Source organism: Papilio machaon, chromosome Z (genome assembly GCF_912999745.1).
Source record: "Papilio machaon chromosome Z, ilPapMach1.1, whole genome shotgun sequence".
NCBI lineage: Eukaryota > Metazoa > Arthropoda > Insecta > Lepidoptera > Papilionidae > Papilio > Papilio machaon.
Window position 1 is genome coordinate 10,858,062 of NC_060016.1, and position 51,457 is coordinate 10,909,518.

Sequence of the window (51,457 nt, forward strand, 5' to 3'; positions counted from 1 at the left end):
TCTAAGCTACCTGCCCACCAATTTTCAGCTAAATCAGTTAGACCGATCTTGAGTTATAAATAGTGTAACTAACACGACTTTCTTTTAATAGATGATTGTTCATTTAATAAACAGTAATTGACATTCGAAGTAGACAAGTCAAGTTGACATTTGCTATAATTTGTTCAGCATAACTCTGCGCATACTGAACATTGATGCGGTTGCGGTTGAATTGTTCAGTACCGGAGTTATGATGTTCATGTAAGAACATTTAATTAATTTCCACATACCTTTGAATAACAATAATAAGATGTTGTGAGGACATTCCTCATCTCCCTGGATTTATCCCACTTACGTGGCGGCGGCGCGCAAGGTTTTATCAAATTTAAAGTTTTGGTCTCGTCTCTGACTCTATTGTTTAGTAAGAGTATATCGGATACATAGACTGTTTCAAGCAATCGCTATCGTCAGGTTTAAGCGATCAGTGTAGGCAAATTAGCAGTTCAGTTTTGCCATACCACCATGCCACTGTTTGCAGTAGATACCGACTGCTTGTTGTATTTTATGTATGTCGAATTTAAGATCCGTATTTAATATTAGCAATAAACAAACCATTTCAATAATATTGAATTACATTGACCATTACAAATGGATCGAATTACAAATTTGGATTCGAGCTACAGGCGGCTAACAGCCATGTTATAAAGTTTCAAAGATGGCGACTGACAGTAGTACCTACTTACTTAGTATTACAGAATACAAGTCTTCCAATTTAAATATTCTTTTTTTCATATATCTACTAGCTGTCGCCCGCGACTCCGTCCGCGCGCAGTTAATAAGCTTATATGACACGTTCGTAGATTTACCATAGCAGCGCCATCTATTGATTACTTACTCAACCCAGTCGAAAGGTATCGACATCTGTTAGAATCATTTGGAGTTAACAGATAATTGTGACTGTCAAATAATAACAGACAAATAATTAGCAATAAATTAACATTGCGACTATAATTTGAGATTTAAACTATCCTATCTCTCAAGTTGGATCGAACTGCACATGGTGTGCGAATTTTATTATAATCGGTTAAGTGGTTTAGGAGTCCATTGAGGACAAACATTGTGACACGAGATTTATATATATTAAGATAAATAGGTGTTCTGTCATACCTAATTCATGCTTAACAAATCAAAATAGAAAAAACATATATAATTTATAAGCAGACAATTTTACAAGTTGAACTTTATAATTAAGACAAGTTGTTTCCTGGAAACTACAAAATCAGTGAATCGTTAAGTATATATTCACGCCTAAAAGTTTCTCGTGGCGTATCGTTCATGTTTTGAAGCGAAGTTATTTCCTTAGATAACGACATGTGAACTGTTTAACAAGGAAAAGTTTAATGCGACAAATGCCAGGGAGTTACAGAATACGTCTAGGATAAGACCACAAGCAGTCGTTATCTGATATTCTGGAACTTTCTACAACGAACTTTTCAAATTGACAAACTTGTACATTAAAGGAATCGATATGCCCTCAAGAATTTCGTATTCGAAGTTTACCTTAATTTCTAACATTCGGTGTCCAGTGTTGAAAGTCTCGTATAAAAACGTTTTGACATTATCTAAGGAAAAGATAAAGATAATTTGTTCTCGTGTTTCTTGTACGTTAATACATGTTTAAATATAGAAATAAAATCTAATTTAACTAACATTATAAATGAAAAAGTTTGGATTCCTGGATGTTTGCTACCTTGAAGGCCGGCAACCAAAGTGTTCTATACATGGACAGGTAATAAACCGAATATTTTGTACCTATTTGATATTCGCCATTTTGGCGCTGGCTTGCGTTTGGTAGCGGTGAAGATCCGAAATAATAGCATATCACACACACTTAACTACAGAGACACATCACTGAAAGAGACAGTTTTTATGTAATTTTATTTTTTTATTCTATGCGAATGAAGTCGTGAGCGACAGCTAGATAGAAAAATAAAACTAAAAACTGTTAAAACTGAATGTGTCTGACCAGCTTATCTCGTTCACTTATTAGTCCTTTCAAATATCTTGGCGGCACCTAAAATTGTGTTCTACGCAGCGACTTGTTTAAATTTATATTTAAAAATAATAATACTAGAAATTTCAATTGTTTTCATACGTGAACTGTTATCTCTGTTTTATTAAAAGACAATCAATGAGGTTATATATTTGCTACGATAGTGTTAACTCAACATGAAATTAAAGCGCAATTACATTGTCTGTAACTATAGCTTCAATTCAGTACAGTTCATGTTGATAACATGGGTCAGGATTATCTCAAATGCTACAATAGGTTTCTAAGGAGATTCCTCAAAGGCAGTAATTACAAGATTGCAAGCGGTTTAGTGACTGAGAATCAGTAATTACTTATCTTAGGTTCAGTTCAGTTAGTGCTGACCATTTCGTATGCCTACAAAGGATTCTAATCTAGTGTTGTATCTCTGTGACCAGGGAGTATGCATACAATCCTTTAAGTGACAATTTGTGATGTGATACGCAGTTTCCTTAAAAAGGGATAACAAAGTTTTCCTTTCAAGTTGTCACTCGCTGTACTTAAAGGTATATGGTTATTTAAAGAAATGCTGTAGATTTAATATAAAGAATCTTCACTAAGTGACCATTAAGCGAATGAGCGCGGTATTAAATATAAAACGTGTCATATATATTTCATAAGTATTTATTTCTCTAGTTATTTTCCCAGCAGACTTGTTGTAACTCATATTAAGCCTCGATGAAATATGAACAGCCCCGTTTATTAATTTATGTTCTTCATTACCTTACAAATTCCCTTTAAGATGCTCACTCTATTATTGTAGTCTGTTTTATGTATTAAAACAAGAAGTTGTTTAAGTGTTTCCACTGCAGTGAAACTTGTATATTGCCATCCCGCACATTCTCTTCGACGAAACGGAGATAACAGTATGTATCAATACAAGTATAATAGCAGTGGAAACTAAAACTAACCAGAAATTGTTTATAAAAGTAATTAGAATGTAAATCTGCAAATTTACAGTCTAATTCTTGATCGCCTGACAAAATGTAGATCAAAATAATCTCTTAGAACTTTCAGCATTTTGATATTCTGTCTGATGTTAAGTTATAATAAATATAATAAAGTAATAATATTAATTTACTTTATATATTTTAGTGTACACGTAAAGAAACGTTTTCCCGTAATAAAATGTAGCGCACCTAGGATTTTACGTAATAACATTTTCAAGCAATTTGTGAAGTACGCATCTAATCCATTAGGCCCAATTGGATTCTTATTTTTTTCATAAAAGGAATTCTTAAAATTCTAACTAATCTGATAATACGAGTATCTATATATAACATATTTAATTTAATAAACTTGTATATTTGTGTGCATTAATTGTGCGATTAATAAGTTTTATTACATGTAAAGAACATTTTATTTAATTTTTTAGGATACAAACTTTCCGATGAAAGTTTTGTCTGTGCATTGTTTTTGCAACGCTTAAACGACAAATATGCATTGATTTTTTTCTATATAGATATATATTGGGTCATGGTTTCTGTATGCAGTGTTCACTGCAATCATATAGTGAATTCTAGCGAGGAAATAAATAGTGAATGAGCACTACCTTTGTGGATTTATATTAAAAATGTACGTTTCCACTAGACATATGAGACTCGCTTGTCTAATTAGAAGTTGTATTTAATAATGCAGCTTTGTCCTCACGAACCGTATACGTTAAATAAAACGTAATTCATATTTTTAACAAACCCTTTAAGGTAGCGGTTAAAGTATTAAAATAGTGTTGTCCAAATCGGAACAAAAATGTTTTGACACACGAAAACATTTTATGTCTTGTACGGTATGCGGTCCACAGCCTTACGCAGCAAACAACTATAAGTAAATGCTGTGACATTGTACTTTGACCAACCAAAATTAAAGTTGCATTTTCAATTAAGAATAAAATTAAATTAAATTAAAACGAGTTTCCAAGCGCGCTATAAAGTTGAGGAGCGCGGTAATGCGATTGTGTTAAGTTCATAATTTAAATTACAAAGTTAATTCAACCGCACTTGTAAATTATAAGGTTTCGAATAGAGAAAGAATTTATTGGGTATTGTAGTTATTTTTTATCCTCATTTTAGGGTACCTTTGGTTTGATTACACATTGCCTTAGATCCTATATTTCTAATGCAATCGAACTTTTTTCATAACTACAATTTTTTCATCCCCTTTTCTTAATATGATCCGAATTTTTTTTTCACAGTCACAAGGCATACAACTAATAAATAAGAAAGGGAAGTTTGAAAGAAGGGTCACTGATATAAAACAGAATCTCTTTCACTTCGTACAATCGGTTCATATCTCTGCGTAGTGTGTTCGAAAAATAATAGGTAACCTAAATTAAATGCTATTTAATTATTTATTGAAACAGAAATTACTATTATATGTACCTACTCAAAGCTGTTATTGAACACTGGCTGTCGCCCGCGACTCCGTCTGAGCGTAGTTGAACAAAAACTTGATAAGTAGCCTATGTGTTCTTTCAGACTATGTTCTATATGCAAAATTTCAGTGAGTTCCATTGATCCGATACGGAGATACGTTCTAATAAACATCCATCCATCCTTCCATCCATTATCATCATCATCAGCTCACTATACGTCCCCACCGAGGGGCTCGGAGCCTACCCCAATTTAGGGGTGACTAGGCCATAGTCAACCACGCTGGCCAAGTGCGGGTTGGTTGACTTCACACATATCATTGAATTTCTTCTCAGATATGTGCAGGTTGCATCACGATGTTTTCCTTCACCGTAAGAACGTCGGATAAATGTACATATGTAAATCGAAAATCGAAAAACACATTGGTACATGGCGGGATTCGAACCCAAGACCTGCAGATTGCAAGTCAAGTGCTTAACCCCTGAGCCACCGACGCTTATATCCATTATAAGAATTATATATTTTTTAAGTTTATCTGTCTAAGCTATCAGTATATTTCGCGAAACGCGAGATCCTTTCCGCACCATTTCCTCGTGACAATGCAAATCGAGTAAAATATAACTGATGTGGAAAAATCCAGCTGTTCGTGTTCGCATTATGCGTTCGAGCGATGTCTGGATTACTGAAGCTTTCTTATTAAATTAAATTGTACTTGATATAGTATTATTATTACCCCTATAACGAAAACGAAGAGAAATACATTGGTGTGTTATCACACCTCGAGAGATCTTAATCCGGAGACAATGTAAGAAAAACGTTCGTTTACTGATAACAAATATACCAAAAGTTGTTCTCAGTTCCTTACGTTTTTAAGTTTATGACTAATGATATCCCCTAATTTAATTTTACTTTGCTTATGGGCTTTTCACCCTTTTATGTTTACCGAATATCAACAACAGTTTATTTTATAAAGTAGCTAAGTTAAGCTTAATCCGTAAATAATTCAATTGTGTTGTGTTGTACGTATCTATTTTCGTGAAATGTGGAAACTGTTCTGTTGTCACAGGAACCAAGCCGGTTGTCCTAGTTACAGTTCGTGAATAATAAAAGTAAATCTATTCTAAACATTGCTCGTTGTTATTTATCGATTTTCAGATGTCGTCCGCGACTTCATCCGCACGTTAGTGAAAAAGACGTATAATAATTTGTCGTAAAATCAACCAGCAACAAGTTAACGGGTAGTGACCTTATTTTATTGCCAAAGTGCATCAGAGACAATGTTTGCGTTCATTGACTGATGTCCAAACGTTCCATACACCTGACAATATTCTGGATTTGAGCCAAACAAATACGAGATGGATTTATTGTCTTTATGCTTTGATCAGGTCAAAATGTTAGGAGGTTACAAACCGAATTATTTACCTTCAGCTATTAAAATACCTTTGCTTTTACATCATGCATTTGAAATTTTTCCCCTCATGTATTTCACGAGTCTTCGTTGTAAATCAGCACTTAAAATTTGCATTTTAAAGGCGAGATGTGATGCAAGGACGGATCGTTCTCTCGTTCAAAATGAATTAACGCTGGTACAATTTTCTTATGTACAATGTTGTATTTATCTACGACAGGTTTTAAGTATTCACATTGTCAAAGGTTCTCTGCTATTCAAAAGATTTTTCCTACTTCTAATGAAGCTATTTAACTGCAACTGACTCTGACAAATATCTCCGACCAATTTATCACATGACTTACGTAAGTTTTTTACTTTTTTAATGTATAAAAAATCACAGTGAAAAAAGAATTTGCTGTAGTAGTATTTATCTCGTAAATGAAAATTTATTGCGTATAAATTGTGCAAAAAAGATTCTATAAGTCGACAAGTTTAAACAAAGACTAGTCAATTAGAGACTATTTTTTCCAAATAAAAAAAAAAACAAAAAAAAATGGGACCCATCTGCAAGCACTTCCTTTCGATTAAAATATTTTTTATCAAAATTGGACCACCAAGGGCGGAGATTCGCAGTAACACATATGAAAAAATACAGTCGAAATGATAACCTCCTTCTTTTTGAAGTTGGCTAAAAAGGGAAATAACTACATATTGTAATTTTCTTTCCATTTCTGTTTAAATGTTACGAATATCAAAAAATTGTGAATTTTGTGTTTCATTAATATCGCCATTGTAGCATCAGATTTGCGTCAACATTAGCAGGTAAAATACCTGTAAATTACAAAAGGATTTTATTCAAATTGTTCAAAACAGGCATTCGATTATTCTGTTTCAATATCATGTTGCTTTGTGTTTTGTGTACAACATTGTTATATTAAATTGTTCCAAATCCGGTTTTATATATCCAGTGTGTACACGTTGTGGATTTATTTACATGAATCTCAATCTAATTAATGTACCCAACTAAGTAATGAAAAAGTGTAGCAAGGAAAACATGAATTAATCAATATGCAGGATTAATTACAGAAAAAAATGTTTATCTATCTTATATATATAAAAGAAAGTCGTGTTAGTTACACTATTTATAACTCAAGAACGGCTGAATCGATTTGACTGAAAATTGGTGGGCAGGTAGCTTAGAACCAGGAAACGGACATAGGATAATTTTTACCCCGTTTTCTATTTTTTTATTCCGCGCGGACGGAGTCTCGGGTAAAAGCTAGTTCATAATAAAAATTCTCTATCATAACTTGAGCTATTATGACACCTGCCCCCCCTATTAAAAGTGTTTTCGCTCAAAAATGTATAGAACTAAATCTTTTGATAAGTCACGTGATTGTCACGTGTCAGTTTCATACATTCATGAATTTGGTAATGGAATTGCTTCGGAGTGCACTTTATCTAGGGGGGGAGAGGGCAGATCTTTTAGAGGTAAATTTGTTTAACTTAGATTTTCAAGAATATACTATATGTAAAAAAGAGACTCCTAAATGAGATAGTATTGACTTATCTGTTGTGTAATTATAACAGCTCTGTAAATTACTTAACGATAGTCAGTTTGTAATCTTACTAATATCATAAATGCGAATGTTTAGATGGATGGATGGATGTTTCGGAAGGTATCTCCAGAACGGCTTAACGAATCTTGATGTAATTTGGCATAAATGTATAACATAGTCTGGGAGAACACATAAGTACTACATAGGCTACTTATTAATTTTTTGTTAATTTCGCGCGGACGGAATCGCGGGCGACACCTAGTCAAATATTAAACAGAATTCCCTTTTATCTTATCCTTTGTGGGAAAAGAAATCTTATAAATAAAGGAACTAAATGTACATTTTTTATATTTATATTTAGTAAATTAGAAAAGCATTTAACAAAGAAAATGAAGCCGAGCTCGACTGCAACCTTTGCCTTTAAAGTTATATTTTTTTACGTCATCCTCTTTGTTTCCTTTACAAAGAACGTTTGTGTTTAATATCTAACCGCCAAGAACAGCAAAGGCACCACCCACTACACGAGACCTGATATTTTTATTGTATTTTCTTGTAAAATAAAGATCGCTGTACACGGGCAGCCTCAAGGAGTAGGACAGTTTTTAAAGCGGTCTCTACATGTTAAACCTTAATGTTCTCCATAGGCATCCCAAAAGCTCAAAATTAGAACAAAATTAATTAAATGATAAACCTATTTTTTCAAAAAAAAAAACCAATTGTTTGTTTGTTTTCATGACATGGAAAACAAGATGCAAAAACAAGATTATATTCTAGCCCTTAGTTCTCGCTTTGCAGCTAGCCGTTTGTGGCTTTTGCTTAGTGAATTTTATTTTCTTTGGATGAAATTTTTATAATTCGATTCTCAGTGTATGTAATTATAAGTTAATTTTTGTAAGTTATTCACGGACATGTACGAGGCAATAGGTTATTAATATTTATATCACGACCAAGAACTTATTTTTGTAAACAAGGTATTTATAATAATATTTAATTATATTAATCAATAATAATAAAGGCAAAGGGTAATTGAAGTTTAAGTTTAGTAAGGTTAGTTTAGAAACCGCGCACATAGTGAGGAGGTTCCTGTCTCTGTAGTCCTCATCATTGGTTGCTTGAGTCATGAGATTCCGCAGCCGTTGCTTTAATATATTTTGTTATGTTTTTTTTTTATAAATTGTGTTGTATAGATAATAAGTTAATAAATGAATTTAAGATATTAATAATAATTTTTATATAATTAACTTTTGTTGCCTGAAAATAACACAGATTTTTAGGGTTAATGTTTTAACTTTGCCAATCTTCACATTTAACATGTTTGTAATTTTTTTTTTACTTTTTCCTCATTACAATATTTTTTACTTTAAGAACTTTTACTGTTATACTTTTAGTGTTATGATATATTCGTTTAGTTTTTGTTTTTCTGGATAAAACATAATACGATTATTCATTTTACTGATAGTCGCCCATTGTTCGAAATTAGACCATAAATCTTAAACAATTGAAAACAAATTTCTTTATTAAAAATATATTTGTGCACTTGCAATATCTTCTCCACATTACTTTTAATTTGGTCAAATTCCACGTTCGTCTGTTTGTTTGTACAATTTAGTTAATTAGGGGTACAAAGTTTTCGTTTCACATATTTTAATGTAATAATAACAAAAAAATAACGAAAAATATTAAAAGGTTTTGCTTTAACTGCGAGGACAAACAAGAGTGAATAACATAGGCGTGTAAAATTGTTAAACATTTAAATTAAGTACGTAATAAGTTTGTATTATTATCCTACTTGTACACTTTATATCCCTTCTAAGTCTTTGTGGGTTAGACAAGGGTGAATACTTGACCTTTATGTTACTACTCTACTGAGCTTTACTAAGGATTTGGTTTGACATATTCATGTTTTATAAGGGATGGTATCAATAGTTTTTGCATACTGGTCTATGTAAATATACATATAAATAGATAGCTTTAGCTTTAGCTTTAGCTTTAGCTTTGTGTTTGCTACCTAAATAAACTAAATAATAAGACGACTTACAACCTCGAGCCTTGTTCTTCTCCTGCAGGTGCCTGGCAATTTTACTTGATATCAGTTGAGTAAGGCGCTGATGTACTGACTGAATACTATTGAGATATACTATATAATATTATGTATGTATATAATATATTTATTTATATTACATAGTTTATATATTTAGAATATAATATTTACGTATCATCGGGGTATAACGATGTTGTACAGTTTTGGAAATACTCTCGATATCGTCCATTTTAGTAGAATTTTGTGCCGGAAATGAAACAATTTTTTTTTAAATAACTTAATAGATTTTTACAATAGTTTAACAATTATGTAAATTTCAGTGGACAGCAATTAGACGATATTAAATTGTGGTTCGTAGTAATTATGAAGTGGTTTCGATGGCTTTTGATAATCGTACGGATGAAGTGAAATACGTGATTATTTAGTTAAAATTAAGAACCGTTAAACCTTTCTATTTGGCCTAGTGACTTGTAAAATCCTTCTTACATGTACTTAGTATGAAAATAGGTAAATAAGTAGTAATTTAAGAAGTGCTAAACTTTAATTTTGTTGATTACGGCGCATGGAATAAGACTAACATGGGATATATATAAAAGATATATAGACTTGGCCTAAAATATGCATATGTTTATATCGCGGGATGCAGCATAGTACATAAACATATGCTAGTTATGATTATTTAAATAAATGGGTCGTCTTTTTGTTATGTAGATTAAACTGCTTTTTAGCCACGTCAGCGACACCACAATAGAAGTTTTAGGTCAATAGGACATCGAACCACTTCATTCCTATTTGTGCATTGAATTCAAATATTTATCTAAAATAAATGCTTTCCACTTTAACAATTAAGTGATGTGAAATGCTAAAATTTAAATAGAACTAAATGGTTAAAAATAGTTGAAAAATTAAGATATATCCGTCTTAATAACGGATATATTTTTATTCAAATTTCATATTCTGATGTTTTCTGAGACAATGACACCTAATAGAAAACAATAGCAAAGCTTTTAGCAACACATAAAGACGTAGCATACGAAAGCTACAACACTATAAGTGATCTAAACTTATCCGATAACAGTTGTGTATTGTCCAGTACGTTTTCTTTTGTTTTCATTTTAATAATACGTAAACTCTGCATTTTATCATTTCCATATTTTACTGTATAGGTAAATTAATATAAATTTGATGTACATGGCGTATGAGTTGGCACGATGGGAACAAGAGTACTCGTGTCTCCCACGTGCCAACTTAGATGGTATTGAGGTAATGTTTTAGTTGAGGAGAAAAGCCATAAATTCAGTCTTTGCTGAAAATTAACTTGTATATACAGTATCCAATAATAACGTAACGTGACAACTTTCTTTAAAACTTAAAGTTCTGTCTGTGCATTTTGTAATTGAATGCAAAAATCATCATCATCATCATCATCAACCTGCCCTTATCCCTATGTAGGGTCGGCACAGTATGTACTACTCCTCCATACATCTCTATCAGCCGTCATATCTGAATTTACCCCCTTCTTACGCATATCCTCTTTCACACAATCCATCCATACTTTCTTTGGTCTTCCTCTACCTTTATAGCCATCCACATTCAATCTCATTACTTTTTTGTTTATATGATTATCATCCCTCCGCATAACATGTCCAAACCACGCTAACCTTCTGCTCCTCAATTTCTCGATAACTGGCGCTACTTTCAAACTTCCTCTGATATGCACATTGTTGCAAATTGAATGCAAAAATATTAGTTTATTTTTAAATAAATATCCACTATTGCGAACACATGTTTTTGTGCTCCTCTGTACTCCGTAAGACGTTTAAGCCAAGTCAGAATTTTAGTTCGATTTTCCGGCTCTTCTCTGTAATGGCTTCGAGGAAATCAATTTATTGGCTTGTAAACTCAAAGAGCAAACTGTAGCAAATCAACTTATTTCTACACAGTTAGGATGTTGGCACACACTAAAAATAAAGTCGCCTAACTAGAAGAGTTGTAAACTTTTCTAAATACGAAAAAATTTATTCGATTTTGAAGATTTTTTGCTTATTCGTATTATTTCTTTAATTATTATTTAAAATCAATTTGGATTAAATTTAACTGATCTTAATATCAGCATCAGAAGAACTATCGGATTCATACAAATTAATTAAAATTATCTTCGGAACGATCTAAATATTTAATACATTTTTAAAAACGTTTAATTATATTTTATAAAAAAAATTAATACATTTCTTTCGCACGATTTGAGGTAATACCGGCGTAGAAAATACGTGACGCAACGATCCGTAGAATACATACGTAGCGCGTAGCGTCTACGACGATCTTAATTGTGTTTAAATCTATATAAAGAGAAGCTTAAATGGGTTAATCTTATATGCGTAAGCTTCGAATTGTTTACAATATAAAGACGCTTTGGAACAACAACTTTGTTCTTCACAATTTGTAGTACACAAACACGTCTTAAACTTTACACTACGCCGACAGTTTACATGTATTAATTTCGTTTTAGTTTAAATAAATAGATTACCTTCATATATGCATGACTATGCATGATATATGCATGATTGCTACCAGGAGAACCGATTTTTGTGACATTTTGGCACATGAATTCCTTAGAGGAATGGTTTCTTGAACGTTTGGTTTCTCTGGTTTGTCCTTACACCAACTGCTATGTTATCGAGAATGCTTAGAATTAAAGAAACTGCGTACTTCTGTCGTATAACAAATAGTATAATATATGCACTGTATTATATACTTACCAAACTATATACTCTTCCATGAAACATGTGTCAAACAGTTAAGCAATTTATATCATTATTATACAGGTTTGAAATGAATCAAAGCGTATTCTGTTTGAAACGCAAGTTCTTCTACGATTATACTAAATATATAGAGTTCTGGTCCCAATCACAGTAAGTGGAGATAAAAAAAGTATATTTAAAGTATATTTTCTACGTAATGCTCAATTTCCAGTTTAAATTGACATCTTGATATGTTGTTGAATATTCTATCCCTATATATCCTAAGTGCTTTTGCATTTAACTGTAAAATAAAAGTCCTCTTACGAGATTTACATCTGTCAAAGCTTTAATGATTTTAAGTGCTTTGGTACAGGTGATATGTCTAAAAGTACACTTCTTTAATACTAAATGATTTTATATACTGAAGTACACTTGAGTAATAAAGTAAACTAAAAGCTTGTTTTAAAAAAAAGTTTTTTGTGAAATAAATACAGCAAGTTAAGTCCGTGGACGACGTAAGAGGTGATTAAGGTAATAAATGTTTGAGAAGGCTTCCTGGCAGAACATTTGTAACAAATAGAACACAATATGTGATCCTCGCTGTACGTTTTACTAGACCTAATTTGTTTTAGGCGTGAACTATATATACGAAATCAAGGAATTACTTGATTGATCTCCAGTTTATCCTTTTGATTAAATGTTTTTCTCTGTGCATGACGGACAAATTATCGTTTCTCTGATGTGCAGTTTGACAGGATGTGTTTCATCAACGAAAGTTATTAAGAATATAAGTTTATTTACCTTACATGTAATGTATTTCAAGACATTAAGCCTTTAATTTTTGACCTAATAATTTATCTGATGTAACAATTTACTTCGCGACTGTACCCGGGAGTTAAGGTGGAGCAACACGTTGTATAAAAGCAGCTCCGCGACGGCAAAACATCAGTCTGGTCAGGACGCTCGGCGCGCCGGACGCCCTTTTGCTCCCTCTCGTGCCCTCCCGCGCAACCCGCGCCCTCGCGCGCCTTCACAACGTAACTAACAACTTCGTATAACTACTACATTAAATTTATTGAAAAAAGTGTACACAGATTATAAATTCAAGAATAATTCTCAGTTATTTAAAAAAGGAACACGTAAAATTTCCCTTTCAATGCATTTTGCATTGAACATTGTTATAACCGTGTTATTCCTCAACAATTTTGTTATTTTTGTTTTACAAAATTAGTTAAAAAATTAAAATTAATTATGCATATAGTGCACACTTCATTTGGAAAAAACTAGTTTTATTTTTAATTAAAAATTTTCAGAGAGATATTGAATTAACTGTCGATGTATAATGATGAAAATATTACACTTTTATTTATTTAAATAATTAAATTCAAAAACAATATTTTTCACCCGCCAAAAGCCATTGGTTGGATTGTATTCTATTTGCACTAATAAAACATATTAAGACTATATTCCTTTAACATTTAACTGGCATTGGATAAGTAAATGTTCACAAGGGATTAGGTCTACGTGAAACTTCAGACATGGCACGTTGTTTGTAGATCCCGGTGGATTACATTTATATGAAATAAAGTGTTATAATAACTAAAATGGCCGGCGTGAGCAGATATAGTTCATATAATTGCCTGACTGGTTGGGACAGCTATGATAAAATACCGAGGTAAATTATATATTTCTTCCACGCATATGTAACCGTAGAGCTCCACTGCTGCGACTGTATTCATCCCTCACCAACCCTTATATTCTGTTTGACAGAATAGAGACAGTAGAGTGATTGAGAAGACTGTTCCAAACAGAGCCTTATGACTTAAGATTACTCTTCCGATCATTGTTAAATAAATAGGAACAATAATAGCGGACATCCGGTACGAAGTGACACTTAAGAAAAGTGGTTGCTTAACTTAGGTAATGTTAATGTTTCACACGTACTCATTTGGAAAAACTTATGATTTATAGTTTTTTTTTTTTAGAATATCATGTTTTCATGAAATGGGTGAAAACGAAAATACTAAAATTACAAAGTGATACAAAAAAAATGAGAATGGGGGTAAAAAGTGTAAGAATTTGGCCTATTTATACTCACATAAATTGTAATTTAAATAAAACTATTTCAGTTTAATTAATAACTGAGTCTAGTATATTATTCTACTGATATTCCAGACTAAAATCATTGTAAATAACAAACAAACTAGCTTCGTACCAACTGATAAAGGTTAAGTTTTGTTACATTAAGTGTTTTCTTTCCATTTCTCACAATTGATACAAACTAATTTTGCACAAACAAGATTGATCGTTTTCTCGGTTGTTTAGCTCGCTGTGTTCTAAACGCGTTTATTTGTTTTTTGCCGAGAGATGGCGGGAGATACCATTTAATTTAAAAAGTACGTACATCTGGCGGCGAAGTTAATCATATTGTAATTTAATAAACATTGAATAACTAGAAAAGAGATGAACCTTTTGTAACCAGTTCTTTAAACATTAGCTTCTGTTGTGTAGAAAATACATAATTGTTATTTTTAGCTGGGTTCATAATAAATAATAAAATACTTCGCTTATTCGATAAAATTTAGTCCGTAATTATTAGATCTGCCTAATTTTAATAGACTGATAATATAAATATATAGAGTGATATACGATACAAGTACACGCGTACTTTTCGATATAATGTTTAATGAACTAAGTTAAATTAGTTCTAAATATGCAAGGCACATGTGGTGCTTCGAACGCGTTTCAGAAACTGACCTTTACAATTGATGGCGGCTGGTCCTCGGAGGCTCGCAGGGAGGTGACCGCTACGCCGTCGCGTCGACACACTAAACTCTCGAAGAATTAACGACACAACTAGCTGAAATAACTCCAACTAGAATTAAACCTACCTTTTACATTTTTTAACCTCGACATAAGTTTTAGTAAAGTTTTAAATTGTAAATCATTTTATTATTGTAATTCTAGCAAATTTATATGTATTCTAAATGAAAATTTTATATGTATATAGATAGTAATTTTATAATGTTAAATTATATGACATAGCATTAAGTTTTAAAGTAGTATTAAGAAATAATGTAATATAAATTAGTAACTAGCTTAAGAATTTTATGATTAATAAATAAAGATAAATAACGTCTCTGGCCCAAAATACGCCAGGGGTAGAACGAGAGGGCGGCATAGCGCCGCCCATAAAAAAAAAAAAAAAAACTGGAATTAAACCAATAGAAAGGCGTGAAACGCAGAAGAGACTGCTACGTGTCTTCTGTTATGCTTTTTGGTAATGCAGAGTACTACAGTACAGAGTGGCACTACAGTACTAGAATACAGAGTACATTACTGTTCTGTTTAGGCGGTTGCAATAAAACTATAGCGGCACTGTACTATCTACTGATTTGCCTTATTGGTCTGCCCAAGTGTGAAGTGTTATTATGCATCAGAAGTTGTCGAGAGTTATACGGTAAAATTGGTTCGCAGTGCATTAGTATTTGTGGCCGTCCGTGGAAACCAGACTTAATATAGGCGTTGTTACATTCCGTTAGGGCTACGGGCACTATTCATATAAGCTTAATTAATATAGAACACGAAAATATGAAAACCATTTGCGTATCAGTGTAAATGAACTCAAACTATGTGACGAGAAAAATGAAATATTGAATACAACATTAATAACGACACACCTACAGTTCAAGTGTAAAATTATGTTAGTATATTTTATATGAACATTATAAAAAATATATATATATCAACATTTGAAATAGATTATTTTGCAAATAAGTATTATGTTAAAACGAATGTATGCTAAAGTATGTTGAATGTTTGATCTGAAAGCACTGAGATATAGTACCACTGACTTAATTGGCACCTCTCCAAACCCTAGTAGGCTTTAATCATCAAGAGCATACAATTTGAATATTCTATTGGTAGCTGTATTAAATGTTTAGTGTAAAAATGTTAAACGCTTATCGATTAGTAATAATAAGTTAGATTGTACTTGGATATAGGTCAAATATCCGTTATCTCTGCCTACCCCTTTAGTTAACGGCCGTATATTTTCATAGTTATGATAACTGACCGAAAATAAAATGTAACCTTTTACAAGTTTTTACTAAAAAGTAAGAAAACTGGGACATAATTCTACAAAAGTGAATTGATTATTGGATTATCCGTAATAAAAGAGAGCGTCGGCCGATGGCTGTACAATTTGTTTTTAACCGTATATAAAATTGTCTTTTACCCCAATCGTAGTAATGAAAGCTTCGTCCCGGGGGTGTGAGACAAATTCCCGCGTCCACGCGACCCGCTACGCCCGCCAAGGACATACTCACCCAGCCCCAGCCCACTGTAGCCTCATAAAACGAACTATACATTCGCTTGTTCCACGTGCAAATGAATACGGCGGTGTTTTTGTAAAGTCAGTTTCCGATTTATACATATTTCATTTCAGCGTCTAGAAATTCATGTATGCATCACTTTTTTTTAACGTAGGTATAGGTTAACATGTATGAAGTTATAAAACTTTTTCATATATAATGTTACAATACTGCAGTTGTATTTACGAGGGAAAATAATAAATGGATAAGTTATATGTCAAATAATTTGCTCTATTGCCAAAAAAAGATTATGAAAACGTTTTGAACAAAATTCTTATTGTCCCTACGGAGTAGTGAAAATAAACAACTTATTAGTAAAAATTAGTTACTACAAATGTTGTGTTCAATGTTATGAAAAGCAGGAACAATATTTAATGATCACAAAATGTATAAACTTAATATAACAAGTTTGTAAAATGCCGTAGCGCCACATTATTTACAGTCGGACAATGAGAGAAGAGAGAGTTCTACTTTACAATTCGCTCACAGATGTTATTCAGATAATTGATCATTGCTTTGTGTGAAAATATAAAATGAAAATGACAACTGTTTTTTTTTTAAATAATGAGGCACTAGTGACTAGTTTTTAAGTAAGTTAACATAAAGATTTTGGATGAATACTTTCAAAGTAAATAAGTTATGTTCAATTACTAATAATTATCTTTCTAAAAAATGTGGAAGGGACCTATAAAAGTTGAGATCAATTCAAATGACAGATTTATCGTTTATTTACTCCGTGGGACGTTTACGTGCAAGATGTAGGACGACCGGAATTTTTAGTAGAAATAATTCGATTGAAGTTTGCTTTGAAACTCTTTTATAAATCTTTCCAAAACTTTGTCTTGCTTTATATTTAAACGGAAACCATATAAATTTAGCTACTTCCATATCTCAATTCCAAACTCGTTCGCTTCAAGCAAGTTTCTCAAGTTCGATGAATAAGTTTTCAATTAAAACTTGAGGGAAAGATGCTCTAAATATAATTTTCGCAAATATAAAACTGGCGCGGAGCTGGCCGTTCACATTCAATGTTTATTTTCAGTGATTCGATTAAACGTTTAAATAAATTACTTTGATTTGGTATCGACAGTTATTAATTACTCCTCAGGTCTTTAGTATTCTTCAAAGACAAGCAAAATATGTATGCTTTTACCATGGGTTCGTTAGCTTTCTTTACGATGACTGGCTCAATCTAAATGTATTGATTTAAAAGTGCATAAAGAAGACGATGACAAAATTATTTAAGTTTGTTACAAAAATAGAGTTAAATATTGTCATTCGTCTTCAAGGATGGTAGTGCGATGTTTTACAACAACGAGGCAGCGTACAAGCTTTGGTCGTCGTAAAAGTAAGGCTTCATGTCGCTGTAAATAAAGCTACTTTATGCGTTTCAAACGACTCTACGATTACTGTTCTTTGATTGAAACCCACGCCGTTAACTCTAATTGCTTCCTCGGCAAAAATATTGCTAATTAGATATCAGCTTTTTATGAATATACTGGCTGTTTCCTGCTAACATAAAATGTATGTTACAGATAAAATTCGAAAATCCTAAAATACATTGACACATTTCGGGGATCGAACCAGCACCTGTAGATAAAAATCAAGAGTTTAACTACCGGTACTTTGATCTGACTATAATTGTTCCAAATTTCATCCAGATCCGGATTCTGGAGTTACTTGGTGACGAGAATCCATAAATCCGTTCAAAATTTCGCATTTATAATACAAGAGGTGAGATTACTATGAGTCTGTATTTCAAACATATCAAATGTTATTCAAAAGGGGAATTTGTACAATCATATGTGAGTAAAGTTGCGCCTTACTTGTGAAAACTTTTTAAAATGTTTGAAATCGCAACTAAACCGTGCCATGTCTCGGCGACTTTAAAATATTCACTCACTCGAGTCACGTTCTGCTTATATTAAATACTTCTGTATTATCCTACAAACTATTTTAATATTATCTGAGAAAAATTGAATTTATAAAACGTACAACAATCGCAGATTCTTGACCTTTATGAGATTTTAATTTGTCTTAATGTCTTGCTGACCTGATTTATGTTCAACGAAACTGTCTTTTAACAAGGAACAATTATATTGTATCGACTTGTGTACTTGACTTCAGTCTTATACTGTACCATAATGTTACACTTTACTAAGAAACTATTACTCTTTCTGATTTGGGCTTAGGCACATTAATTTTACTTTATTTTTGAATCTATAAAATCTGTTGTAAAAATCAAATTTTATACTAGAAATAGTACATAAAAAAATGGAAGATTTTATTGAATTACTCGTAGAATTTAACTGTTTTTCAAACGCCATCTGTTAAATAAGTTATGAAACCAATAAGATGTATTATACCCTATATAATTAAATGTATGTACATATTTTGAAATATATTCTTCACGAGCATTCCTAAAGCATCGCATTTGGTATTAAACAGTACTGTACCGTCATTCGAAGCCTAATAAACATGAGAGTAGCGTTCGTTTTCGTAATGTGCTCATAGTGTACTTCCGGTCCATCCCTTCTCCTATCCCCTTCCCTCGTTTCTAGTCAACTTCATATCCGTACGACTGCAGCGCCACCAAAGGCAGCTGAGTTATTAGACTCAATATTTCTTCATTGGCGTTTCGTTTCTCGCCAGAGGCGGTCGTGTCTAGCCACGTACGTGCTGTGAGCCGTCTCGACTGTGTTTGTAGTGTACTTCAATACGTAAGGTTTTATTTGCGTTAATTATTTTTCAAGAAAATAGTAAGTACAATAAACTTTTTAATTCATGTTAAAGCAGCTTAACGGCCTTGCCGTTCGATAATTTAAAATTGTTATATTCAATATTTTTTTGTAGTTATCATGGAGGAGTGTCCATCCAAAGGGGAAGATCGGAGCCAGGGAGGAGAAGGCGATAATAATGAGGATCGGAGGGAGCGAAGAAGGGACTCTAAACAACTGGCCAAGTCGGTTGATGAAAAAAAGAAGAAAAGAAAGCGAAAGCGATCGAGAAGCTCATCTAGCTCATCCAGTTCGTCGAGCGCTTCAACTTCGTCGAATTCTTCCAGTTATTCGTCAGACTATAAATGCAAACCTAAAAGGAAGAGCAAGAAAAAACGGAGGAAGTCAGGATCAAAGCAAGACCGTAAGTTAATTATGGATTTAATTAAAACTGTCACTTCTCTCCAAAAGCAAATTATTCCGAAAGAAACTTCCGTATCCGGAAATGATGTTGCTACAAGGCCACGATCACAATCAATATGTGATTGTGACGATCAAATTGATCTGGATGCAAGTGGCGAGCTTTTCGAAGATGTTTCCGGTGGCAATGAAGCGAATACGCATGAGTCTAATCAAGATATTCCCGTCATGGAACCGGAATTAAATTTAACTGTAGGAACTAAAATTAAGGAACCCGCTATTCCTCATACACCAAATGAAATGCTTAAGCAGCTGTTCGAGTTACAACTTTTTGATCAGGAGGACTGGAATAATGTTCGTTATGCGGACGTTCAAAAATCATGTTTACATAATCCTGGTTTTACTTCTCTGGAGCCCAATGAGGAGGTAAAGCGTTACGATAATTCAAAATTTTCTGCCAATATGGAAAAAGCTTTTGCCGGTATCACATACGCACTTCTCAAACAACGTGACGTGTTACAATCTGAAATGCGAAATTTTTTAATTTGGGCTCAACTGTCAGATTCGTTAAATTATACAGAAATTTACACAAAGATTAACGAAATTTTTACTGAAGGCATTTTTTGTAAGGCTTCCTGTGATGTACTCCAATTAGTATGTGGCCATCGGGCTGAACTCATCCAACATCGCCGCGAGGGCATTTTAGCAAACGTCAAGGATCCCTTTTATAAAAATGCCTTTCGTAAAATCCCCCCTTCTTGCTCGACCTTGTTTAATGCAGAAAAATTTAGCTCTGTTATAGAAAAAGCTGGTGGAGTGAACAAAGCTTTTTGGCCAAAAATCAAGGATCGCAAACCTGCCCTGCAGAACGATCCGCATTCTTCGCGGGGCCCACAAAAACCATCAACATCTAAAGGGTATCCGAAGAATAATTTTCCTGCACCACAAAAGAAACCTGGTACTTTCAACAACTCTTCAAGGGGACGAAATGGTAAGCGACTGGGAGATCACTCCACTCGTAAAGGAAATGATGCAACCTCTCCCTCATCCCGACGGGATAGGAGAGATCAGCCAAGGAAAAGGACCTGACTCGCCGAGTCATCTTTTCCGTGCAGGGCAGCTTCATGTTTACGTCGATCAATGGGAGTATCTTGGGGCGCCGCCTCATATACTCAAAATGGTTACGGGGTACCGCATCCCATTCAAACAGAAGCCTCCTTTGCACACTCCCAATTTTCAACACCAAACAAACGTGTCCCCGGAAATGTCAAAAATTATAAAGAAGCTGGTTCTAGAAGGTGTGCTAGAAGAAGCACGGGTAACACCCAGCTTCATATCCACAATTTTCTTACGTCCAAAAAGCGACGGCACCTCAAGGCCAATCTTCAATCTGAAAAGGTTAAACAACTTTGTTCACGCCGGCAAGTTTCGGCTTGTAAATGTCCAGCGCGTGCCAGATTTTATACAAGAAAACGACTGGATGGCCAAAATAGACTTGCGCCAGGCTTATTTTCACCTACCGGTGGCACAAGCCCACAGACGTTTCCTTCGGCTGATTTATGCCAACAAATTATGGCAAATAACCTGCCTGCCATTCGGCCTGAGTTCCGCGCCGAAGGCGTTTGCGTGCCTGACCAACTGGATAGCTCAGTGCCTACGAAATCGCGGTGTGCGCATTCTTGTATATCTCGACGACTTCTTCTTGGTAAATCAGGACGCAGCCACTCTGCAGAAACATATTGTCGTCACTATAAGTCTGCTGCGGTCCCTAGGTTGGGAAATAAACACAGAGAAGTCGGTGCTCACACCGCGGAAGGCTCTGGAGTTTCTAGGTTTGATTTGGGACCCTTGGCAGAACTTGAAATATCTTCCAGACAGATTAACGACAAAAATAGAGAGTCTCTCTGCAAATTTACTAGCCAAGAAAAAGACAACTTTGTTAGATTTACAAAAGATTATTGGAATGATGAATTTCGCATGTTTCGTTGTCAAGAGGGGACGTCTCCATTATCGCGCGCTGCAAGCGCTGTCCAACAAAATGTTAGCTTGTCCCCGTATAAAAACTCTACCCTTACCAGCTCAAGTCATATTAGAGCTAATATGGTGGCAGCGCAATTGTCGAACTCACTCGCAATTACATATTCCCGCTCCCCGTCATTACCTTACTACAGACGCGAGCGATCTGGGTTGGGGAGCCATATTGGACAACCAAAAGCTGCAGGGATGTTGGACTCATTCTCAACAACGGTTGCACTGCAACCAGAAGGAAATGTTAGCGATCCTGAACGTTCTCAATCTTCGTGGAAAGTCCCTAGCTTCCAAGGGTCTTTTAATACAGTCCGACAACAGTTCAGTAATAGCTTATCTTCGCAACGAAGGCGGGACGAAATCTGTAGCTTTGACAAAACTCACCAAAAAGGTGTATCAAATTTTGGACCTTTACAACATTCGAATATCCGTGTATCATATCCCGGGGAGCTACAACTGTTATGCGGATCGGCTGTCCCGTCGGCAGATAACACCAGAGTGGCACTTACTACCACCTTTAACTCAGATCGTGTTCAAAAAATGGGGCACGCCAACAGTGGACCTCTTCGCGTCACGAGACGCACACGTAGTGCAGACATACTGCACACTAGACAGGACCGACAAACAAGCGACCTATTACGATGCTCTGGGTATGGAATGGAATTTTCACCTGGCATGGCTGTTTCCACCCCCGCATCTCATTCCCAGAGTCCTAGCTCATCTGAACAAAGCAATAGGGTCCTATTTGATAATTGTGCCTCGCTGGGAGGGCGCTTATTGGAGGCCAGACTTGAAAAGTCGTGCTCAGGACGCTCCGTTCACGATCAAGAATCTGTCACAAGTCCTGATAGATACAACAACGGGGCTCCCTCCACCGAAAGTGTCGGAGATGAACCTCGAGATATGGAAATGTGGGGGTGGAGCAAACAGTTGACAGGTTGGACTAAGGATCAGAAGGATTTATTATCGGCTAGCTGGCGTAGATCTACCTTAAAAACATACAAGCCAGCCTGGGCCAGATGGTTATCTTGGGCTCGAGCTCAAAAAATCAGCATAAACAATCCTACAGCATCTGATTTAGCTAGGTTTCTCGCTGATCTTCACCAGAAAGACGGTTTTTCCTTAAGTACAATTCGGGTACATAAATCTGTTGTTGTCACTTTCTCTAATCCCGACAATCAAGAAAAATTAAATTCCCACACCTTAGTGCGACATGTTCTGAAAGCTATCGCCTTGGCAAAACAAAGACCTCAGAAGCCACCTATCTGGGATACTAGCATAATGGAACAGTTTTTGAATACCAAGGATGCTAATACTTCTAGCTTGTATGAAGCCTCAAAGTGCACAGCAGCAATACTTCTGCTTTGTTCGGGGAGACGGGTGCACGACTTAACGCTTTTAAAGATCTCACCACAACATTATATAACTGAGGAGGATGGTATTATTTTTAAACCTGCTTTTGGTTCAAAGACCGACTCTAGTACTCAACAGCAATCGTCTTGGAAATTAATTTCGAACAAAGACAATGTACGTCTTTGTCCTGTTCACTGGGTTAAACACCTTATCCATCTCTCTCAGGAGAAAAGAGGAGTAGCTAACTCTGATAGTCTATTCATTGCCCTTACTGGAAGACCTCGACCTGCATCTAGAACAATTATAGCAGGATGGGTGAAGAAACTTCTGCAAGAAGCTGGCATTAAAGCTACCGCTGGAAGTTTTAGGTCGGCTGTGGCCTCGAAAAACTGGGTCGAGAATTTCCCACTTGACGATATTTTGGTGCGCGGAAATTGGAAATCGGCTAATACGTTCAAGAAATTCTATCGCAAAGATATCACAAACAGCATGATTAATTCCAATACAGTCTCAAAATTATTTGTACCAACTGATGATTGATTATTATCTATTTACTTTAAACGAGCTAGTCTTGTATGTTTAACTTACATTTATAATATGTTTGCATCTTCCGATGTTCTCGTCAATCGCTCGATCGACGTATGTATCTTAGGGATCAATAGCTTGTTCTCAATAAATCAAATGTAAAATTCAAGTTTTTATTTATTTTCTTATACACAAATAAGTACGTAACACAATAAAACAACAGAATTACTTCTAGCAATCACATTGGCGTATTATTTCGCGCCACCACCAGGCGATAGTAAACACGTCTCTCATGTTTATTAGGCTTCGAATGACGGTACAGTACTGTTTAATAGCTACGTTTTACCTGAAAATAAAACGTTTATTAAACATACTTACCTAATTCGAAGCCTAATATTTTTAAATCCTACCTGGTGGCAAAGAGACGCAATGAAGAAATATTGAGTCTAATAACTCAGCTGCCTTTGGTGGCGCTGCAGTCGTACGGATATGAAGTTGACTAGAAACGAGGGAAGGGGATAGGAGAAGGGATGGACCGGAAGTACACTATGAGCACATTACGAAAACGAACGCTACTCTCATGTTTATTAGGCTTCGAATTAGGTAAGTATGTTTAATAAACGTTTTATTTTCAGGTAAAACGTAGCTATTTTTAATTTATCTTCTAATGTTAATACATTATTTATCATAACTTTGATTTAGAAGCCACCAAGCTATATTTTCGATATGAGTTAGCACAACTTAACATCTATTATATCCAAAATAATTACACTTTTCTAAATTTACACCTTTCTCACATTGATGCGTTTTCCGCTACTATGTAATAGATGGCGCTGTAAGAGTCCCTTTTTATTTTTTATCTCAATGTTAAGAGTCTTGTATGATTTATTTTGTTTCATGGGCGAATTACGTACAGTTGCAACATTATAACACATACATTATAGTAATAATCGTTATTTGTTAAGTAGTTTTTGGAACACCGGTTTCGTTTTATTGCGAAAAACTGGCGAATATTGTGATGAGTTTTCATGGCCAGTGGTTTTAATTTGTTATCTTCTATGGCTGTCAGTCGTAGGCCGTTCAGAAAATGGTTATTCTTACAAAGAAAAGTTTTCTGGTGGGGAAACTTATACAAGATATAATTTTTAGGTTATTTATTCTTTACACATGGACACAGTTAAAAATATTGTAATAAAAAGTAGATATGTTGTAAAAAATAATTACAACATGTCGAAGTTGTAGACAGAAATTACGTATTAAGAAAATGTACAACTAAAAACTATACGTAAAAATCAAAACTATACGAAAGTCCAATTTGTTGATGAGTTCAAGAAAAAAAAAAATTAAATAAACACAATTCTGGGCGCTCGGGCCAATTACAATATATATTCTGAAATTTATGACTTTTTTTCCAATAAATGAAATAACATTAGATCTATTTAGTACCGCTGGATATAAATGAAGCTTAAACGATAGATATTAAGATCCTCAAAAGCCACAAAGCTTTTGATCCGTCATACAAGTTATATTGTAGTTATGAATACATGTACAGATTTGTTAGTGTGATCTTTGTTGATGTGTAGGAGATATGCGAGGTACATTCGTGCAAACAGAGCGACGGCGTCGAGCTCCCTCGAGCTCCCTCGAGAAACGAATCTACTCTCCATGTCGGACTAGGATTATTCAGTCGTGATCAATACAAACTGACAACAATAACTGTGTTTTGTATACGCGTTATAAACTCGCAAATGTATGAAACATAATTATTTTTTTTGTTTTTTTAAAGAGATTATGTTTTTGTACAAGAGTTTTGGCAATGGAAACCGAACACCGATTTATAACAAGAAGTTAAGGTTCAATAGAGACTATTATATAGTTTTATATGTCATATAATATGAATAACATATATCATATAGTCCAGTTGTCATCTGAAGAATCACTAGTTCGATAACTACGTGTTAGTTTCTAGCTTCCATATTAGAATAGTCGCAATTGATTTGGCCTTTTATTAAACACTAATTAATCAATGATACGCGATGGCGCCTGAGCCCACTATGTTACTAGGAATCTAGTAAAACCGAGGTCTAATATATTCTTAGTAGTTTGTATTCATGATTTAATAGATCCTGTTCATTGGCCCGAAAAGAGAGATGCAGTCGATTTCTTTTGATGTTTCACTTCACATTTAAATCAAGGACCAGATGTGAAAAGAATTTTGTCGTGTAATCTTTCGTATTTTCTGAAGTGAAACGTTTGAACGAGTTCCACAGAAATGTTGTTATACTAAACATTTTCTGTTTTACAATGATCGGTGGCAAATATTTATAAATAACAAAACAAGCAAAAAGAGAATCAGTTCTTAAGTGTCACGACCTGTACCGGCTGTTTATGTGTATTATCACCCTAAATTATATCAAAAGCTTTAAAGGTTTACAATCACTACGAATTTTCTAGTTGATTTTCGCACATAGAATGAATTTATCGTTGGCCTTACTCTCTATACTACGAGTATATGCCTTGACATATAGACTTATTGAATTGCGATGTCCATTCCTGTTGAAAAGACCTCAGTCTACTTGTGACATCTTCAAGGTTTTCTCCACTTAAATGATGATGTTGGTGGCATTGTAAATAAGACCACTGGCGGTATTTTATATTTTATACAATAAAACTAGTGTTTACTAGCGATAGGTTTTCCTACGACATCGCTTCGAACGATGAATACAGTTTCTAGCGTAGGATTGATTATCGCATAGCCAACTGCCACTATTAGCGCAATAATTTAGCACGTTGTATGTTCTCATGACAAGTCTATGACCTAGTTGCATTGTGAGTTACCAATAATTTATCGACGGCGAGCGTCAAAAGATATGGGGAAAAACATCCTTGACTGTAATTTTAACAAAGTTTGGTCGCTAGTAATCGTTCGATGGTAGAATTAAGATGACGTATTAAATCATATGGCGCCCTCGTATTACGTATGTTATTTAACGCTTTTTGTTTTATTGTTACAGAGTGCGCGTCGAGTATTATGTTAACGAGAATACGTTCAAGGAGCGCTTGCAACTCTACTTCATCAAGAATCAACGATCTAGTAAGTAAATAGATAAGGTTATGGACAATAACTTTTCATACAAGTCTCACAGATAAACAGCCGATTCTACCTAAGAAGTTACTAAACATTTCTTTGTTTCCCATAAAATATTCCTAGCTTGCAATATTTTAGACGAAAGAGTGAAAAAGTAATCGAGGGATTAAAAGAAGAAGTTAGTGTGGAATGTATTTCAAAACTTCAATAGTTTCCAAGATAGACTAGATTACATTTCCCAATATCTCGGTGTGTAAAAGAGAATGTTCCGGACAAAGTCACTTCAGTTCTTTGTTAATCAAATTGATTTTCTTTCAAACACAAACTGCTCGTGTTTCACTCGCTTTCCATACCGAGCTTTTGATCAATTTTAAACTCGCTGCGACGAGATTCAGTAAATAGAATTTACATTTTTTAAATTGTGTCTTTGAAAGGAAACGCTGCAAGTAAAATTTCAATATTTTGCATAACTGACGACACACAGTTTATGTTAGAAACTATATGTAGTAAAACGTTTTCTGAGAATACTAAAGTGCAAGTGTTACCGTAAAAGTTTGGCTTATCTTGGAGTACAATATTATACTATATTGGAGAATTGTGGTCTTGAAAAACCATTTGAATAATCGGAATACATTAAGTAATTCTAACTCTGTGTATAAATAATAAAATAAAGTGCAGTAATAATTCTACACGTGTCATAAACAAGGTTAAACAAAGTCCTTCACTTTCATAAAAAACTGCATTCGTAATTAAATAAAAAACAAATTAATTCTTTTGAATTAATGTTTACATAGAAACATTAACATATTTCTAATATAGAAAATTGTGTCGTGCCACCGACTTTACAATTAATAAATACTGATTGGCGGTTAAATGTAGTTGTAACTGTTACCGGTAAATCATGTACACCGTTCATTTTTAATTTGCCCAGGCCAAAACTCGGCAGAATTCATTGACAAAGTAAAGCATTATATTTCGGCAATTTGTAACATTCACATTAGTCTTTCTTATCTATGCCCATCTATGTCCAATTTCTTATATACTTTATTTGCTGCAATGAAAACCATAGAATTGGAAACGTCACCTTTAAAAAGTATGCTTATAATACACGACTATTAGGAAATTAATTCATAATGCAATTTGCCAAGATTTTTGATTTGCCGGAGCAAATAGCAAACGATCGGCATACACTATTTGCTGTTGACATAAGTGTAGTTACAATACTATAATTTGAATGTGGTTTGCGCACAGTCGCGGTCGCCCGGCGCATAGAATGTTAAACACGTTTCAGTGACACAATAGCGTTAGCATTGACCAACCTAATTAATTTTCTTCATTACGCTGAAAGCATTTATTGACCTTGAATCATTTATTATTGTCATGGTAATAAACGGCTTTATTTAAAGCTACTGGTCGAGTTTAAACATGGATACAACAACACACGGATACAAACTCTATAGGCAGAGATCGTAAACATTTGCCTTATATCTTGTTATTGACCCATAATTCATCTGTTAGCTTTTTTTTCTATATAACACATTTAATAAAAAATAAAAAAATTAGTGCACCACTGTTTGTGGAATACCATGACTCAAGCAACCTGTTGAGTGAAGAATTATGTATCCCATCTCTGTGGCAGACAATACTGCCTTTTATATCGGGCTCTTAATCCAAATGTTTAGCGAGAGCTTCTTAAGATGTTGGTCGTAGCTTTACGCCATTAGTCCATTCACCGAATACCGATATTATTTATTGATACTTGTTTCAGGTCTTCGCATAAGAATTGCGAATTTGGTATTCAAACTGCTCGCGTGTGTGTTGTACATCATACGTGTTTGTGCGGACGGCGATCCGATCACCGCCTCCTGGTATGTTCATTTTTTATTTAATATTCTCCATTCAATTCATCAAAAGATGGTGCGTTATATTTGTGCATTTCACAGTCGAATCGATTTTAATATGCGGTTTAGTGTCGTCCACATATTTTAATGGAACATAAAACCTTTTTATGTCCTCCTTTGTCATCAGTTACGGCTGCAAGCCCGGGAATAAGACCGAGTTTGAATACTCCGCCAACTTGACCGAGGAGGAGTTCCAGGAGCACCCCATCATCAACTGGGACGGCATCATCTGGGTCAACCGCTCGCTCTGCCTCTGGATCGTCCAGGTTATCTTGGCTATGATATCCTTCTCGGAGGCTATTCTCCTCGTCTATTTGGGCTACAAAGTGAGTAGTTTTTTTGTGTACATTGTTTTTTATATATGTAAGTCGATTTCATTGTAACATCCTGTATCAGTGAGATGTATTTAGACTCATATCTTACCACGGAGTGTCAAAGGCTGTACATCCTTCAGTCAGTGGAGTTTTTTGTATTATTAACTAGCAAATATTATAGAATAGAATGACAGTGATGTCATCTATAATTGTGCGTAATTAATATGATATACTTTTTTTATTAAAGGGCAACATCTGGCAACAAATACTGTCATTCCATTTCATACTGGAAATGGTGAATACGATCCCCTTTGCGCTAACCGTAAGTACTCATGGTTAATTAGAAGATATAACTAGAGTGAGAGTGAGAGAGAAAGTAAGAAAGAGCGAGACATAGAGAGAAGTGTTATTCTGGATCTAAAATATATGCAAAAGTATTAATATTAAAGACTGCCTTATTATATTGTGTTTTACTTATCTTTTTGTATTAACACAAGATTTTTTTGTATTTATTTTCTTAGCTGCTGTTCCCGCCGCTCCGCAATCTTTTCATTCCAGTTTTCTTGAACTGCTGGCTGGCCAAGCGGTCCCTGGAGAATATGTTTGTGAGTGGATACATTTTGTCATTCTGTTTCTTAAGATTGAAGTAGTATTTCGATGTTTTCATATTTTTAGCCGACTTCAAAAAGAAGGAGGTTATCAATTCGACTGTATTTTTTTATGTGTTACTGCGAATCTCCGCCCCTGGTGGTCCGATTTTGATTAAAAATATTTTAATCGAAAGGAAGTGCTTGCAGAGGGATCCCATTTTTTTTTAAATAACTAGAAAACTAGTAGATTTTGAACATAGCTTCAAAATTTGTTGCGAAAATTAGGGACATTTTTTCTATCAGCGCTTACGTAGGCTTAACTATAGGACCTACATAAAAATGATGTATGGACGAATTGTAGCTCTTTAAATGTGCTAAATAAAAGTCCGTGATAGCATATATCTATCTTTGATAGTTTTCTCACAATAACCATTTTGCTTGAGATTGTTTTTTATGTTACTTTTTAGTGCATTTTGTTTGCGATTGTTTTTTATGAAGTCAGCTTTATTTTTTTTTCTTTTAGAAACTTATATGGCTAGTAAAATTAACTCAACACATGTTCTGTAATGTTTTCAGAACGACTTGCACCGCGCAATGCAGAAATCTCAGTCGGCGCTTTCCCAACAGCTGATGATCTTGTGCGTGACGCTGCTTTGCCTCGTCTTCACCAGGTGATCATCATTTTCTTCTGTATTAATTGATATCATAGCTGAATAGTTTTCAGCTCCATCTTATGTTCCATCTTACCAGCACTTTGAACACGATGATAGGCAATAAAAATAAATTAAGAAGAAGATAAAAGATTTTTGTTTCGATGACGGAATGTTTGAATCGGCTCATTTTTTAGTACATTTAAGACAAATTGGTTTGAGATAGTAAGAATATAAGGAGTGAGTATGATTCAAGCGTTTTCATTAGAATGCGTTTATTAAATAATATGAAATAAAATTACTTTTTATCCTCACTAATTACGCTTTTTCTACTGGAAAATGAACAAGCTAACGTAATTTCAAGTAGCAACATGGTAATGCATAGTAAATTTATTTTCCAAATTCCTCTTTACGTAATTTGGCCTTTTAACTTTCAGGCTCTTGACTTTGTTTTTCGCTTTTATCAAATTGTGATGTAATTCCGGCAACGAAAATCTTATTACAACTTCATAAAGTTACAGAATAAGGGATTACAATGTGGCTTACACTTTTAAAAGACAATTTTTATAATACTTCTTTACGTTGTCACATTTTTTTGGAGGATATATTTATTGAATGTATTTTTCTATAGTTTTATTAAAACGAAGTCTTATGTATACGTATGTATTGCAGCGTTTGCGGTATCCAACATTTCCAAAGAGCGGGTCATCGCCATCTCAATCTGTTCCAAGCGACATACTTCGTTGTGGTGACCTTTTCGACTGTTGGTTATGGTGACTTCGTGCCTGATATTTGGCCATCGCAGCTATACATGGTCATCATGATAGGTGTTGCACTTGTCGTCTTGCCCACTCAGGTAATTTAATATTTGATAGCTAATATGAAATGTAGTGCCATCTAAACTTTATGGAGGTTGGAACTTCTAGACGTTTTTGCCTTCGCTTGAATTGAACCCGAATAGTACATGCGCTCGCGCTTAAGTCATGAACCGCCATAAAGTTTGAATTTTATATTATTCAGTCATATAGTATAGAGAAGCTGCTGCCTTATGAAAAACACGATACATGTATCTAATTCGCAAGACAGAGCCCCGTTTTTTATATATAATTGATTAGGAATGAAAGAAGGAATAATGCGGTTTGGCGGAAGTTGATAAAATTGAAGGGCTGTGAAAGTAAATGCAGGTACGACTGTTGTAGTTACTTTTTTTCTACTCAGAACGACGTTTTAAATATTTATCGTAACTTTTCAGTTCGAGCAATTGGCGTTCACTTGGATGGAGCGACAGAAGCTTGGGGGTTCGTATTCTTCGCACCGCGCGCAGTCTGAGAAGCACGTGGTCGTCTGCTCCACGACTCTGCACGCGGACACCATCATGGACTTCCTCAACGAGTTCTATGCCCACCCCCTGCTACAAGACTACTATGTCGTGCTGCTCTCGCCCATGGAACTTGACACAACCATGCGAATGATTCTACAGGTAATAAATGTTTCATATTTCTATGACTCTGTTTAATTAATAATACACCTCAAAGCGTTGTACTTTTTGGGGAATTAGGATTGGTTAGTTTGAGCATTTGAAAAGTAGAGAATTTTTAGTCTTAGGTGTATCAAAAAGCATCTTTAAATCTATAAAGAAGCAACAGAAGATAGGTAACGATGAAAAAAAGCATCTAAATGTCAATAATTTATAAACAATTTTTGTTCCAAGAAATAAGTATAAGTTTTTATCTAATTCCAGGTACCGATCTGGGCTCAACGTGTGATCTACATCCAGGGCTCGTGCCTGAAAGACACCGACCTAATCCGTGCACGCATGAATGAGGCCGAGGCTTGCTTCGTGCTTGCGGCGCGCAACTACGCCGACAAGACCGCGGCCGACGAACATACCATACTCAGGTAAATCGCATATTCAGCATAATGGAATGAAAATGACAGTGTGTGCAATGATTTTTGTGCGCACTCAGACGTTAAGGGCCAATAAGCATGCTAAGTGTAAGATGGCAGTATCTATAATGGATCTATAGCGGAAATGATTTGCTCTAGATCGTGGGCGGTGAAGGACTTTGCACCGGACGTGCCACAATACGTTCAGATTTTCCGTCCGGAGAACAAACTGCACGTTAAGTTCGCCGAGTTCGTCGTGTGCGAGGACGAGTTCAAGTACGCACTGCTCGCCAACAACTGCACCTGCCCCGGCGCCTCCACGCTCGTCACACTGCTGCTGCACACCAGCCGTGGACAGTACGTAACTACGTTCAGTACTCAAGTCGTAATGCCAGCCTACAAGTGCTTAATGGATAATGGCTACTTTAATCGATTCCACAGAGTTCTGAGTCTTCTCGACCTTAAACTGTAACAACGGTACTAACATTTCAGGGAAGGACAACAATCCCCCGAGGAATGGCACCGCTTGTACGGGAAGTGCTCCGGCAACGAAATATATCACATCGTACTCGGCGACAGCCGCTTCTTTGGCGAGTACGAGGGCAAGAGCTTCACTTACGCCAGCTTTCATTCACATAGAAAGTGAGAACTATTTTAACTTTGCATCTTTGCTACATTTAATACTGTATTAATGAAAACATTTTCAAGGTACGGCGTCGCCTTGGTCGGAGTGCGTCCGGCGGAGCTGCCTGAGTTCTACGAGGACACTATCCTGCTGAATCCTGGGCCGCGGCACATCATGAAGAGCAGCGATACCTGCTACTACATGAGCATCACCAAGGAGGAGAACTCCGCATTCGTGGTGTCCGAGAAGCGAGAGTCCAAGGCTATAATGGCCAAAGACCAGAGCGCGGTGTGTAACGAGAGGAAAGCAGGCGGCGGCAGCGGGGTCTGTGGCGGCGGCGGCAGTGGCTCGAGGCCGGGACGAGACGGTAGTAGCGCTGCACCGTATGAGCTGCCCCAAGTGGTGCTCGAGGGCCCCGCAAGCTCCACGCCACTACCATCGCCATCCCGCATCAACCCAGCTCACACTGTTTCATCCGCTAATTTTGCCGCTAGCTGTGAGTGCCACAGTTCTTTTGATGCTTTATTGTACACGTCGCTCGTCGCATTTATCTAGTCATCTCGTAGGATTACGATAACTCCGCATTGGAATGCTAAACTAAGAGTGATATGCTCTAACTCCTAGTTATTTCACATAAAGTCCGTCAAAGCGAACTAAAACGTTATTGATCAATACTGTAATCTTTCGGGATGTCGAGATATAATCTATGCGAACATTTTGCTAAGTTGCACTTTATTTAAAGAAAAATATAATATAAGGTTATCCATCGGTAAAAAATCGCATCGCTGTCAATCAATTATATTTAAAATAGAAAAATGAATGTAGGGTAGATTCCAAGATAGAGTAGATAAATTGATCCTTATGAAAACTATATAATCCTTTGGGTACTCTTATATGCAAACATGTATACTTTATTGATATTTATGTACATTCACGACATTTCTTGTAAAAGGCGACTAACGTATTTTCAACAAATAAATTTCTAGTGCAGAGCTTCGACCGTGGTCAAGACGTGCAGTGAGTTTGCTTTCGATTCGCGCAATATCAGATTTTATCATAATTTTTATAACCCACATATTAACATTTGAATGCTAATGTTTTACCATTAAGTCGAGAATTATTTGCATGCGTAAGTTAAATTGTATTGAACATTTAGTAGTAGTACGCGAATCTTACATTAAAATCATTAATATCACTCGGCGCAAGGTTTTTACTCCTAGTATCTTCGGGTCGACAGTTGTCAACTTTGCGCCTGGTGTTTGGTCATACGCTACCTTACTGTACCATTATATTCTTAATCTTAATCTAGTTTACTTTGATGTAACAATACATAAATGTAGTAGCTATTGTTCTGATGGTCATAATGTTTTATAAATTTCTTCATTAAAATTTAGTTTATACTTCGACAGACAAGTACGGCGAGGGATCATCGACCGGGGAGTCCCGCAATCACCTCAAGGAGTCCCCCGCGACGGACAGCGCGAGCGATAGCCATCTTCTGCTGCCGCACACCCCGCGACCAGACACCAACTTCCTTAGCCCAGATTCGCTCAACTATCGCAGAGGTGTGAATTCATTGATGGACAACAGTATCAGCTCTCCATAACGTATCTACTCTGACACCTTAAAATACAGCTCTTCAATTAAAGCTCACTCCTTGGGCTTCTTTATTCTTGAGACAATATATATGTTTTTAAGTGTCTTTGGGCATTTAAAACGGTCGTATTTTTGTTAGATATGGATGCAGGCAGCCGCAGGCCATCGATCCTGCCGGTACCGGACATGGTGACGTCTAGCCTTCACATCGCCTCCGACAACCAAGACGAGGAGGTGGAGGTGGACGAAAGCGAAGACGAGCTGGACGACGACGTGCCCTGGCGCTCGCCCTCCGAGAAGATCGCGTAAGACATTTGTCATACCGGCAATCACGCCACCGGCGATCGCCTCACGCGTTCGCACCTATCTCTTTCGCACAGCATCGGCCCTCGGATAAGTTTCAATAAATAACAGACAAGAAATGTATTTAAAAGTCGGTATTAATTATTTGTTAATAGATAAAACGCCAGGGCCGGCGCTAGATACACATGCCACCTTTGTTTTATTTTTAATTTATTTTATTTCATTAATAAGATCAAAATTTTATCAAGCTCCAATAAACTTGTTATGTCGCAATTTTATTTAACGTTTATTATTGGGTTGCGTCACTTTTTGTCCACCTGCATGTCTTAGATTATGTCAACCTACAACACTGACCGTTGATCGTCGTACATGACGTATTTATATAGTTTTTTTATTTCTTATCGTTTTAATCGGTTTCATAGATCATCGCCCGCATCGGATGCATGCCTACGACACCAAGTACGTTACTATTTTTGTTCAAGTATGTTATGGCGAGTAAAGAAAGGAAAGTTACTCAAATTATATCTATAAATTGATAATTTACATATTAGGTCGTCCGGAAAATAATTTCCTTTTTGCATGACAGAGGATCTGATACCAAAGAAGCCTCAAAATCATTACATTTTTTGAGAGCTTAGTAGCTTTTTTGGTGCCTTGTTCAACATGGACAGCAAAAGTTGGCCAGTACCAAAATCTGGTTAGTAAAATGTCCAATCAGCGTCGAAGATGCACTGCGTTCAGTAAGGAAGGTTGAAGCTGATAAAGGCATTAGTTGATACAACCTGACAAATACACGTCAGCTATCGACAAGTTAAATTAATTGAATTCAGAATGGACGATGTAAAATTTAAAAAAAAATTTTCATTCATTGTACGAAAATTGTCATTCATTTTCACAATTAAAAATGAAATGATTTTTACCATTTGTTTTCTTTCCTCGCCAAGAATACCACGAATGTGTCGCTTTTATCCCGCAACTGATGTCTTAATCAATCATTTGCTTGAGCTTTATATTAAATACGAATCTGAAACAGCTGCTACAAGGGAATTCACAAATGAACATCGCATCGACTTCCTGTGCTTTTATTCTATACAATGGCTCCGACCGAATTCATGTACGTACCGATACGAAAGTTTACGTTAGAATATGAAGTGTTAGAGGCGTGCAGTGTAAACGTAATGCAGAATGTACAGAGAGTGCATGTGCGACTGTGTGCATTGTGTGTCCTCTCGACTGGCGGCGGCCGTGGAGTCTCGCCCCGGCTCGCACGCCGCGCCCCTCAGCGACGACCCCACCAGCAGCTACTCCTCGATGCCCGCCAGCGACCTCTGCAGCGCCTGGCGCGCCGACTTCACGAGGTGAGACCGCGCTGCGACCACAAGGCCCGTCCGCCGTGAGCCATCGCTCACCATAAACCTCTGCTACAACCAGCACAATTAAATATATGTAACTATTCATTATATAAAAATCGACCTAAATTGATCGAACGAAACGTCAAAGTACACTCAATAATATTTAGATTGCGCGACCGTCGGATGGTGTCCGTTATTCACCACTAGAGGGCGAATATATGGTATACTTTTAAAAACTTGACTGGCTACTTAAGGATTTAGGATTAATATCATCAAGCAGAATGAACTGACTTATGAAGCGAGTGATAAATTGGTACGTCATCAGTCAGCAAGTTCCTAAATAGTTGTTGTTAAGCGAGTCTGAGTGATGTAATTCAATAATTGGAAGTTGCAGAATTTTAACTAGTTTTATAGTTTATGTAAATTCTCTAATTCTCTTATTGAAAATCTATGACGCAAATTTGCGCAAATCATTTAAGGATAAGCAGGATAACTATAGGTGATATGTTGATTTTGAGAATAGATATTACAAACGTAAACGTGTGTAGTCTTCTTTTATCCAATAGAAAAAAAAAATACTAAAGCTTATGTAAAACTATACAACGTTTAATGTAATGTCGTTATCCCTACTTAGGTACTTCTTCCATTGCACACGACCTTATTGAATAGAAACGCATGAAATTGCCCCAAATTTAATGTTGAATGTTAGATTATCCAGCACTGATTGTCACCACACTGTTACTGTATCTATGGGTGTGCTGTCCTATATTTACATAGATAGCTATTTTAGAATTCGAAATTTTGTTTTTAAATTTTGTTTCGATCTTCCCACATGTGATAAATGTTGTAAGTATTGTATTTTGTTACATAATACTTTCTTTTAAAATGTTTATTGTAATAATTTACTATTTACTAAATATAGCTTCGCTTTAGCCTTCATATATTTACATTGTCTACGACTTGACTGTAAACTGACGTTTGCGTTCGATTGCAGAATAGTAAAAGGCTTTCCGCCGGTATCTCCGTTCATCGGGGTGAGTCCGACCCTGTGCTACTTGCTGAAGGAGAAGAAGCCACTGTGCTGCCTGCAGCTGGCGCAGGTCTGCGAGCACTGCGCCTACCGCAACGCCAAAGAATACCAGTGGCAGAACAAGACGATCATCCTCGCCGCGGACTACGCCTCCAATGGCATATACAACTTCATTATACCACTCAGAGCACATTTCAGGTCCAAAACCTCACTCAATCCGATCATACTGCTGCTCGAGCGTCGTCCGGACATTGCCTTTTTAGATGCCATTTCGTACTTCCCTCTCGTCTATTGGATGCTTGGCACTATCGATTGGTAAGATCATACATATGTGTTTAATGAAACTTTCTCATGTAATTTACAATTAAAAACATAACAATAATGGAAACGATGGCACATTAAGTTTGCAGAAATGCGCATTATACATTTTCAGTTTGGACGACTTACTCCGTGCGGGGATAACGCTCGCCGAAAACGTTGTGGTGGTAAACAAGGAGCTCTCCAATTCAGCTGAAGAAGACAGCCTCGCCGACTGCAACACCATTGTCGCCGTGCAAACTATGTTCAAGTAAAATATATATACCTAATAAATTGAATCTTATGAAAATTTCTTAATCTGCCAAAAGCGAATTGCAATGTTACTCTGCTAAAGCGATTTTTATTCATTTTTATACCACGGCGCTGGTGCATCTTATATTTATGCAATCTTTCATACTTGGAGATGTTTTCCTAGAAACTAAATAGAAAATTTTCTTTTCAGATTCTTCCCATCCATTAAATCTATAACGGAACTTTCTCAATCCTCAAACATGCGCTTCATGCAATTCCGTGCACATGACAAATATGCTCTGCACCTCTCTAAAATGGAAAAGGTAAAGGTGATGATTATTTCTGTTTATTCCAATATTTATTTAAGTATTGTAACTCCAAGGGCTAACTAAACCTACAATTGCTATTCTTTTCAATTTACAGCGTGAAAAAGAACGCGGCTCTCACATCTCGTACATGTTCCGTCTGCCGTTCGCTGCGGGCTCCGTGTTCTCCGCCTCAATGCTGGACACTCTGCTGTACCAGGCCTTTGTCAAGGACTACGTCATCACGTTCGTTCGCCTGCTGCTGGGCGTCGATCAGGCGCCGGGCTCCGGGTTCCTCGCCTCGGTAAGCGACTCTTCCGCGACACGCGAGCGACGCGACACACTCTGCTAGCGTATCTTCATAACATATCCTTCCATCTCATCTCATTCTCATCGACCTCAGCCTGAGCGAACTTCCAAATCCGAAGCGAAGTCAGATGCGAAATTCATCATCTATAATTAAAAAAACATTCGTGCAAAATTAACCCTTGCCCTTGTAACAGATGAAAATAACAAAAGAAGACATGTGGATACGTACATACGGCAGACTGTACCAAAAGTTGTGTTCGACCACATGCGAAATCCCCATTGGGATCTATCGTACCCAGGACACGAGCCTGGCCGAACCGGGGAACCACGTGAGTATGTCGTCAGGGGCCAAGGCAAAGTGGTTTTGGCCACGCTTCGCGAGAATGCGACCATCGCGCGCATCGGTGAGTTGGACGACTCCTTACGACCTAATCCAATATGTTCCTCAAATACAGTCCTTCGCCAACATCTGTTATGAGATTCCTCATAACTAAACAATAATACACACATTTTATTCCAAATTACAACAGCATTGTACCAAATTAAATAGTCCAAACGCATTGAGCGGTCCCGACCATTGGACTGTATTTCGGGTCGATATTTTATTATTAACTACTTTTATATTCTCGTTTCGCGTAATATTCGCACCACATTTTTATTGTTGTCAAACTGTCTACATGTACTTACTTCTCGAGCCTTCACACCTGTGGAGTGTCTGTAATTAGTTCTGCCATGTGTTCGACATCTATTTCTCTTCCTTCACGTCACTTGGTTTATAATATAAGGTACACACGAGCTTTATAATTATTATTTCGGCGCAAGCTGCTGTTGCAAAACTATACTCTGTTCCTTGCTTTTGCGTGGAAGATAAAATGTTTCACGTTTTAACTCGTCTCTAAAGCCTTGAATTGAAAAAGAATAGCGCCCTTTACTGTACCCTAATATGAACGATTTGAATAAATCTGTCTGTCTATCTGTCGCAAGTATGTCGATGATCGCAGTCCCGCCTATGTTGTCAAGTAGTGCGAGTGATGCATGTTGTGTTCTAGCAGCTTACCACCCCGCCTTACGATAAGCCACTAATTATACATAAACAAGGAAATTTATGTTGTTACCATGTTTAGAGATACGACCTACATTTAGAAGCCCACTTTTTGACGACAGTAAAGATCAGATCTACTGTCATGGTCACTAAGACTGATGCAGTATCAACTTTTAATAGTTTGTATATATAATTTTTAGTTTATCGTAAGGGGATCTGTAGATGTCAATCAATGCAGCTTATAAATCAGAATCACGCACTCCAAGTCCGCCATTCAACGAAATAACTGGACCCTTCTTACTTCAATATTACTTCAGTATTTTAAAACTATTTAGATTTGTATTGCAAAGAATTCACAAAACCAAAACTAAGTACATTAAAAGTACTCGAATCTCATTTTATGTCTTACAAGCAAAATAGATTGAAAACAACCCATATGACAAAACAATAAGCAGAAATAATCTAGCTTACTATTTGAGTCGTGCTAGATGTCTTGAACTATTTAATTAAGCAATAGTGAAAGCTGAATCGCTTGTGGTGAGTTGTTACGTGAGGATTAGGGCTCGAGTTGTTGTCGGTGGCGTGGTGTTGTGGTGTGACGTACAAGTTGCAGCAGGAGGCGGCCGGGGGCAGCGCGGGGGCGGCGGGGTCCGAGGGGGTTGGAGAGTCCACCGGCTGCCTGGGGGGCTGCTACGGCGAGACCACGCCTGCGGTAAGCACCCCACACCTGAGCCCTAATCCGATCCCTGAGGTATGGTCAGCATTACGGATATGAACCTGATGCCGACTGTACAGCAACGAGCGATTACCAAAATTATTTTTTCGATTAATTTAAATTTTTGGCTGCTATATCAGCTTTCAGATAACTTAAAAAGGTAAATAGAACAGAGTAATAATTAGTAAATAATTTCAACAAAAATTCTATCCTCAATGTCCACCTTATAATTAGTGACAACATAACAAATGAAAAATAATAGATATAATAATATAAACATAACTAGTTTAGATTTAGATTTTAGCTGTAGATTTATAGCAATCAATATTATTTACAGCCAGAATCTATTGGCATTGAAAGAAATATTGGATGTAGTGGCTATTTTTTTTAGATATAATTGTACTAATTAATATTAATTTTAATAAAATAAAAAATCATTTAATTGTTACCCGCGGAATAATTGACCCACAATTTAATAAAAAACTAAAAAAATTCTTGATCAAATATGCCTGCTAATTGCCAACATAACAATATGCATTAATTGTGGAATACCTCATGAAGTCAAATGTTGACACAATGCAATACCAAGTCCACTTGAAGCGGAATTATTTAACGTTTGTTGTACAGCACAGCACCACCCAGTCATTGAACATTTGTATTGTCTCGTAACCTCATAATTACATATTACACATCATTTATTATTTCACTGGTTATTGTCGAAGCCGTCACTATAAGTAATTATTGCAATACAACTAGAAATTACAATTTAGCCAGTACGAAACGTATTTCAAACATTTACAATTTACAGTACTCTACAAGTTTGGCCGACGAGGCCCGCGACAATCATATCCAACAAATCGAAAGAGCCGAAATAGCTAATCTGGTCCGCTCTCGTATGGAATCCTTGAATTTGACCGGAATCGACTATGATGACGTCAGCGAAAAGAGGAACAGCCTGTCTTATGTGATCATCAACCCGAGCTGCGACCTCAATCTGCAAGAAGGAGACATTATGTATGTATTCGAGCTGATGAGCGCGCGATTATACCTTCCTCTATATTATATCGTCTATATTCGTGATTATAAATTTTTTGTTATAAATATTTTTTAGATATCTGGTTCGCCCGTCTCCATTCTCCGCTCAGAAGACCTTCGAGCGCCACAACAGTCGACGCAAATCCAACATAAGCTTCTGCTCTCAAGCACTTATCCAAGCGCAGCCGTCGAGCCGGCGAGGGTCGACGCTTGGCGCCGCCTACCCTCAGCCGCGCGCACCGCCGCTCGCAACCACCAAGGCCAACTCGCTGTCGTTGCCCGATAGCCCGACCATCGTAACGGACTTCCGCGGCCGCTCCAACTCGCTGCGCGTCGCCGACGACGTACTCCTGCGCCGATCCAGCTCGCTGCGCCAGGGGCTCGCGGTGGCAGCGGCCGGAGGCGCCGGCGGGCGCAGGAAGAGCAGCCTCGAGGAGATCGGCATCTCGCACTTCAACTCTCTGCTGCAGCACCAGCAGCGGCAGCGGCGGCAGGACGCCTTGGTGGGAAGTGGGCGCTACCTGGAAGTGGTGCCGCCGGCGGAGGGTCCCGGGGAGCGCGCCGCCGCCGCGTACCCACTTTTGCCCTACCAGGACGTAGCGGCCGCGCTGCCCTCCGGCTCGGTCGCGCCCGCCCTGCCGCCGCCCTCCCCTTCGCCCTCGCCTACCCCCACGCCCGACGCCCAACACTTGCAGGGCACCATCGTATGATACAATCTCATGTGGGGACGTCGCCTCAATTCCGTTCGCAGGAACTGTAGGACCTAAGCCATGTACGAGGAACCTGAACGTCAAATTTAACAAGTATTGATAAAATCGAAGAAAGCTGTTAAATTCTCTATCTACAAATTGTTCATTTATCTACGTGAGATAATTCGACGTTCCTACAATCGGGATGTTGTGATGTTAGTCTATCCTAGCTTTTACTATTTCGTACCTGTCTATATGTACCTATGTATGGCGCTATGGAACTCGTATTCTGGACTCGGGCGCGGCGTGCACTGCTATCGGCGAGCTGTTTATCGTCAGAGGGATCAACTAGTTATTATGAATCGAGGTATTAACAATGGCATAAGGCAAGTGTACATAGCAGGCCTACCTTCTTACTTGATTTGACATCTGTATATAATCTAACTCTAACATCTTCACAAAATGTGTAATACTCATTTACTCTAAGTCTAATTTATACGAGTCTAATTAGCAAAATATATTCACATTTTATCACGAAATATTACATACATATTATTAAATATATTAACCATAAAGTAGCGGTAGAAGTCGATAATGTTATATAAAATTTTAATGTTCAATTTCATTGTTCGAGTTAATATCTGATTGGTAATAGGTTCAGTAGACTACGTAATAAATATATAATGCATACTCTTATTCATATTGTCTGTTAGTTGATGTGTCGAGCGCACTTTGCTCATTGATCATTAACAATTATACATCAAAATAATCGTCGTAATAAAGTTCGTGTACACAATATAATGATATTTTATTTTCCATCTCTTTGCTACACCAACGCTACCAATAATCTCCAACTGTCTTACCACAAAATACGAGTATTAGTCGACTTGGCTGTTTCTTTAAAAAATAATAATATAATGTCTACATTTATTTTTAAATTAAAAAACATGAAAAAGCGAATAGTTATTAAAACTGTTTCAGGCGTGGTATGTTCTTCTCGATGCCACGACGAAGGAGGTCAGATATAAGCACTATCTAACCTCTTTTTATTTATTGTCAACCTCTTTTGAAATTCCATTTTCAAACGAAGCCATTAAATTTTAAAACGAATGATTCCAATTCTAAAAAATTTTAAATAATTTGTTTTAAAAAAGTGATCCGAGAGAGAATTGCAGGAATATTTTATTTCTTGTTTAATTAAATTAAAATAAACGATTCAAACTATATATCATGCAAAATAAGAAATGGAGATGGAAAAAAGCGCAGTATAAAATATTATCATCTAACTATATTTTACTTTGTCAGTTACCGCTGTTAAAAAAAGCAAAATAAATGAAAGCCAGGTTAGTATTTTTAAAATTTGCATTTTAATATTAACATATCAAGAAACAATACGTACTAACGTAATTGCTGTATAAAAAAGTTGCTTCAATATAATGATTCCTTTGCAATTATAATTCTTTCTGAATTTTTCCTTATTTTAAATAAGTGGAATTTACAAGTATGAAAATATTTTTTTAGGTTATTAAATTGAAAAATAGTTCAAAGAAATCAGCAATGGTTTGATGCCGAGCATAGCTGAAGTTTGGAGAACTCTACGAGCTGTGTCGCTGAACTTCGATATCGTAAGCAGATCTTTCCTAGTGTTAGCGTTTTTGTAATCTAACTTCGGGCAACTAACGAACACTAAATACTACTGTTTCGTATTGTTACTTTCCTGCATGAAACAATTCATCGAGTTGAAAGCATTTATTCATACTCTTTTACTACAAAAGTGACCAAATATTTTCACAAGGTTTCAGTTTAGATTCAATTCATATTTAATTACATTACATAAGTAATTACATACATAAACATAATAGAGATATATAGACTATAATTCATATATAGACTAAATATGTATAATCATTGATTTATCTATAATTCATCAGTTATATATGGCTTTTTTTGACCGGAGGCACCGGTTGCTGTGACCGCGCGCGCTCTGCCCTCTATCTTAAAAACGGTGCACTCTATGTACTCGTAGTTCTTCCCACACCTCTTTTGACGTCGTGAATCTCATAACTTTATCAAGAGTTTGATCCGATATGTTATTAGTTATTAAAAGTAAAGCAGTGCTATCATTTCTTACGTATTCCTTCATCGAAGTATTATAAGCAGGCAAAGCTCCTGCAGCTGGTCCATCTCCAACTTCACAAGACGGCTTTTCCGGCTTTGCTATCTTGCCTTCGACAACATCCAGCAGTTCACATCCTCGGAGAATTGTTAACATCCGGAACTTCCAATGTACCCAGTTGTTCTCCTCAAGTTTGGTTATTTGAACTTTGGATAACTCCATTATTCCAGCAAATGATCTGGGCCCATAACCTTTTAAAGAGAGTCGGTTAGATGTGCAAGTGGTAAATGGAGAATTTAAGGAAACACTTTAAAACTAACAAAAACAAAACTTTATTCACTTTCATAACATATCTTATGTAAAAATCAATCAATCAAATAATCAATAAAAATACGTAGTCATAGCAACCGTAATAATTCTTATTTCTTCTTTATTTGTCTCACGTCGCTGCAAATAACATCAACATTATCTTCGTTTAACTTCTCCTTCAACCCCATTAGATTATGGTCGTAGTTTCTTTTTTTCTTTTAAAAAAGTCAAAGAACATTAAAGAAAAATTTTTACTTTTCTTTAAAAATTTTTTAAGAAATGGCGTTACATTCTCATTTATTTGCATCTGTGTAGGAAAATATGAATTTTCAACATTTTATTTTACTTATAGACAATCAGTCTGTGATTTACCTAATTTTAAACACGAAATGTAATTCGTCTGTTATTGACATCCGTTAAGGGATCATATTACTTATTCATTCTAGAACTCTAATATGATTGAAAATACCAATAAAATTGATTGCCTTAGCCGACGCTGGAATCTAGATTATAAATTCTTCTCATTATACGGGTCAATTGACCTCCTTTCCTACTCATGTTTTTCTGTAAAATTCTTTCTTGTATCTTTATTTATGTTGATGTTTGTCAACTTCATTTATGTTCAACAATTGCTCCGCCATCTTGAAAATTCGCGAGAACTTAGCGTAGACGATCTTGTCAAATTTACACTCGTTTTCAGAAGTTGTGTTCAATGATGTCAGTTTGTCACATATTTTCGTTTTTATTTTCTCAATTGATCTCAAGATAAGAAATACTTTGCTATGCAATTTACAAACTTCATTTTTTTATTTAAAAAATGATAATGTGTTACGACAAATATATGGATTGGGGATAGTGTGATTTCTTTAGTTAAATTATTTAAAACTGTTTTACAAAAACAATTGTTTTAAAAAGTCATGATAGGCGCTAACTATTAGTAGTTAAGTAAGTACGTAAGGCATGTGTATTGTTACCAATTATTTCGGGACCATATTGCTAAAATGTTAAATCTAAACTACTGCCTGTCTTAAGTCTTTTTCAATTGAATTAAAACAAAGTTCAGTTTCACTAACGTCAAACAAATATGAATTCAGTAATCTGGAGCATTTACATGTATGGAGAAGTCGGATATATCGAGATTTTCAACTGTTTCCGTACTGTCCTCTGAGGCCCAATGGTCGAAGACTTTTCCTGGGTAGTGGTAGTGTTTGGCAAAGGATGGTAAGACGTATCTATGGAACCTTCTGTACTGCTTCTTCTCGCGGTCGAACTCCCACACGTGGGGCAGGAACCACTGCAGCCACTCGGGGACCCACCGATCCTGGTACGAGTAGCGCTTCCTCCAGACGCGGTGCGTGTCAATGAAGTTGTAGCCGCTGCCATCGAGCCATTTCGGGAACCTGACAACATCAGTGCAAATTTCAATCTCTATTCTCTAAAATCGCTGACGTCTACTCAATGTACGTTACGCTCGAGAACTCAACTCGGGCCTACCTTTTGTTTACCCCTCAGCCATGGGCTTCAGTACACTAGGTCAACAGTTAGCACCTCAATTCATAATTTATCGTCTTGGTCTCTCCTCCAGAATATAGTATAGTATAGGCACGGCACATATTCATTTGTTTGTGAAATGACTATCAGTTTTGTGTTCAGATTTTCAATTATGATCTTAAACTTAAGACCAATAAAAACGATTATACTCTTTTCTTCGATTACCGCCATTACTAGATTATCAGGAATGTAAATAATTAATTACATAAAAGAGTTCGAACATAAGTTTGGAGTGACCTAGGCCTTAATCAACCACGCTGGTCCAGTGCGATGATTGGTTGACTTCACACACACTTCACTTATCTACAATTTAAAACGAATTGTCGTTTATATACTTACAAAGAGAGATGTCTCAAGCCCCATCTGTAGGCCGTGGTGTAGAACCAAGCTTTGAAGGGATTGAGGTGGGGGAATTTCTCCCAGGCGGCTTGTCCATGGGCGAGGGCCAATACCGTCACCCCCAATTGGTATCCAGTGATGAGGACCGCATGTCCACTTCTGATCTCGCCCACGGTGGGCTTTAGAACCCCGCCCGTGATCGGCTTGCGTGTCTTAGCTGGTTACAAAGAGAAGAAAATTATTTTACGTTTATGATATTCAATTTAAGTAGATATCATATAGTAAAGATACGAAGATGAATTGTCGTAGCTATTAAAGGACGAAGCATCCAGTAGTACCATTTAAACACCATTTACATTTGCTTCGTCTAGTGAAAGCACTGGTCTTCGTGGTAGTTGAAATTAAAAGCAGATTGAAATGAAGAAATTAGAAGAATGCACTTCACACATATATATGTACGGGGTGGCCCGTATTAAAAATATATCATCATAAAAATCCTTGTCAATAATTCTTAAATTTCACCATTTTGTATTGTTAAAACCCCTTTTTATATTATACCTTGCTTTGGCGGAAGTTCTTTTTTCATCTTTTATTTTATTTTTAATTTCTAATGAACTTTCGGCCAACTTATTTTTCGTTCTGAAATGTAATATATAGTAATATAATACATACGTGTTGTTGGAATTGCCAGATCGAGACCCAATCTAGGTTTCCAGAAAAACGTTCCCGGTGGCGGAGCCTGAAATATAACATTTGGACCTTTCAAGAAATTAAAATGCGATGTACAAATTTTTTTTAGTTTCTTTAAAAGTACGCTAAGCTTTAGCATACTCTCTTAGAGCTCTACTTATATGTTTTAACTTAGAACGCGTAATTAAGGAAACACTAATTTTATTTACATGTTTATTGATGACATTGTCATGTCACCCAGTGTGGTCATATCACTCCTCCACACTTATTTTGCAATCCAATTAAAGAATCTATAACAATAACAAAAACCTACAGACTAAAAAAATAGGACATTAAAAAACTTCACATACACAAAATCAAATACTACTCTCTAAGGTACACAGATTCCTTGCGGCGTTGGGAAACACTGCCCCAAGACCGGGCCCTAAATTCGTTTCTCATTCAAAAACTAATGTTGGATTTTTATTATACATTAGTATTATCCTCTTTTCGTTGGACTTATTTTATAATTTCATTTCTTATTAAATATTAAATATAAGTGTACATACCTTCACTATTGTTATTATTGTGCAGAAAATAATTAATTTGACGGTGCCGTCCATCGTGGCGATGACACATTCGCCCTTGACTCTGTTTAGTATAAAGCTATGGTCGATCGGAACCTGCTCTTTATAAAAGACGCAAACCGAACTGGAGATGACTGACGTAGGGGAACATCCGTCGCAGGCCGCATATTGTGCATTCCCAAACAAGAAAACAAAGCTTGTTTTGTACTTAACAATGTGTTCTCAGATCTAAGTCATTGCATAAATTCGTCACTGACACAATAAGTACTTTTTAGATGCAGATATATGCCTCTAGAACACAGTGGCTTGTTGTGTAGTATGATTGGTTAATGCCACTCACAGAACACGGAATAACAGGAAATGGACTAGTTTCCACTTTGTTTTGGACTATGCAATAAGCTTCAACTTACAGCTGTACCAAAAAAGAAAATATCTCACTTCCACATTTGTCAGTAACATCCTTGATCCAATGGTAAGAATTTCTACAGTAAAAAGTTTTCTACCAAAAAATTATTTGCAATTTTACTTAAATTCTGTATTTTATTTGTTTTTAGTCTAAGTATTTTCAAGTTTTAAACCACATTATTCTGTAGCTTCGAGAATCTTCCCTAACAATTTTGGAATGAAATTTGAACTGGTGTTGGCGCCGTTTTTGCTACGCCCTAATAGATGGCACTGAAGCGAGACCGTGTTGTATTGAATCTCAGTAATGAGTTTTTACTCAAAATAGATATAGTCGCGGGCTGGTCGCAAGCTCTTTGGTCTATTGGTATTGTTCATGTCTAGTTTAGCCGTACTTTGTGTAATGGTTATGTTGTTTGGTTTGGTGAAGTTGGTTTGGTTGGTTGTTCATTCTGTTCAGTAACAAAATAACAATATAAATTAAATTAGATATGTAAATGATCTTTCGATTAGTCGAGTACGAATAAAGAGTCAGTCTCAGTCGTCTAAATTTTTAACAGTTGCGATTGCGTAGAAAAAGATATTTATTTTGTTAGTATTTTGGTTGTGGTGATAGGCGAAATGTGTCACTATGATGAAAAAAGTGATATTGATACATCTTTTCATCTCTGTACGTTTTATATCAGTAGCTCACTAAACAATTTGATTTGAAAAAGAGAATTCATTAGACAGAGCCATTATATTATGATATGGTTATGGATTTAAAGTTCAAAGAAAAATAGTCATTGTAAACTCTGTCACTTGCTGAAATTAATAACATAAAGAAATAATAAAATAAAACAGTTTTCAAGACTGTATCTGTACTGGTATAAAAATTGTGGTAGAAAAAGCGCCATCTAGGTTCTGTGTCTAATCCAACCATAGCAATGTGTCATCTTTTGAGGTTAGAATATAATATTTAAAAAACATTTCATCATTCGTCAACATAAATATAATAGACTAAGTTATCTGACCCTGTGGGCAATGAGCATGTTTACATATTTTCTGACCTGCCTAGATAATTTTGTCTTGCACTACATTGCCTAAAGCAAAGCTCGAAGGACAGATAGAGACAGAAAATAAAGATAAGCTAGTAGTGTAAAAAAATTGTATGTCATTTCCTTTTAGCAATTTATAATTTTTAGTTAATGTTTTGAATCGGATTTTACCTCGATGTACTATTACACAAATTCTTTCATTTGATATTCATGTTGGGGTAGATGTGTAAAAATATGTCATCCGCCATTTTGTGACGGCGGCCATTTTGGATTTTTTATAGGGTAGCATTATCTGTTCGTGAACCTTTTCATTTGATGACTAACAAAATAGTCTTTGAATTCATATATTACAGGCTTTGTATTGTCAACCCTGTCAGTTTTAGTATTTTAAAATACTTTGGTTGTTTCTAGGTTGATGTTTTTAAAAATCAGTGACTATTTACAATTTACATATGTACAAACGATTTCTAAAATAGTTACGATATTATGGCTGAAGAATAATAATTGCAACAGGTTTTTGTCGCTAGTCTGAATCTTCCCTCATTCAGCAACGTTCAAATGCGTTCACACGGATCATTTGTTGCATCTAAATGCAAACGTTTTAAATTTTATTGGTATGGGAGCGTACTCGCATACTCTGATAGTGCCAGGTCCCTCTTTATTAGAATTATTGATTGAAGTTATAAATGGAGCTTTATATTTCCATGCTTTATACTGTCATAATAGTCATATTTCTTTAAATCTGTCGCAATGTTTAATGTCAAACTAGACATCCAACTTTAAAATTGAAATCAAAAATAAATAGAAACAAAAGAAAGAGAATTAGGGTCGAACTTTCCTCACCAAATAACTCATTTAAGTTCTGCAAAATAGCAGCTGTAGTAAAGTTCTACGTTTTGTTTTTAATTTCTCATTATATATTTTTTAATGATTACTTCAACTGTAGTTTTTGTATGTGTGTGTACAATTTCTCTGAACATTTTTTTTATATCCAGAATTATATTTCTAGGTTCATAATGAATGTTTTAAGATATTAATGATATAATTCAATGAAACAGGTCTAAAGTAATCAAACTTACCAATTCATTTCTATCTTGGTAATTGTTGATAAATAGGTTCTGGAATTTTAATTACTGAACGGCGGTAGATTTGATAAAATGAAATGACTAAGTAAAAAACACATCTATCGTCCTTGCGATGCACTACTATGTTCGTTTCTATTTTATCTTATTTTTCCACATTTTAAATTTTCAGTTTATTTCATACATCTAAACGAAATGTCAATAAGAAGTGAATTTAAAAAATGTATAAAGAGTTTTGGTTCTTCGAATATTTTCGGCCAATATTTATTAGTAATTAAAAACTCATTGACTTTGGCATTTACGTTCACTTTTAGTTTGGAGACAAAGTAAAAGTTTGTCAACTAACACTTTGTTTCATTATTATGTGTTACGTCAGTTAATTTTATTTAATAGTACTAGTCAAACCAAACCTGCTGCTGCGTCGGTTGGTACTTCAAGTTATACTTTTTGCTCCGACGATTTGTGAGGTTCCTCGACAATATCGAATCTTGTGTCCTTCATCGAAAGCCACATGTCGCCGCCGCCTGCAGACTTGTTGGTCCGTTAAAATTGAGGCTCTTAGCTAATTATCGTTGTCGAATGTTATCGCTCAATAAGCCGCATATTAAATGTGGAAGCAGACTTTATTGTAACCACGAACCACATTTACGACCGTTCTTATTTTTTCATCTGCTTTTTTGTCTCTGCTGTCGAAATTTAAATTATTCGGAGAGTATGCTAGGCACGGGCGTCTAATAACGTTTCTGAAAAAATGTTACGGAAGAAAACCACGATTATGACTGACAAAATTTATTCGCACATTTGATATATATACAGATTTGATATTCTAAACCTCAAATTAACATTATTCTTAAAAACTAATGGCTGTATTGACATTATTAATAAAGGAAACACCAAATATATTGGTTTTATTTCATTAAAAATGACAGTGAGAATGTCAACGTAACAATGTCAAAATATAAAAACTAAGAAAGATGCAAAGAGGTTGAAATAACACCACATAATATATACATTACAATTTCATAATACATATTTCCTCTAATGTTTCCGAGACTGTTATTAATGTGGACATTTTAAATTTTCTTTTACAGCATATGCTATCGATGCTATGCTAAAGGTTGATTTTTTCGACAGATATTTTTTTCCTATTTATTTTGGGCAGAATTCTTATATCCTCATCGCCAATTCAAAGATCTTGTGATTATTGAGGATTTGTTTAAAGGGAATCACGACTATAACTGACGATATTTGTAGGACATTCTATTTATGTAGGAGTAAGGTTTGAATGTAAACATATTTTTTTTGTCGTAGAACTTCTTTAATACAAATTATTTTCTACTCCGTTACATTATCGTCGTACCATGTCTTCTGATTTTTTTTTCATTACCACAATGCTTTTGCCACTGGAGAGCTGACCAAAAATGATCCGCGACTCGAATGCCCTTTCTCCGAATCAAATCATCGTCAGAGTATATTGTTATTGGAGTTCCTCGTCTTGCTATGAATCTTCCTAAGGCCTAAAGCCATTGTGGCATCCGAAAAAAAAGAGGGCGGCATAGCGCTTTTCTTAGCGCCGGCCTATAGATACTGTTAAGAAATAAACAAAAAGTTCAATCTTCGAAAAACTCTATTTTGAATATCTGCCTTTTTGACATTCACAAGAAACTCTCCCATAGCAACCCACAAAGACATTCAAACACAATATAAAACTATAAACATATATCAGTGTATAAAACCTTTTTATAAAAGAGAACAATACACGTTACAATACGATCAAATGTGATCCAACCCAACGAATGTA

At 35.9% G+C, this 51,457-nt stretch overlaps 2 protein-coding genes across 2 annotated transcripts; one reads left to right on the forward strand and one right to left on the reverse strand.

Moving 5' to 3' along the window:
• Positions 1-26,618: 26,618 nt before the first annotated feature.
• Positions 26,619-42,354, forward strand: LOC106717032 (potassium channel subfamily T member 2). The gene is made up of 21 exons (XM_045685986.1): positions 26,619-26,678; positions 28,441-28,540; positions 28,701-28,899; positions 29,135-29,209; positions 29,409-29,492; positions 30,054-30,148; positions 30,800-30,983; positions 31,380-31,607; positions 31,869-32,026; positions 32,174-32,371; positions 32,507-32,656; positions 32,723-33,135; positions 34,049-34,204; positions 34,375-34,540; positions 36,885-37,235; positions 37,354-37,488; positions 37,681-37,792; positions 37,893-38,078; positions 38,278-38,412; positions 40,649-40,854; positions 40,952-42,354. Exons 3-21 carry the CDS (start codon positions 28,852-28,854, stop codon positions 41,583-41,585), a joined length of 3,714 nt encoding a protein of 1,237 aa, XP_045541942.1. The 5' UTR covers positions 26,619-26,678; positions 28,441-28,540; positions 28,701-28,851; the 3' UTR covers positions 41,586-42,354.
• A 2,609-nt stretch (positions 42,355-44,963) lies between these two features.
• LOC106717033 lies at positions 44,964-47,399 on the reverse strand. Its single transcript, XM_045686243.1, has 4 exons — positions 47,118-47,399; positions 46,552-46,618; positions 45,880-46,096; positions 44,964-45,389 (listed from the first exon to the last, which is right to left on the reverse strand). Exons 1-4 carry the CDS (start codon positions 47,169-47,171, stop codon positions 45,080-45,082), a joined length of 648 nt encoding a protein of 215 aa, XP_045542199.1. The 5' UTR covers positions 47,172-47,399; the 3' UTR covers positions 44,964-45,079.
• Between the last annotated feature and the right edge of the window lie 4,058 nt (positions 47,400-51,457).

Bases quoted from the DNA above. Each gene is read 5' to 3' on its own strand.
- LOC106717032 (XM_045685986.1), top strand. From the start codon at position 28,852: ATGATATCCTTCTCGGAGGCTATTCTCCTCGTCTATTTGGGCTACAAA. The intron at 37,489-37,680 runs GTAAAATATATA...TTTTCTTTTCAG, and splicing joins GCCGTGCAAACTATGTTCAA to ATTCTTCCCATCCATTAAAT. The intron at 38,413-40,648 runs GTGAGTATGTCG...TACAATTTACAG, and splicing joins TGGCCGAACCGGGGAACCAC to TACTCTACAAGTTTGGCCGA.
- LOC106717033 (XM_045686243.1), bottom strand. From the start codon at position 47,171: ATGGACGGCACCGTCAAATTAATTATTTTCTGCACAATAATAACAATA. The intron at 46,097-46,551 runs GTATGTATTATA...CTTTGTAACCAG, and splicing joins TCTGGCAATTCCAACAACAC to CTAAGACACGCAAGCCGATC. The intron at 45,390-45,879 runs GTAAGTATATAA...TGATGTTGTCAG, and splicing joins GGCTTGAGACATCTCTCTTT to GTTCCCGAAATGGCTCGATG.